This window comes from Leptodactylus fuscus, unplaced genomic scaffold (genome assembly GCF_031893055.1).
Source record: "Leptodactylus fuscus isolate aLepFus1 unplaced genomic scaffold, aLepFus1.hap2 HAP2_SCAFFOLD_118, whole genome shotgun sequence".
In the NCBI taxonomy this organism is placed as follows: domain Eukaryota; kingdom Metazoa; phylum Chordata; class Amphibia; order Anura; family Leptodactylidae; genus Leptodactylus; species Leptodactylus fuscus.
The window spans coordinates 193,592-265,680 of NW_027440011.1; the positions used below are offsets into that span (position 1 = coordinate 193,592).

The following is a 72,089-nucleotide window of genomic DNA, read 5'->3' on the forward strand; positions in this document are numbered from 1 at the left end:
TCCTAGGAGCCCTGACAGTGTCATACACTATGTATTATAGATATATATAGTCCTAGGAGCCCTGACAGTGTCATACACTATGTATTATAGATATATATAGTCCTAGGAGCCCTGACAGTGTCATACACTATGTATTATAGATATATATAGTCCTAGGAGCCCTGACAGTGTCATACACTATGTATTATAGATATATATAGTCCTAGGAGTCCTGACAGTGTCATACACTATGTATTATAGATATATACAGTCCTAGGAGCCCTGACAGTGTCATACACTATGTATTATAGATATATATAGTCCTAGGAGCCCTGGCAGTGTCATACGCTATGTATGATAGATATATATAGTCCTAGGAGTCCTGACAGTGTCATACACTATGTATTATAGATATATATAGTCCTAGGAGCCCTGGCAGTGTCATACACTATGTATTATAGATATATATAGTGCTAGGAGCCCTGACAGTGTCATACACTATGTATTATAGATATATATATATAGTCCTAGGAGCCCTGACAGTGTCATACGCTATGTATTATATATATATATATAGTCCTAGGAGTCCTGGCAGTGTCATACACTATGTATTATAGATATATATATATAGTCCTAGGAGCCCTGACAGTGTCATACACTATGTATTATAGATATATATAATGCTAGGAGCCCTGGCAGTGTCATACACTATGTATTATAGATAGATATATATAGTCCTAGGAGCCCTGACAGTGTCATACACTATGTATTATAGATATATATAGTGCTAGGAGCCCTGGCAGTGTCATACACTATGTATTATAGATAGATATATATAGTCCTAGGAGCCCTGACAGTGTCATACACTATGTATTATAGATATATATAGTGCTAGGAGCCCTGGCAGTGTCATACGCTATGTATTATATATATATATATATATATATATATATATATATATATATATATATATATATATAGTCCTAGGAGCCCTGACAGTGTCATACACTATGTATTATAGATATACACTCCCCGGCCACTTTATTAGGTACACCATGCTAGTAACGGGTTGGACCCCCTTTTGCCTTCAGAACTGCCTCAATTCTTCGTGGCATAGATACAACAAGGTGCTGGAAGCATTCCTCAGAGATTTTGCTCCATATTGACATGATGGCATCACACAGTTGCAGTCGCAGATTTGTCGGCTGCACATCCATGATGCGAATCTCCCGTTCCACCACATCCCAAAGATGCTCCTCTATTGGATTGAGATCTGGTGACTGTGGAGGCCATTGGAGTACAGTGAACTCATTGTCATGTTCCAGAAACCAGTCTGAGATGATTCCAGCTTTATGACATGGCATTGCATTATCCTGCTGAAAGTAGCCATCAGATGTTGGGGACATTGTGGTCATAAAGGGATGGACATGGTCAGCAACAATACTCAGGTAGGCTTTGGCGTTGCAACGATGCTCAATTGGTACCAAGAGGCCCAAAGAGTGCCAAGAAAATATTCCCCACACCATGACACCACCACCACCAGCCTGAACCGTTACCGATACAAGGCAGGATGGATCCATGCTTTCATGTTGTTGACGCCAAATTCTGACCCTACCATCCGAATGTCGCAGCAGAAATCGAGACTCATCAGACCAGGCAACGTTTTTCCAATCTTTAATTGTCCAATTTCGATGAGCTTGTGCAAATTGTAGCCTCAGTTTCCTGTTCTTAGCTGAAAGGAGTGGCCCCCGGTGTGGTCTTCTGCTGCTGTAGCCCATCTGTAGCCTCAAAGTTGGACGTACTGTGCGGCGTTCAGAGATGCTCTTCTGGCTACCTTGGGTGTAACGGGTGGCTATTTGAGTCACTGTTGCCTTTCTATCAGCTGGAACCAGTCTGGCCATTCTCCTCTGACCTCTGGCATCAACAACGCATTTCCGCCCCCCACAGAACTGCCGCTCACTGGATGTTTTTTCTTTTTCGGACCATTCTCTGTAAACCCTAGAGATGGTTGTGCGTGAAAATCCCAGTAGATCAGCAGTTTCTGAAATACTCAGACCAGCCCTTCTGGCACCAACAACCATGCCACGTTCAAAGGCACTCAAATCACCTTTCTTCCCCCCCATACTGATGCTCAGTTTGAACTGCAGGAGATTGTCTTGACCATGTCTACATGCCTAAATGCACTGAGTTGCCGCCATGTGATTGGCTGATTAGAAATTAAGTGTTAACGAGCAGTTGGACAGGTGTACCTAATAAAGTGGCCGGTGAGTGTATATATAGTCCTAGGAGCCCTGACAGTGTCATACACTATGTATTATATATATATATATATAGTCCTAGGAGCCCTGACAGTGTCATACACTATGTATTATATATATATATATAGTCCTAGGAGCCCTGACAGTGTCATACACTATGTATTATAGATATATATAGTCCTAGGAGCCCTGACAGTGTCATACACTATGTATTATAGATATATATAGTCCTAGGAGTCCTGACAGTGTCATACACTATGTATTATAGATATATATAGTCCTAGGAGCCCTGACAGTGTCATACACTATGTATTATAGATATATATAGTCCTAGGAGTCCTGACAGTGTCATACACTATGTATTATAGATATATATAGTCCCAGGAGTCCTGACAGTGTCATACACTATGTATTATAGATATATATAGTCCTAGGAGCCCTGACAGTGTCATACACTATGTATTATAGATATATATAGTCCTAGGAGCCCTGACAGTGTCATACACTATGTATTATAGATATATATAGTCCTAGGAGTCCTGACAGTGTCATACACTATGTATTATAGATATATAGTCCTAGGAGCCCTGACAGTGTCATACACTATGTATTATAGATATATATAGTCCTAGGAGCCCTGACAGTGTCATACACTATGTATTATAGATATATATAGTCCTAGGAGTACTGACAGTGTCATACACTATGTATTATAGATATATATAGTCCTAGGAGTCCTGACAGTGTCATACACTATGTATTATAGATATATATAGTCCTAGGAGCCCTGACAGTGTCATACACTATGTATTATAGATATATATAGTTCTAGGAGCCCTGACAGTGTCATACACTATGTATTATAGATATATATATAGTCCTAGGAGCCCTGACAGTGTCATACACTATGTATTATAGATATATATAGTCCTAGGAGCCCTGACAGTGTCATACACTATGTATTATAGATATATATAGTCCTAGGAGTCCTGACAGTGTCATACACTATGTATTATAGATATATATAGTCCTAGGAGCCCTGACAGTGTCATACACTATGTATTATAGATATATATAGTCCTAGGAGCCCTGACAGTGTCATACACTATGTATTATAGATATATATAGTTCTAGGAGCCCTGACAGTGTCATACACTATGTATTATAGATATATATATAGTTCTAGGAGCCCTGACAGTGTCATACACTATGTATTATAGATATATATATAGTCCTAGGAGCCCTGACAGTGTCATACACTATGTATTATAGATATATATAGTCCTAGGAGCCCTGACAGTGTCATACACTATGTATTATAGATATATATAGTTCTAGGAGACCTGACAGTGTCATACACTATGTATTATAAATATCTGGAACGTTCCGCCCTCTCTCCCTCTGTATTTGGCTAGTAGCGTTGGTATTACGGCTATATATAAGAGCACTTGGTGTTTTGTCATTTAGGTCTTCAATATATTTTTCGGTAACATCAGATTTCTCAAACTGAACCTTAAGATTTTCAGCCAATGAGAATCCGCACTTTACCTTCAGTCCTGATCGTGTGTGAACTGTTTCCTCTGCTTTTGGTATTTCAGCGTCAGTTCAGACCTGTAGAAAGAACTAAACATTGGACAAGTCATGTTCCAGGAGATAAGTGAGAAAATCAGACATTGATAAGAGTTCATATTAGGAAATGTATCTGTGCTGCACCTCTGGGGCCTATGACATCATCAGAACCTCAGCCTATTGTTGGGCCCGTCTATGACATCATCAGAGCCTCAGCCTATTGGAGGGCCCGTCTATGACATCAGAGCCTCAGCCATTTTTTGGGCCCGTCTATGACATCATCAGAGCCTCAGCCTATTGGAGGGCCCGTCTATGACCTCATCAGAACCTCAGCCTATTGTTGGGCCCGTCTATGACATCATCAGAGCCTCAGCCTATTGGAGGGCCCGTCTATGACATCAGAGCCTTAGCCTATTGGAGGGCCCGTCTATGACCTCATCAGAGCCTCAGCCATTTTTTGGGCCCGTCTATGACATCATCAGAGCCTCAGCCTATTGGAGGGCCCGTCTATGACCTCATCAGAACCTCAGCCTATTGTTGGGCCCGTCTATGACATCATCAGAGCCTCAGCCTATTGGAGGGCCCGTCTATGACATCATCAGAGCCTCAGCCTATTGGAGGGCCCGTCTATGACATCAGAGCCTCAGCCTATTGGAGGGCTCGTCTATGACCTCATCAGAGCCTCAACCTATTGTTGGGTCCGTCTATGACATCAGAGCCTCAGCCTATTGGAGGGCCCGTCTATGACCTCATCAGAGCCTCAGCCTATTGGAGGGCCCGTCTATGACATCAGAATCTTCCTAAATAATTGGGAACTTCCTTACATTACATTTTGGCTTCAGTAACTAACTTTGAAAAAAATTGAAATTATTGAGAAATTTTTTCCTTGTTTTTCCAAAGAAGGTCATCAGGTGTCACTCAGCTTAGAATATCTCAGGTCATGGGGGAAGGTAAGTCCCGGTGTTGTATAGCTGTGTATTCCTGCAGTCTCTGGCAGGGTCGGACTGGCCTGCCGGGGAATCGGTGAATCCCCCGGTGGGCCCTGAGCCTTGACTATCAGTTCGGGGCCCCAGGCTGCCGGCAGCACTGTAATGATTAAAGATGGCCGGCTGATGGCAGTTTCCCAGGGCCCTGATACACAGAGGCCTCCTGCCAGTGTTATACTGTCCCTATTATGATAAGGAAAGTATACATGGGGAGGACTAAGGACACTGGGGCAGCAGCTGCACCTATCCCTGCAATCCTATGTAGAGCTTCTGTGCAGCCCGGACTTCCCCCCTCCCCCTCCCAGCAGTGAGTCATCTCTTACATCGGACCGTGTGGGGACGGAGACAAGTCTGCTGCTGCTTCACAAATGTCAGTATATATATTATTTTTTTTTTTCATTTTTTGGTAAATGTAATGTGTAATATGTATATGTGTACATGTGTGTAACCCTTCAGTCCTCTCATGTATCATACACCACTACCTACACGTATCACTATGATAGACTTCATGACAGGACTTAAGGGTTACAGTATGTGTGTTGTATACTGTGTGAGGACTGTATGTATACAGGTATGTGTGAGTATATACAGTATGCTATAATAATGTGTATGTGTGAGTGTATGTAGTATTCATACATTCATATAAGTGTATATATGGCTTATATATGGTATATGAATGTATATCTATCAGTGTCTAGGTATATAGTGTGTGCAATCCCATCCACATATTGCAGAAAAATACACAAAGCGGAAACGCTGCAATGTCCAATACTGTTGTGGTTCTGGAAATCGCAGCATGCTACTTATACCTACAGAATCACCTACAGTGCCCCTATAGCTATAATGGAAGCAGAAAGTCCTCACAGGAAACCTCTGGAAATTCTGCAAAAAGCGCTGCAGGGAGATCTGATGTGTTGCGGCCGCCGGGGGTTTCCTGCAGCTCTTTTTTGCTGCGGCGGCTACATGGGGCCTTAACCTTATAGTGGAGTACTCAATGTATTGAGATAATAAGGATGAGGCCCAACAGCGAAACGCAGCTGGAAGTAACCGCCATGTTTCTAGAAGACGCATCTTAGAGTTTGCAGCCTCTTCCATGTCTTTCTTTCCTGCCGTGTGTGGATGAGGACAATCTGATTACATTTCATTCACTTTGCTTGTTCATTTTTTTTTCTGCCGTAGCCAAAGACGTTGTGTTTCTGCAGAGTGAGGCTTTAGCCTAAAGAGGTTGTCCACAAACTGGAGCCATCACTGTGGCGGCCGCCAGGAGGGTGTAAAAATTAACAAAAAAAATCCTTCTCCCCTGTCCCCATCCCCCGTTATCCTCCTGCCTGTGTCTGTTCTGTCTCATGGCCTCATTTCTGGAAATCCTGCACCTAATTGGTGTCAGTGGTCCCATGATGTGCAGGACTCCCAGCAAGGAGGTGCCGGCACAAGACTGAGTGGACACTGGCGGCGGACAATGGAGCAATGGGGACAGGTGAGTCCTTCTTATTTATTTTACACCTCCCGCCAGGCACATGGGTCGCTCCAATTCCTGGACAAGCACTATAAAGGATTGATCCATCTTCATAATATTGATGGTCTGTCCTTAGGATCGGCCACCAATATTACATCTGTGATGATACAACAGCCAGGACCTCTGCAGATCAGCTCTTCCAGGACAGTGCGGCTACAGGTAATGGTAACATTTCTAGGCGCCGCGCTGATCACTTTCCATACAGAGTGTAGCAGTAGGTTTAGGTAGTGTACATTGTATGGCGGGTGAGCAGCATGGCTCCTGAGATGGTATTACCATTAGCCGCCCTGTCTCGGTATCACTAGTCTGCAGGGGGCCCCTAGAAACAATTCCACTGGTGGGCCCCAGACACCCCAGTCCGACACTGGTCTCTGGGATTGTAGGACTGAGCTCGCTTACATAGAGAATACATGAACAGTAATACGTAGCTTCCCGCAGCGCTGAGCACAAGTCCTGGAATCTTCATTACCCTACAAGTCATTGTCTAGACCCAGTGTTGGGTGCAGGTCCCTTGGGTCTAGACCATAGTCCCCCTGACATTCGGGTGTCTTCTTCTGGACCATTATTGTGCTAGAGCCTGAACCCATTGGGGGAATTTGTGGTATTGTGGTGGGAGCGCCTGATTGTGACTCGGCCTGTTGGGTGCAGGTCCCTTGGGTCTAGACCATAGTCCCCCTGACATTCGGGTGTCTTCTTCTGGACCATTATTGTGCTAGAGCCTGAACCCATTGGGGGAATTTGTGGTATTGTGGTGGGAGCGCCTGATTGTGACTCGGCCTGTTGGGTGGAGGTCCCTTGGGTCTAGACCATAGTCCCCCTGACATTCGGGTGTCTTCTTCTGGACCATTATTGTGCTAGAGCCTGAACCCATTGGGGGAATTTGTGGTATTGTGGTGGGAGCGCCTGATTGTGACTCGGCCTGTTGGGTGGAGGTCCCTTGGGTCTAGACCATAGTACCCCTGACATTTGGGTGTCTTCTTCTGGACCATGACTGTGCTAGAGCCTGAACCCATTGGAGGAGTTTGTGGTATTGTGGTGGGAGCGTCTGATTGTGACTCGGCCTGTTGGGTGGAGGTCCCTTGGGTCTAGACCATAGTACCCCTGACATTTGGGTGTCTTCTTCTGGACCATTATTGTGCTAGAGCCTGAACCCATTGGGGGAGTTTGTGGTATTGTGGTGGGAGCGCCTGATTGTGACTCGGCCTGTTGGGTGGAGGTCCCTTGGGTCTAGACCATAGTACCCCTGACATTTGGGTGTCTTCTTCTGGACCATGACTGTGCTAGAGCCTGAACCCATTGGAGGAGTTTGTGGTATTGTGGTGGGAGCGTCTGATTCTGACTCGGCCTGTTTGGTGTTACCGTCACCCATAGACCTCCAGAGAATGTGCTCAGACATCCACTAGGAGGAATCAAGTTCTTCAAAGGGACTAAAACTCCTTAAAATAAACAAACAAATCCTACAAAGGAAGCCGAGAAGGAATTGTAGAAGTTATGACAACGCTGAGGTCAGAGCGAGTCCTACACGTCATGGTCCTCCTGTCTATGAGGGAAGAGTTTGATGCACAACAAGGAGACATCTTATAATCGTATCCAGAAAGTGTCTAGAACCTACTTTTTCTTCTGCGAGACGCAGGCCAGACGACTCAATCTCTCACATAGGTCTCTCACTTCACTTTCTGATAACTCCTCACATAGGTACATGGACACCTCCAGCTTGGTCAGAGCGGAGTTTGTGATCATGACGGAGTGAAGATCTTCACAACAAGACGACTCCAGGTCACAGCCCCATAACCTGCCGAAACATGAAGTCAATACTGGGTGAACGTCATAGGGCCTGTATATGGGCCTGGGATTACAAGTATTGGATCTCTCAGCTTGGATGGTGCGAAATAACAATCCCAAGACCCCCGATTCAGTACCATGAAGGCGGCCCAGTAACCAGACCCAGTACCAAGAAGGCGGCCCAGTAACCAGACCCAGTACCAAGAAGGCGGCCCAGTAACCAGACCCAGTACAAAGAAGGCGGCTCAGTAACCAGACCCAGTACAATGAAGGCAGCCCAGTAACCAGAACCAATACAATGAAGGCGGCCCAGTAACCAGACCCAGTACAAAGAAGGCGGCCCAGTAACCAGACCCAGTACCAAGAAGGCGGCCCAGTAACCAGACCCAATACAATGAAGGCAGCCCAGTAACCAGACCCAGTACGATGAAATGGGCCCAGTAACCAGACCCAGTACAATGAAGGCAGCCCAGTAACCAGACCCAGTACAATGAAGGCAGCCCAGTAACCAGAACCAATACAATGAAGGGGGCCCAGTAACCAGACCCAGTACCAAGAAGGCGGCCCAGTAACCAGACCCAGTACCAAGAAGGCGGCCCAGTAACCAGACCCAGTACAATGAAGGCAGCCCAGTAACCAGAACCAATACAATGAAGGCGGCCCAGTAACCAGACCCAGTACAAAGAAGGCGGCCCAGTAACCAGACCCAGTACCAAGAAGGCGGCCCAGTAACCAGACCCAATACAATGAAGGCGACCCAGTAACCAGACCCAGTACGATGAAATGGGCCCAGTAACCAGACCCAGTACAATGAAGGCAGCCCAGTAACCAGAACCAATACAATGAAGGCGGCCCAGTAACCAGACCCAGTACAAAGAAGGCGGCCCAGTAACCAGACCCAGTACCAAGAAGGCGGCCCAGTAACCAGACCCAGTACCAAGAAGGCGGCCCAGTAACCAGACCCAGTACCAAGAAGGCAGCCCAGTAACCAGACCCAGTACAAAGAAGGCGGCTCAGTAACCAGACCCAGTACAATGAAGGCGGCCCAGTAACCAGAACCAATACAATGAAGGCGGCCCAGTAACCAGACCCAGTACAAAGAAGGCGGCCCAGTAACCAGACCCAGTACCAAGAAGGCGGCCCAGTAACCAGACCCAATACAATGAAGGCAGCCCAGTAACCAGACCCAGTACGATGAAATGGGCCCAGTAACCAGACCCAGTACAATGAAGGCAGCCCAGTAACCAGAACCAATACAATGAAGGCGGCCCAGTAACCAGACCCAGTACAAAGAAGGCGGCCCAGTAACCAGACCCAGTACCAAGAAGGCGGCCCAGTAACCAGACCCAATACAATGAAGGCAGCCCAGTAACCAGACCCAATACAATGAAGGGGGCCCAGTAACCAGACCCAGTACGAAGAAGGCGGCCCAGTAACCAGACCCAGTATGATGAAGGTGGCCCAGTAACCAGACCTAGTACAAAGAAGGCGGCCCAGTAACCAGAACCAATACAATGAAGGGGGCCCAGTAACCAGACCCAGTATGATGAAGGCGGCCCAGTAACCAGACCCAATACGATGAAGGAGGCCCAGTAACCAGAACCAATACAATGAAGGAGGCCCAGTAACCAGAACCAATACAATGAAGGCGGCCCAGTAACCAGACCCAATACGATGAAGGAGGCCCAGTAACCAGGCCTAGTACGATGAAGGGGGCCCAGTAACCAAACCCAGTATGATGAAGGCGGCCCAGTAAGCAGGTCCAGTAAGATGAAGGCGACCCAGTAACCACACCCAGTACAAAGAAGGCGGCCCAGTAACCAGACCCAGTAAGATGAAGGCAGTCCAGTAACCAGACCCAGTACGAAGAAGGCGGCCCAGTAACCAGACCCAGTACGATGAAGGCGGCCCAGTAACCAGATCTAGTACCATGAAGGCATCCCAGTAACCAGACCCAGTACGAAGAAGGTGGCCCAGTAACCATACCCAGTACGATGAAGGCGGACCAGTTACCAGACCCAGTAAGATGAAGGCGGCCCAGTAACCAGACCCAGAATGATGAAGGCGGCCCAGTAACCAGACCCAGTACCATGAAGGCGGCCCAGAAACCAGACCCAGTACCATGAAGGCGGCCCAGTATGAAGAAGGCAGCCCAGTAACCACACCCAGTACGATGAAGGCGGCCCAGTAACCAGACCCAGTAAGATGAAGGCAGCCCAGTAACCAGACCCAGTACGAAGAAGGCGGCCCAGTAACCAGACCCAGTACCATGAAGGCGGCCCAGTAACCAGACCCAGTAAGATGAAGGCGGCCCAGTAACCAGACCCAGTACCATGAAGCCGGCCCAGTAACCAGACCCAGTACCATGAAGGCAGCCCAGTATGAAGAAGGCAGCCCAGTAACCAGACCCAGTACAAAGAAGGCGGCTCAGTAACGAGACCCAGTACAAAGAAGGCAGCCCAGTAACCAGACCCAGTACAAAGAAGGCGGCCCAGTAACCAGACCCAGTACAAAGAAGGCGGCCCAGTAAGAAGACCCAGTATGATGAAGGTGGCTCAGTAACCAGACCCAGTACGATGAAGGGGGCCCAGTAACCAGACCCAGTACGATGAAGGGGGCCCAGTAACCAGACCCAGTACGATGAAGGGGGCCCAGTAACCAGACACAAAACGTAACTGTAGGCTGGAAGGCCGTATTTATTCAGTTCCAATGACAGTGGAGGCAAGGCTACACTTTTCCACATCGAGTGGGTGTCTTCTTCAGGCCAGGCAGGAGGTGTCCAGCAAAAGGGAAGGTAAAGTATATACTGTGAGTAGAGATGAGCGAACAGTAAAATATTCAATATTTGTTCTGAATAGCTGCTGAATATTGGACTGTTGGAAGGAATATGGAACCCCATTATAGTCTATGGGAGGATATGCTTCACTACAGGGGATCCCACCATTCCAAGTCCACTATGACACCCCAGGAAATGATGCCAACACCTCTGCAATGTAACTGAGACAGCAGGGGGAGCATGTCTGGGGGCATCAAGTACCTTTATTATGTTGGGATCCCTGTCAGCTTGCGATATGCCGGAGATGACTTTTTCCCATAGGAATGCATTGACCAGCGTTTATTGGCCAGTGTACTGCATTCGGCCAATCAACGCTGTTTCTGCCTGAGTAGGCGGAGTCTAAAATTGGTCCACAGCAGTTTCCATTTTCCAGCAGTTTCTGGTTTCTATAATACTAGTTGGGGAGAGGGGGGCAGGTCGCTCTGAAGACTGGACAGAGGACCGGACCAAGAAGAGGAGCTGAGAGCTGCAGGTAAGTGGACAACGGTGGGTGGAGGGGGTTAATCACTACACAGCGTGGGGCCCAAAATTGAAACAATTTTTGGACTACATGCTGTGTAGTGAATAGGATCGTCTTTAAAATCCCAGCTCTGCTTCATCTCCCACGTAGTAATGTCCAATACTGCATACTAAGATCAACTATTCCGGAGTAGTTGAGCTGAGCGCACGGCCCGATGTAGGAGAGCTGGCAGATGTAGCAGCCAAGCAGAGTGCACGCCCAGCTCTGCTTCATCTCCGATGTACAGTACTGTGTCAGCACGGCTACATCTGAGATTGGACCACAATGGAAACTGCTGTGGACGGATCTTAGACTCCGCCTCCTTCAGCAGAACCAGTGTTGATTGGCCGAATGCTGTACACTGGCCAATCAACGCTGGTCAATGCATTCCTATGGGAAAAAGTCAGCTGTGCATATCACAAGCTGCCAGGGATCCCGACCAGATAGAGCCCCAAAGAGCTGGTGAGTAACATTCCCCCTAAATAAAGGTAACCCTTAGCTAACCCCCCTGTACATCTCATATGACCCGGATGTTATTGGTGCAAATAAAGCGACAGGGAAGGTGGGAGGGGATATGAATTTTTACTGCGTTTGCCTTGGTTGGTGTTCGATTGTAATTGAATATCCTGAACGGCCTGATATTCGATGGAACGGCGTTCGCTCATCTCTAACTGTGAGTATATAAGGTAAAGCATATACAGTGTGTACAGTCATGGCCAAAAGTTCTGAGAATGCTACAAATAGTAATTGTTACAAAGTCTACGGCTTCAGTTTTCCTAATGGCAATTTGCATATACTCCAGAATGTTATAACGAGTGATCGGCTTAACAGCAATTACTTGTAAAGTCAATATTTGCCTAGAAAATGAACTTTATCCCCCAAAACACATTTCAGCATCATTGCAGCCCTGTCTTAAAAGGACCAGCTAACATGGTTTCAGTGATTGCTCCAGTAACACAGGTGTGGGTGTTGATGAGGACAGGGCTGGAGATCAATCTGTCAGGATTAAGTAAGAATTGACACCACTGGACACTGTAAAAGGAGGCTGGTGCTTGGCATCATTGTTTCTCTTCTGTTACCCATGGTTATCTCTAAAGAAACACGTGCAGTCATCATTGCACTGCAAAAAAATGGCCTAACAGGGAAGAGTATCGCAGCTAGAAAGATTGCACCTCAGTCACCAATCTATCGCATCATCAAGAACTTCAAGGAGAGAGGTTCCATTGTTGGCAAAAAGGCTCCAGGGCGCCCAAGAAAGACCAGCAAGCGCCAGGACCGTCTCTTAAAAGTGTTTCAGCTGCGGGATCGGGCTACCAGCAGTGCAGAGCTTGCTCAGAAATGGCAGCAGTCAGGTGTGAGTGCATCTGCACGCACTGTGAGGAGGAGACTCTTGGAGCAAGGCCTGGTCTCAAGGAGGGCAGCAAAGAAGCCACTTCTCTCCAGAAAAAAACATCAGGGACAGACTGATATTCTGCAGAAGGTCCAGGGAGTGACTGCTGAGGACTGGGGGAAAGTCATTGTCTCTGATGAATCCCCTTTTCTATTGTTTGGGACATCTGGAGAACAGCTTATTGGGAGAAGAGGAGGTGAGCGCTACCACCAGTCTTGTCTCATGCCAACTGTAAAGCCTCCTGAAACCATTCATGTGTGGGGTGGCTTCTCAGCCAAGGGAATCGGCTCTCTCACAGTCTTACCATGAATAAAGAATGGGACCAGAATGTCCTCCAAGATCAACTTCTCCCAACCATCCAAGAGCAGTTTGGCCACCAACAATGCCTTCTCCAGCATGATGGAGCACCTTGCCATAAAGCAAAGGGGAGAACTAAATGGCTCAGGGAACAAAACAGAGAGATTTTGGGTCCATGGCCTGGAAACTCCCCAGATCTTAATCCCATTGAGAACTTGTGGTCAATCATCAAGAGACGGGTGGACAAACAAAAACCTACAAATTCTGAGAAAATGCAAGCATTGATTGTGCAAGAATGGACGGCTATCAGTCAGGATTTGGTCCAGAAGGTGATTGAGAGCTGCCAGGGAGAATTGCAGAGGTCCTGAAGAAGAAGAAGGGGCAACACTGCAAATATTACACCGCTGCACTAACTCCTTCTAACTGTCACTATAAGCTTTTATTACTCAGAATATGATTGCAATTCTATTTCTGTATGTGATAAAAACATCTGACAACACACAGAAACCAGAGGGAGCAGATCATGTGACAAGAGGAGATTTGTGGCAGTCTCAGAACTTTTGGCCATGACTGTATAAGGGAAAGCATAGACATGGAGTAACAATGAGACGTGCGAGTATTCTCAGTGTCTCCCCTTTAGGGTCCTCCTCACCTCAGCTCCTGCAGGGGGCACTCCGGGTGTCTCAGCCCCTCACACAGTAGTTTTACCCCGACGTCCTGAAGACAGTTATGGGAGAGATCCAGATTGGTCAAGGAACGGTTGGTCATAAACACTGAGCGAAGGTCCCGGCAGCAGGAGGAGGTGAGTTCACAATTAGACAATCTGTATGGAGGGGATCGGAGAGAGTCATTGTAGAGCGTATATATATCTGCTGACCTCTGACTACATTATATAGTATAGATACAGACACTGATGGTATATATATACACTGATGGTATATATATATATATATATATATATATATATATATATATATATATATAGCTACAATAGTCCTGACATCACTGGGATGGGCCAGAGTAGACTGTTCTAGAACAAGTCATGTGGCCCCCAGTGTTCTGCCCTTCATGATGGGTGCAGCCATCTTTATTTCCCTTTGTGCTATTCCTATACCTCCCCACTTCCACAACAAGTCCTCCTATGCCCCCTCCCTCTGTATGCCAGTAAGGTGCACGTGCACTCCCTTCCTGGAGTGTTTTGTCCCCATCCAATCCCTGGTTATATAATGCTTCTACAGGAAGTTGCCTGAGTAATATAGGTTCCTAGTTCCTGCAATAGTTTGTAGTCTTCATCCCTCTAGAGCTTCTCTGCAGTGTCTGGTCATCTCTCCTGGTGTATAATGGCACCCGGGGACTCACTAAGGCCTTTGATTGGGGGCATTTTGGGCATGGCAACATCATGAGGCTTGGACCAAAGCACCATAACATTGATGAGCCCCACCGACATCATCCAAGGGGCCAGAAGACACCAGGAAAGAAGACTTGATGTCGCATTGGAGCCCACAGAGATGAAGAAACGCGAGTATGACCTGTTTGTTAGTTTGCTCCCTGCCCCGGGGCCTCCGAATATTCTCTGGGGTCTGGAGAGATCCCATCGTACAATAATGATTGGTGGGTGGTGAATACCACAAGTCTCAGATTCTGCTGAACCTGGTGAGGGATCTGGTGCGCTAAAGCTCATCCCTACTGGTCACCAGGACTCGTCACCTTAATGTGATGTAGAATTTCAGGAGCCAGCGCATTATTCTCTCTATTCCAGCTTCTTCTCACCTCAGATTCTGCAGCGCACAGTTTGGATGTCTGAGCCCCTCACATAGGACTTGTACTCCAGAGTCCTTCAGAAAGTTACACGACAGGTCCAGGCTTCTCAGAATCTGATTGGAGACAATAACGGAGCTGAGGTCTTCACATGATGATGAATCCAGACGACAACCCATCAGACTGTGGGGAAATTGAGTGGTAGAGTATAATGTTATGGTAGGATCTATAGGGACATAGTAGAGGAGGTTGGATGAAGATCCCGCCCCATCATCTACAACCTATAACACGAAAAATCATATCCCATAAGGCTGATGCCAAACACCCCATCAGGGGAGAAACATTCCTCGCTGGCTCCAAATCCGGCATTGAGTATAAAACCCTGGAAAATCCAAAATCTATGATATTTTTATGTTCAAGAAAGTCATCCAGGACCTTCTAGAACTTGCACAGTGAGTTCACCATCTCCACACCCCGTGGCAGCGAGTTCACCATTCCCACACCCCGTGGCAGTGAGTTCACCATTCCCACACCCCGTGGCAGTGAGTTCACCATCTCCACACCCCCGAGGCAATGAGTTCACTGTCACGGGATGGTTAGAGTCTATACTATAGGCAATGTGTAATATATATTTCATGTGGAATGTATTCTCTAACCTGTTATATACATCAATGTGTAGTTGGCTGATTAGGGTCTAGTGTGTTAGCACATTGTATGCAAATCCCTCTAACTAGTGAGGACCAGTGAGGACAATGGGTGGAGATAATCTGATCAGTGTCTCCAAGAAGATGTTGGATGGTGCATTGTCCATAGTAGACAGGGAGTCTGCTCTCCTTGGTATAGGTGAGGGGGGAAGGATCTGTGACTCAGCCCTTCCCACCCACAGATATAGGTGTAACAGTCTTAGTATATAGTATATAGCTAGCAGTTAGTATGTGTTAGCCGGCCTGTGCACAGCTCTGCAGAGAGCCAGGATTTAGTTACAGGACCAAGGAACCAAAGCTATCATTGGATTGTGACTTCTGTGGACTTATTGTTATTACGGTTGATGTGACCGTCGCCGGCTACTAACTTTGTGGATTACAATAAATTGCTGTTGTCTCCCGACCTCTTGCGTCCGTGTTGATTCAAGATATCCTCCGGAGGAAGGACGTATACCTTTGCTCCGTGACATTCACCATTCCCACACCCCGTGGCAGTGAGTTCACCATCTCCACACCCCATGGCAGTGAGTTCACCATCTCCACACCCCGTGGCAGTGAGTTCACCATTCCCACACCCCATGTCAGGTAGTTCATCATCTCCACACCCCGTGGCAGTGATTTCACTATCTCCACACCCCGTGGCAGTGAGTTCACCATTCCCACACCCCGTGGCAGTGAGTTCACCATCTCCACACCCCGTGGCAGTGATTTCACCATCTCCACACCCCGTGGCAGCTAGTTCACCATTCCCACACCCTGTGGCAGTGAGTTCACCATCTCCATACCCCGTGGCAGTGATTTTACCATATCCACACCCCGTGGCAGTGAGTTCACCATTCCCACACCCTGTGGCAATGAGTTCACCATCTCCACGCCCTGTGGCAGTGAGTTCACCATCTTCACACCCCGTGGCAGCTAGTTCACCATTCCCACACCCTGTGGCAGTGAGTTCACCATCTCCATACCCCGTGGCAGTGATTTTACCATATCCACACCCCGTGGCAGTGAGTTCACCATTCCCACACCCTGTGGCAATGAGTTCACCATCTCCACGCCCTGTGGCAGTGAGTTCACCATCTTCACACCCCGTGGCAGTGAGTTCACCATTCCCACACCCTGTGGCAATGAGTTCACCATCTCCACGCCCCGTGGCAGTGAGTTCACCATCTTCACACCCCGTGGCAGTGAGTTCACCATTCCCACACCCTGTGGCAATGAGTTCACCATCTCCACACCCCGTGGCAGTGAGTTCACCATTCCCACACCCTGTGGCAATGAGTTCACCATCTCCACGCCCCGTGGCAGTGAGTTCACCATCTCCACACCCCGTGGCAGTGAGTTCACCATCTCCACACTATCACTTACAATACTCACCTCAGCTCCTGCAGAGAGCAGCTTGGATGTCTCAGCACCTCACACAGAGACTTTAAACTTGAGCCACACAATGTTCTCCAAGTTAAATACAACTTAGTCAGTGACTGGCTTCTTACAAGCGATTGTAGGTCATTGCTTAGTGGGAGCCGCAGTAAACATTCATCAAACCTAGAGAAAAAACAGTCAGTGCTCACCATTCATTTCACTATAGAAAAAAAAATGTTACAAAAAGAAATCCTGCAGTGGAATGTTAAAGGGGTTGTCTGTGACTAGATACTAAAACGCCTGGACTTCAATATCAAATTGGGGGGTTCCTGACACCCGGATACCAATAGTGCGTTGTTACCAGTGTACGGCGCCAGAAGCAGTCAGCGTAGTGGCTGTGCCAGTGTACCACTGCTCACTCTCCTTCAGCTGATTGTGTGGGCGCCCGGTCTCAGACATCCACCAATTCCATATTAGGAGAAGCATTTAAAGGTAATTGGCAGAAAAGTGAGAAGAAAGTTGTGATTTTTTCTTATATATTATCAGAATGATAAGAACTTATTTATCACAACTTGTTTTACGACTTATTTCATATATCCCGGACGAACCCCCAAGTTGGACAGAATGTGAGATAGCGGATAGCAGTGGTGGATACTCCCTCATCCCTTAGAAATAGTTTGTCATACTTGCCCATACTTAGGGTTTTTTTACAATGTTTGTGTGATTGTAGCTTGTTAAAAACAAAGTAGTTCGTTTTTAATGACCGTTTTCCATCCCTTCATCCCATTTTTTCATCCACTTCCTGGTTGTCCGACTATTTATAACATTCATCCCCCCTTTTTATCTGTCAAAAAAGGTGAACTTCAATTATATATTTATTTTACCCAATCCACTGATCCATTTTTAACAACTATCACTGTTCATACCCACTTTCTGTCATACTCACTGTCACTGGGCTCCCTCGCAACATTTGGTGCTCCTTCATGGGCATCTTCAGTCTTCTTCTGGCCTCTTAGGTGAAATCAGTGGGCCCAGGACTACTGAAGCTTGTGATTGTTCCCCAGAAGGCACACCATCATCATAATGGAGGCTGGCAGAGGCCAGAAGACATCCACAAAGGGGCGTCAGATGTTGCTAAGATGCCCAGTGAGGAAAGTTGCTTATGGTTATGGTTAGTATTTTTCCACCACTCCCTGGATCTCCAGTTATTGTCCTCAGAGGTCTGAAGATGCTCTAGAGTGTAACAAGATTTCTAACACTGGTTACAGTTGTGGGTGAACCACACAAATATTCATGAAAAAAATGGCTGCCTCCTCTACCGTGGTGGCAACTGAGGCGGCTACTTCCACAAGAAACAAACATGGCCAAGGACGAGATTCCCGGATCCCACCTGACTCTTACCTGAGGACTTGTATTCTACTGTGGGGATCACTCAGACGGACAAGGAAACTCATTGGCTTCTCAGGACTTGACTCCTCTGGTTGTGAAAATCGACAGCGACTGAAACTAAATAAGACACCTAAAGTTAATAGTAGACACCTTGAAGATGGCGGAGGACACGCACACCCCATCTGTGGGCCCAACTATAAACTTATCTTATTGATTCCCAACCACCGAGCTGGAGTCTGGTCAGGCTGTAAATACACTTCCAGTAACATAATATTTCCTAATATTAACCCCCCCCCCTTCTTGTCTTTAATCTTACCCCCTGGACCCCGTCTAACCTAATAACATTCTCTTCTTCCCACAAAGCTATGCAAATTAAGTTCTCGAAGTCTCTCCTGAGATCTGTCATTTGTAGGACACTCTGCTATTCTTGTAGCCCAGTTTTCTGCCCATTCCATTTCTTCTATGTCTTTTATATTCCAGAAGTGGCCTCACGAGTCTACTATGTAGTGGGATCACAATTTCTCTCTTACTACCATTTGTACCTCTAGTTACACAGCCCAGCATCCTACTGGTTATACCTCTAGCTATACAGCCCAACCTCCTACTGGTTATACCTCTAGCCATCAGCCCAGCATCCTACTGCTTATACCTCTAGCTATACAGCCCTGCATCCTACTGGTTATACCTCTAGCTATACAGCCCTGCATCCTACTGGTTATACCTCTAGCTCTACAGCCCAGCATCCTAATGGTTATACCTCTATCTACACAGCCCAGCATCCTACTGGTTATACCTCTAGCTACACAGCCCAGCATCCTACTGGTTATACCTCTAGCTATACAGCCCAGCATCCTACTGGTTATACCTCTAGCTACACAGCCCAGCGTCCTACTAGTTATACCTCTAGCTATACAGTCCAGCATCTTACTGGTTATACCTCTAGCTATACAGCTGAGCATCCTACTGCTTATACCTCTAGCCATACAGCCCAGCATCCTACTGGTTATACCACTAGCTATACAGCCCAGCATCCTACTGGTTATACCTCTAGCTATACAGCCCAGCATCCTACTGGTTATACCGCTAGCTATACAGCCCAGTATCCTACTGGTTATACCTCTAGGTACACAGCCCAGCATCTTACTGGTTATACCTCTAGCTATACAGCCCAGCATCCTACTGGTTATACCGCTAGCTATACAGGCCAGCATCCTACTGGATATACCTCTAGCTATACAGCCCAGCAACCTACAGGTTATACCTCCAGCCATACAGCCCAGAATCCTACTGGTTATACCTCTAGCTATACAGCCCAGCATCCTACTGGTTACACCTCTAGCAATACAGCCCAGCATCCTACAGGTTATACCTCTAGCCATACAGCCCAGCATCCTACTGCTTATACCTCTAGCTATACAGCCCAGCATCCTACTGGTTATACCTCTAGCTATACAGCCCAGCATCCTACTGGTTATACCTCTAGCTATACAGCCGAGCATCCTACTGCTTATACCTCTAGCTATACAGCCCAGCATCCTACTGGTTATACCTCCAGCCATACAGTCAAGCATCCTACTGCTCATACCTCTAGCTATACAACCAAGCATCCTACTGGTTATACCTCTAGCTATACATCCGAGCATCCTACTGGTTATACCTCTAGCTATACAGCCCAGCATCCTACTGGTTATACCTCTAGCTATACAGCCCAGCATCCTACTGGTTATACTTCTAGCTATACAGCCCAGCGTCTTACTGGTTATACCTCCAGCCATACAGCCAAGCATCCTACTGCTCATACCTCTAGCTATACAGCCCAGCATCCTACTGGTTATACATCTAGCTATACAGCCCAGCATCTTACTGGTTATACCTCTAACTATACAGCCCAGCATCCTACTGGATATACGTTTAGCTACACAGCCCAGCATCCTACTGGTTATACCTGTAGCTATACAGCCCAGCATCCTACTGGTTACACCTCTAGCTATACAGTCCAGCATCCTAATGGTTACACCTCTAGCTATACAGCCCAGCCTCCTACTGGTTATACATCTAGCTATACAGTCCAGCATCCTACTGGTTATACCTCCAGCTATACAGCCCAGCATCCTACTGGTTATATCTCTAGCTATACAGCCCAGCATCCTACTGGTTATATCTCTAGCTATACAGCCCAGCCTCCTACTGGTTATAACTCTAGCTATACAGCCCAGCATCCTACTGGTTATACATCTAGCTATACAGCCCAGCATCCTACTGGTTATACCTCTAGCCATACAGCCCAGCATCCTACTGGTTATACCTCTAGCTATACAGTCCAGCATCCTACTGGTTATACCTCTAGGTACACAGCCCAGCATCCTACTGGTTATACCTCTAGCTATACAGCCGAGCATCCTACTGGTTATACCTCCAGCCATACAGTCAAGCATCCTACTGCTCATACCTCTAGCTATACAACCAAGCATCCTACTGGTTATACCTCTAGCTATACATCCGAGCATCCTACTGGTTATACCTCTAGCTATACAGCCCGGCATCCTACTGGTTATACCTCTAGCTATACAGCCCAGCATCCTACTGGTTATACCTCTAGCTATACAGCCCAGCATCCTACTGGTTATACCTCTAGCTATACAGCCGAGCATCCTACTGGTTATACCTCTATCTACACAGCCCAGCATCCTACTGGTTATACCTCTAGCTATACAGCCCAGCATCCTACTGGTTATACCTCCAGCCATACAGCCAAGCATCCTACTGCTCATACCTCTAGCTATACATCTCAGCATCCTACTGGTTATATATCTAGCTATACAGCCCAGCATCTTACTGGTTATACCTCTAACTATACAACCCAGCATCCTACTGGATATACCTCTAGCTACACAGCCCAGCATCCTACTGGTTATACCTCTAGCTATACAGCCGAGCATCCTACTGGTTATACCTCTAGCTATACAGCCCAGCATCCTACTGGTTATACCTCCAGCTATACAGCCCAGCATCCTACTGGTTATACCTCTAGCAATACAGCCGAGCATCTTACTGGTTATACCTCTAGCTACACAGCCCAGACTCCTACTGGTGACACCTCTAGCTGTACAGCCCAGCATCCTACTACTTATTCCTCCAGCCATACAGCCAAGCATCCTACTGGTTATACCTCTAGCTATACAGCCGAGCATCCTACTGGTTATACCTTTAGCTATACAGCCCAGCATCTTACTGGTTATACCTCTAGCTATTAAGTCCAGCATCCTACTGGATATACCTCTAGCTATACAGCCCAGCATCCTACTGGTTACACCTCTAGCCATACAGCCCAACATCCTACTGGTTATACCTCTAGCTATACAGCCGAGCATCCTACTGGTTATACCTCAGCTATACAGCCCAGCATCCTACTGGTTATACCTCTAGCTATACAGCCGAGCATCTTACTGGTTATAACCCTAGCTATACAGTCCAGCATCCTACTGGTTATAACCCTAGCTATACAGCCCAGCATCCTACTGGTTACACCTCTAGCCATACAGCCCAGCATCCTACTGGTTATACCTCTAGCTATACAGCCGAGCATCCTACTGGTTATACCCCTAGCTATACAGCCCAGCATCCTACTGGTTATACCTCTAGCTATACAGCCCAGCATCCTACTGGTTATACCTCAGCTATACAGCCCAGCATCCTACTGGTTATACCTCTAGCTATACAGCCGAGCATCTTACTGGTTATAACCCTAGCTATACAGCCCAGCATCTTACTGGTTATACCTCTAGCCAAACAGCGCAGCATCCTACTGGTTATACCTCTAGCTATACAGCCCAGCATCCTACTGGTTACACCTCTAGCCATACAGCCCAGCATCCTACTGGTTATACCTCTAGCTATACAGCCCATCATCCTACTGGTTGTACTTTTAGCTATACAGCCCAGCATCCTACTGGTTATACCTCTAGCAATACAGCCGAGCATCTTACTGGTTATAGCTCTAGCTACACAGCCCAGACTCCTACTGGTGACACCTCTAGCTGTAGAGCCCAGCATCCTACTGGTTATACCTCTAGCTATACAGCCCAGCATGCTACTGGTTATACCTCCAGCTATACAGCCCAGCATCCTACTGGTTATACCTCTAGCAATACAGCCGAGCATCTTACTGGTTATACCTCTAGCTACACAGCCCTGACTCCTACTGGTGACACCTCTAGCTGTACAGCCCAGCATCCTACTGGTTATACCTTTAGCTATACAGCCCAGCATCTTACTGGTTATACCTCTAGCTATAGAGCCCAGCATCTTACTGGTTATACCTCTAGCTATTAAGTCCAGCATCCTACTGGTTATACCTCTAGCTATACAGCCCAGCATCCTACTGGTTATACCTCTAGCTATACAGCTGAGCATCCTACTGGTTGTACTTCTAGCTATACAGCCCAGCATCCTACTGGTTATACCTCTAGCTATACAGCCCAGCATCCTACTGGTTATACCTCTAGCTATACAGCCGAGCATCTTACTGGTTATAACCCTAGCTATACAGTCCAGCATCCTACTGGTTATACCTCTAGCTATACAGCCCAGCATCTTACTGCTTATACCTCTAGCTTTACAGCCCAGCATCCTACTGGTTATACCATTAGCTACACAGCCCAGACTCCTACTGGTGACACCTCTACCTATACAGCCGAGCATCCTACTGGTTATACCTCTAGCCATACAGCCCAGCATCTTACTGGTTATACCTCTAGCTATAGAGCCCAGCATCTTACTGGTTATACCTCTAGCTATTAAGTCCAGCATCCTACTGGTTATACCTCTAGCTATACAGCCCAGCATCCTACTGGTTATACCATTAGCTACACAGCCCAGACTCCTACTGGTGACACCTCTACCTATACAGCCGAGCATCCTACTGGTTATACCTCTAGCCATACAGCCCAGCATCCTACTGGTTATACCTCTAGCTGTACAGCCCAGCATCCTACTACTTATACCTCCAGCCATACAGCCCAGCATCCTACTGGTTATACCTCTAGCCATACAGCCCAGCATCCTACTACTTATACCTCCAGCCATACAGCCCAGCATCCTACTGGTTATACCTCTAGCTATACAGCCAAGCATCCTACTTCTTATACCTCTAGCTATACAGCCCAGCATCCTACTGCTTATACCTCTAGCTATACAGCCCAGCATCCTACTGCTTATACCTCTAGCTATACAGCTCAGCATCCTACTGGTTATACCATTAGCTACACAGCCCAGACTCCTACTGGTGACACCTCTAGCTGTACAGCCCAGCATCCTACTACTTATACCTCCAGCCATATAGCCCAGCATCCTACTGGTTATACCCCTAGCTATACAGCCGCGCATCCTACTGGTTATACCTCTAGCTATACAGCCCAGCATCCTACTGGTTATACCCCTAGCTATACAGCTGAGCATCCTACTGCTTATACCTCTAGCTATACAGCTTAGCATCCTACTGCTTATACCTCTAGCTATACAGCCCAGCATCCTACTGCTTATACCTCCAGCCATACAGTCCAGCATCCTACTGGTTATACCCCTAGCTATACAGCTGAGCATCCTACTGCTTATACCTCTAGCTATACAGCTTAGCATCCTACTGCTTATACCTCTAGCTATACAGCCCAGCATCCTACTGCTTATACCTCCAGCCATACAGTCCAGCATCCTACTGGTTATACCCCTAGCTATACAGCCGCGCATCCTACTGGTTATACCTCTAGCTATACAGCCCAGCATCCTACTGGTTATATCTCTAGCTATACAGCCCAGCATCCTACTGGTTATACCTCCAGCTATACAGCCCAGCATCCTACTGGTTATACCTCTAGCAATACAGCCGAGCATCTTACTGGTTATACCTCTAGCTACACAGCCCAGACTCCTACTGGTGACACCTCTAGCTGTACAGCCCAGCATCCTACTGGTTATACCTCTAGCTATACAGCCGAGCATCCTACTGGTTATACCTTTAGCTATACAGCCCAGCATCCTACTGGTTATACCTCTACCTATACAGCCGAGCATCCTACTGGTTATACCTCTAGCTATACAGCCCACCATCCTGCTGCTTATACCTCTAGCTATACAGCCCAGCATCTTACTGGTTATACCTTTAGCTATAGAGCCCAGCATCTTACTGGTTATACCTCTAGCTATACAGCCCACCATCCTGCTGCTTATACCTCTAGCTATACAGCCCAGCATCCTACTGGTTATACCTCTAGCTATAAAGCCCAGCATCCTACTGGTTATACCTCTAGCTATACAGCCCAGCATCCTATTGGTTATACCTCTAGCTATACAGCCCAGCATCCTACTGGTTATACCTCTAGCTATACAGCCCAGCATCCTACTGGTTATACCTCTAGATATACAGCCCAGCATCCTACTTGTTATACCTCTAGCTATACAGCTGAGCATCCTACTGGTTATACCTCTAGCTAAACAGCCGAGCATCCTACTGGTTATACCTCTAGCTATACAGCCCAGCATCTTACTGCTTATACCTCTAGCTATACAGCCCAGCATCCTACTGCTTATACCTCTAGCTTTACAGCCCAGCATCCTACTGGTTATACCTCTAGCTATACAGCCCAGCGTCCTACTGCTTATACCTCTAGCTTTACAGCCCAGCATCCTACTGGTTATACTATTAGCTACACAGCCCAGACTCCTACTGGTGACACCTCTAGCCATACAGCCCAGCATCCTACTGGTTATACCTCTAGCTATACAGCCAAGCATCCTACTGGTTATAACTCTAGCTATACAGCTGAGCATCCTACTGCTTATACCTCTAGCTATACAGCCCAGCATCCTACTGCTTGTACCTCTAGCTTTACAGCTCAGCATCGTACTGGTTATACCTCTAGCTATACAGCCCAGACTCCTACTGGTGACACCTCTAGCTGTACAGCTCAGCATCGTACTACTTATACCTCCAGCCATACAGCCCAGCATCCTACTGGTTATACCTCTAGCTATACAGCCGAGCATCCTACTGGTTATACCTCTAGCTATACAGCTGAGCATCCTACTGCTTATACCTCTAGCTTTACAGCCCAGCATCCTACTGGTTATACCATTAGCTACACAGCCCAGACTCCTACTGGTGACACCTCTAGCCATACAGCCCAGCATCCTACTGGTTATACCTCTAGCTATACAGCCAAGCAGCCTACTGGTTATACCTCTAGCTATACAGCTGAGCATCCTACTGCTTATACCTCTAGCTATACAGCCCAGCATCCTACTGCTTGTACCTCTAGCTTTACAGCTCAGCATCGTACTGGTTATACCTCTAGCTACACAGCCCAGACTCCTACTGGTGACACCTCTAGCTGTACAGCCCAGCATCGTACTACTTATACCTCCAGCCATACAGCCCAGCATCCTACTGGTTATACCTCTAGCTATACAGCCGAGCATCCTACTGGTTATACCTCTAGCTATACAGCTGAGCATCCTACTGCTTATACCTCTAGCTATACAGCCCAGCATCCTACTGCTTATACCTCTAGCTATACAGCCCAGCATCCTACTGGTTATACCTCTAGCTACACAGCCCAGCATCCTAATGGTTATACCTCTAGCTATACAGCCCAGCATCCTACTGGTTATACCTCCAGCCATACAGCCCAGCATCCTACTGGTTATACCTCTAGCTATACAGCTGAGCATCCTACTGCTTATACCTCTAGCTATACAGCCCAGCATCCTACTGCTTATACCTCTAGCTATACAGCCCAGCATCTTACTGGTTATACCTCTAGCTACACAGCCCAGCATCCTAATGGTTATACCTCTAGCTATACAGCCCAGCATCCTACTGGTTATACCTCCAGCCATACAGCCCAGCATCCTACTGGTTATACCTCTAGCTATACAGCTGAGCATCCTACTGCTTATACCTCTAGCTATACAGCCCAGCATCCTACTGCTTATACCTCTAGCTACACAGCCCAGCATCCTAATGGTTATACCTCTAGCTATACAGCCCAGCATCCTACTGGTTATACCTCTAGCCAAACAGCGCAGCATCCTACTGGTTATACCTCTAGCTATACAGCCCAGCATCCTACTGGTTATACCTCTAGCTATACAGCCCAGCTTCCTTCTGGTGACACCTCTAGCTATGACCTATTCTGATGCTGTGTGATATCAGTCACTTCTATAGTCTTTGTGGGTACAATACTCAATAAGAAGGTTCCTTCTGCCACATTATTGTCCATTAGGAGTCATTGAGCGACAGTTTCCATTACCGGGGCCATTTATCCAATGAAGTTACCGGTAAGTATTTTCCATGTTACAAACCCCTCCTGGAATATCCACCCTATTAAACCTCTTCCTTATATCACCTACGGACAGACCTTGTGGGACACAATATGTAACGCGTCGCTCCTGAACATGCCACACCATAAAGCCACCAATTAACCTGATGAACAATATGGAGGCGCCATAATCCCAGGAGTGTAAAGACTTACCAAAGCTTGGAGAAGCGAATCAGCAGACGGAATATTTCCTCCTGTTCAGCCGAGTCCAGTTTATAGTTGAAGATTGTAAGTGAGGAATCGCCGGGGCAGTGGGCTAAGCAGTAGGCCAACTCCTTGTAGGATCGATTTGTCCAATACCAAGAATGTATAAAGACTATCTCTGGTGTTTGGGACAGGACTCGTCTTGTAAAATCCTGGTCCTGCATCTCAAACAAACAATAAATTGCTTCTGTGCAAAACCTGGATTGATGGTTCCCTGTCAGCCATTGCTCCATGGCAGCGGTCACGCGCAGATGGCAGCCGAGGGTGGTCGCCATCTCGTTGGGCCGATTTACGCTGGAGAGACCAAACAGGAATCGGATGGCTAAAGTTAAATGTGGATGATTCCTACACTGATCTAATAAAGAATTCCCCTTGCAAATTTTTGGAAGAAAAAGATCTTCGTTGGCTTCTTCAACAAACCCATAGTACAAGGCCGCGAAAAACTCCTGCACGCTCAGGTGGATGAAGCTGTAGAAGGTTCGGGTCTCAATCTCCCGACAAAAGATGTTCTCGTTCAGGAACGTCGACTCCATCTCGGAAATCTTTAGTCCATGCCTTTCCAGATCTCTCTTGTCAAATAGGATCTTCTTATTGCGCACCCCCTCGTTGGCCAGAGCGCACATCTTCTTCAAGCAGGGCGTTAGCGTCTTCTTCCTGCCGTGGTATTTTATCAAACCCTTCAAGTAGAGCAGATAAATGGAGGTGGCGGTGTTATAATCTGTCAGCCTCAAGCCTTGCTTGATGTTCGGCTTTATTACGGTACAAACGATCCAACATATGACGGGAATGGCGCACATGGTGTAGATGATCTCATTCTCTTGGATGACATCAAGGGCCTTGGCTGCGTGTTCTTCATTTTGAAAAAACCTCAGAAAGTATTCTTGGCGATCCTGACCGGTAAATCCTAGAACTTCTACGTAACGTGGTCGGCTTACCAAGGTTTTCAGCTTATCTAGAGCAAATGGTCTTGTGGTGATGACCAGCGAGGCCTCCTGGAGAATCTTTTTCATGAGGAGACTTTTTAGGAGTGTTTCCATATTGGTTTCCTCCAAGGGGTCATCACAAACATGAGTCTGATCATTGATGGACCATCTCAACTCATCAAAGCCATCAAAGATGAAGAGTACTTTTTGGCAATGGGACAGAATCGATAAGGCCAGATCACCAGGACACCTCAGTTTGCACGTTTTAGCTAAGAGTCCAGCAATGTTCCTAATACCGGTAAGAATGTTGAGTTCTCTACAGCTCACGTGAAACACATAATCAAACCTGTCCCCAAAGACATTTCCAGAGGCCCAGTCCAGCATGATCTTCTGAGTGGTCATAGTCTTTCCAATGCCGGCAGGTCCTACTAACACCACCGTCTTGGGGACGACTCCATCTTCATTAGGGTCAAACAGAGCCTTGATAGTGATGGAAGAATATTTACTAGACGTCCTGGTGTCCATCATGTCCGTGTGGCTCCTGCCTATAGATAATAACCCAAGCTTTCTATCTTCTTCATCCTGGTGACCATCTATCAGGAGTAGGTTGGTGTATCTCTTCTCCAGGTTGACCGTCTCTCTCATACGAGCGTTGTTTTCTTCTATACATTGGTATTCATTTCTCACGAACTCCATGTATTGGCTTCTCCATTCTGTGGAAAATCGTTTTACAATTTTGTGTTAGAAATTATATATGGAAGCTTCTAGATGGATCTGTAGAGAGTTTCTATATTCCTGCTGCAGGCCTAACATGTCTTCACTGTCTCGGAAGGTCCCAAATATCACACATCACCCATAGTATGAGCCTCCCTATACTACACTACACTCCCCACTACAGTCTTTACTGCCCCCTATAGGTGAATCCCTCAATTCAATAAACAGCCCTTTAACCCCTTAGTGGCCTCTAATGTATTGCTCCTTCATCCTTCTACAGATAAGTCACTTGTGGTACTGAGACCATTAGGGGACACATATGTCTCCTCCGCTGTTCTCGGGGATGTCTGGTAGACCTACAGACAAGAGACCTTGTTAGATATGTAATGTCTCTCAGGGGGAGGGAGTAAAGCATATGATCCCTGTCTCGTACAGATTGTAGATGGAGCCGTCTCACCCCCTTCCTACTACATCCCATGACAAAATGAGAGAAAGAATGATAGAACGACTCCTTGAAGATGAGCCTGTGTGTAGTGTAATGTTACTGACCTCTATACTGAAAAGTTATGTGCTCCCCTCCAGAGCACTGACCTCCGATGTGCTCCTCCGGGTCATACAGTGTTTCCTGACTCCCACGTAGGTCTATGGGAGTCAGCTCAAAGCTCTAATGGTCTGACCGGAGCAGAGAGGAGGCCTGTGCTCTGGAGGGAGCATATAACTTTCCCATAAAGCCGTCAGTTATTCAGTAACGTGACACTACATGCTTTGCGGAGCGGAGCGGGATAAGGTTTTCTCCTGTAGCCTCAGTCCTGCATTGGAGGAAACTTCCTATTTGGTGAGGCAGGTAGATGGGATGTCCCGTATCCACCACACTTATAGATTAGACAGTGCCCCCCCCCCCCCCCCATCTTGTCTGTGGAGGACTCAGACCCAGAGGGCAGAGTCTCTCCATATTATCAGATGCTCCAGTACAATCTATACTGCACTAGCGTGTCGGGGCTCCGCGGACCAGTTGGGCGTCCCAGGGCCTGGTCCCCATTCTCATCTCTGTCCTTCTTTCCTCCTCCACCATCGTATAGTAAGGCGTTGCTTTAATATGTAAATCTCACGGATCTCGATCTTCTTAAAATAAAATATATCTGAGCACATGAAACGTCCACGACTCCTCCTGAGCAATAAGTTTACGGATTCACAAACCTGATTCTGCATCTCTGGTGCCAATTTTTTCACAGAATGTCCCTGAAAAAGAAAAAAGTGTTAGAAATCAAGTCCTCACCCAACCCAGACACCGTATACCCGTATTCCAGATATATGTATACCCGTATTCCAGATGTATGTATACCCGTATTCTAGATATATGTATACCCGTATTCTAGATATATGTATACCCGTATTCCAGATGTATGTATACCCGTATTCTAGATATATGTATACCCGTATTCTAGATATATGTATACCCGTATTCCAGATGTATGTATACCCGTATTCTAGATATATGTATACCCGTATTCTAGATATATGTATACCCGTATTCCAGATGTATGTATGGCCGTATTCTAGATGTATGTATGGCCGTATTCTAGATGTATGTATGGCCGTATTCTAGAAATATGTATGGCCTTGTTCTAGATGTGTGTATGGCTGTATTCTAGATGTATGTATGGCCGTATTCTAGATGTATGTATGGCCGTATTCTAGATATATTTATGGCCGTATTCTAGATGTATGTATGGCTGTATTCTAGATGTATGTAAACCCGTATTCTAGATGTATGTATGGCCGTATTCTAGATGTATGTATGGCCGTATTCTAGATATATTTATGGCCGTATTCTAGATGTATGTATGGCTGTATTCTAGATGTATGTAAACCCGTATTCTAGATGTATGTATAGCCGTATTCTAGATGTATGTATGGCCGTATTCTAGATATATTTATGGCCGTATTCTAGATGTATGTATGGCTGTATTCTAGATGTATGTAAACCCGTATTCTAGATGTATGTATGGCTGTATTCTAGATGTATGTATGGCCGTATTCTAGATATATGTATGGCCGTATTCTAGATGTATGTATAGCTGTATTCTAGATGTATGTATGGCTGTATTCTAGATGTATGTATACCCGTATTCTAGATGTATGTATGGCCGTATTCTAGATGTATGTATGGCCGTATACTAGATGTATGTATAGCCGTATTCTAGATGTATGTATGGCCGTATTCTAGATGTATGTATACCCGTATTCTAGATGTATGTATGGCCGTATTCTAGATGTATGTATAGCCGTATTCTAGATGTATGTATACCCGTATTCTAGATGTATGTATGGTCATATTCTAGATGTATGTATGGCCATATTCTAGATGTATGTATGCCGTATTCTAGATGTATGTATACCCGTATTCTAGATGTATGTATGGCCGTATACTAGATGTATGTATAGCCGTATTCTAGATGTATGTATACCCGTATTCTAGATGTATGTATGGCCGTATACTAGATGTATGTATACCCCTATTCTAGATGTATGTATAGCCGTATTCTAGATGTATGTATGGCCATATACTAGATGTATGTATAGCCGTATTCTAGATGTATGTATGGCTGTATTCTAGATGTATGTATACCCGTATTCTAGATGTATGTATGGCCGTATTCTAGATGTATGTATGGCCGTATTCTAGATGTATGTATGGCCGTATTCTAGATGTATGTATGGCTGTATTCTAGATGTATGTATACCCGTATTCTAGATGTATGTATACCCGTATTCTAGATGTATGTATAGTCGTATTCTAGATGTATGTATGGCCGTATTCTAGATGTATGTATGGCCGTATTCTAGATGTATGTATAGACATATCCTAGATGTATGTATGGCCGTATTCTAGATGTATGTATACCCGTATTCTAGATGTATGTTTAACCGTATTCTAGATGTATGTAAGGCCGTATTCTAGATGTATGTATACCCTTATCCTAGATGTATGTATGACCGTATTCTAGATATATGTATGGCCGTAATCTAGATGTATGTATGGCCGTATTCTAGATGTATGTATGGCCGTATTCTAGATGTATGTATGGCCGTATTCTAGATGTATGTATGGCCGTATTCTAGATGTATGTATACCCGTATTCTAGATGTATGTATGGCCGTATTCTAGATGTATGTATAGCCGTATTTTAGATGTATGTATGGCCGTATTCTAGATGTTTGTATACCCGTATTCTAGATGTATGTATGGCAATATTCTAGATGTATGTATGGCCGTATTCTAGATGTATGTATAGCTGTATTCTAGATGTATGTATGGCTGTATTCTAGATGTATGTATACCCGTATTCTAGATGTATGTATGACCGTATACTAGATGTATGTATAGCCGTATTCTAGATGTATGTATGGCTGTATACTAGATGTATGTATGGCTGTATTCTAGATGTATGTATGGCCGTATTCTAGATGTATGTATGGCCGTATTCTAAATGTATGTATGGCCGTATTCTAGATGTATGTATGGCTGTATTCTAGATGTATGTATACCCCTATTCTAGATGTATGTATAGCCGTATTCTAGATGTATGTATGGCCGTATACTAGATGTATGTATAGCCGTATTCTAGATGTATGTATGGCTGTATTCTAGATGTATGTATACCCGTATTCTAGATGTATGGCAGTATTCTAGATGTATGTATGGCCGTATTCTAGATGTATGGCAGTATTCTAGATGTATGTATGGCCGTATTCTAGATGTATGTATGGCTGTATTCTAGATGTATGTATACCCGTATTCTAGATGTATGGCAGTATTCTAGATGTATGTATGGCCGTATTCTAGATGTATGTATGGCTGTATTCTAGATGTATGTATACCCGTATTCTAGATGTATGTATGGCTGTATTCTAGATGTATGTATGGCCGTATTCTAGATGTATGTATGGCCGTATTCTAGATGTATGTATGGCCGTATTCTAGATGTATGTATGGCTGTATTCTAGATGTATGTATACCCGTATTCTAGATATATGTATGGCCGTATTCTAGATGTATGTATACCCGTATTCTAGATGTATATATAGCCGTATTCTAGATGTATGTATGGCCGTATTCTAAATGTATGTATGGCCGTATTCTAGATGTATGTATGGCCGTATTCTAGATGTATGTATGGCCGTATTCTAGATGTATGTATGGCCGTATTCTAGATGTATGTAAGGCCGTATTCTAGATGTATGTATACCCTTATCCTAGATATATGTATGGTCGTATTCTAGATGTATGTATACCCGTATTCTAGATGTATGTATACCCTTATCCTAGATATATGTATGACCGTATTCTAGATATATGTATGGCCGTAATCTAGATGTATGTATGGCCGTATTCTAGATGTATGTATGGCCGTATTCTAGATGTATGTATGGCCGTATTCTAGATGTATGTATGGCCGTATTCTAGATGTATGTATACCCTTATCCTAGATATATGTATGACCGTATTCTAGATATATGTATGGCCGTAATCTAGATGTATGTATGGCCGTATTCTAGATGTATGTATACCCGTATTCTAGATGTATGTATGGCTGTATTCTAGATGTATGTATACCCGTATTCTAGATGTATGTATGGCCGTATTCTATATGTATGTATAGATGTATACTAGATGTATGTATGGCTGTATTCTAGATGTATGTATGGCCGTATTCTATATGTATGTATAGATGTATACTAGATGTATGTATGGCCGTATTCTATATGTATGTATAGATATATACTAGATGTATGTATGGCCGTATTCTAGATGTATGTATAGATGTATTCTAGATGTATGTATGGCCGTATTCTAGATGTATGTATGGCCGTATTCTAGATGTATGTATACCCGTATTCTAGATGTATGTATGGCCGTATTCTAGATGTATGTATAGATGTATACTAGATGTATGTATGGCTGTATTCTAGATGTATGTATGGCCGTATTCTAGATGTATGTATGGCCGTATTCTAGATGTATGTATGGCCGTATTCTAGATGTATGTATGGCCGTATTCTAGATGTATGTATAGATGTATTCTAGATGTATGTATGGCCGTATTCTAGATGTATGTATGGCCGTATTCTAGATGTATGTATAGATGTATTCTAGATGTATGTATGGCCGTATTCTAGATGTATGTATGGCCGTATTCTAGATGTATGTATGGCCGTATTCTAAATGTATGTATGGCCGTATTCTAGATGTATGTATAGCTGTATTCTAGATGTATGTATGGCTGTATTCTAGATGTATGTATGGCTGTATTCTAGATGTATGTATACCCGTATTCTAGATGTATGTATGGCCGTATTCTAGATGTATGTATGGCCGTATTCTAGATGTATGTATAGCTGTATTCTAGATGTATTTATGGCTGTATTCTAGATGTATGTATGGCCATATTCTAGATGTATGTATAGCTTTATTCTAGATGTATGTATGGCCGTATTCTAGATGTATGTATGGCTGTATTCTAGATGTATGTATGGCTGTATTCTAGATGTATGTATACCCGTATTCTAGATGTATGTATACCCGTATTCTAGATGTATGTATGGCCGTATTCTAGATGTATGTATGGCCGTATACTAGATGTATGTATAGACATATCCTAGATGTATATATGGCCGTATTCTAGATGTATGTATACCCGTATTCTAGATGTATGCATAGCCGTATTCTAGATGTATGTATGGCTGTATTCTAGATGTATGTATGGCCGTATTCTAGATGTATGTATACCCTTATCCTAGATGTATGTATGACCGTATTCTAGATATATGTATGGCCATATTCTAGATGTATGTATGGCCGTATTCTAGATGTATGTAAGGCCGTATTCTAGATGTATGTATACCCGTATTCTAGATGTATGTATGGCCGTATTCTAGATGTATGTATGGCTGTATTCTAGATGTATGTATACCCGTATTCTAGATGTATGTATGGCTGTATTCTAGATGTATGTATACCCGTATTCTAGATGTATGTATAGCCGTATTCTAGATGTATGTATGGCCGTATTCTAGATGAATATATATACCCGTATTCTAGATGTATGTATAGCCGTATTCTAGATGTATGTATGGCCGTATTCTAGATGTATGTATGGTCGTATTCTAGATGTATGTATGGCCGTATTCTAGTTGTATGTATACCCGTATTCTAGATGTATGTATGGCCGTATTCTAGTTGTATGTATACCCGTATTCTAGATGTATGTATGGCTGTATTCTAGATGTATGTATGGCAGTATTCTAGATGTATGTATGGCCATATTCTAGATGTATGTATACCCCTATTCTAGATGTATGTATAGCCGTATTCTAGATGTATGTATGGCTGTATTCTAGATGTATGTATGGCCGTATTCTAGATGTATGTATGGCCGTATTCTAGATGTATGTATGGTCGTATTCTAGATGTATGTATGGCCGTATTCTAGTTGTATGTATACCCGTATTCTAGATGTATGTATGGCTGTATTCTAGATGTATGTATGGCAGTATTCTAGATGTATGTATGGCCATATTCTAGATGTATGTATACCCCTATTCTAGATGTATGTATAGCCGTATTCTAGATGTATGTATGGCTGTATTCTAGATGTATGTATGGCCGTATTCTAGATGTATGTATGGCCGTATTCTAGATGTATGTATGGCCGTATTCTAGATGTATGTATGGCCGTATTCTAGATGTATGTATGGCCGTATTCTAGATGTATGTATACCCGTATTCTAGATGTATGTATGGCCGTATTCTAGATGTATGTATACCCATATTCTAGATGTATGTATAGCTGTATTCTAGATGTATGTATGGCCGTATTCTAGATGTATGTATACCCGTATTCTAGATGTATGTATACCCGTATTCTAGATGTATGTATAGCTGTATTCTAGATGTATGTATGGCTGTATTCTAGATGTATGTATGGCCGTATTCTAGATGTATGTATGGCCGTATTCTAGATGTATGTATGGCCGTATTCTAGATGTATGTATACCGGTATTCTAGATGTATGTATGGCCGTATTCTAGATGTATGTATGGCAGTATTCTAGATGTATGTATACCCGTATTCTAAATGTATGTATGGCCGTATTCTAGATGTATGTATACCCGTATTCTAGATGTATGTATAGATGTATTCTAGATGTATGTATGGCCGTATTCTAGATGTATGTATGGCCGTATTCTAGATGTATGTATACCCGTATTCTAGATGTATGTATGGCCGTATTCTAGATGTATGTATGGCCGTATTCTAGATGTATGTATGGCCGTATTCTAGATGTATGTATGGCCGTATTCTAGATGTATGTATGGCCGTATTCTAGATGTATGTATGGCCGTATTCTAGATGTATGTATAGCTGTATTCTAGATGTATGTATGGCTGTATTATAGATGTATGTATACCCGTATTCTAGATGTATGTATGGCCGTATTCTAGATGTATGTATACCCTTATCCTAGATGTATGTATGACCGTATTCTAGATGTATGTATGGCCGTATTCTAGATGTATGTATGGCCGTATTCTAGATGTATGTATACCCGTATTCTAGATGTATGTATGGCCGTATTCTAGATGTATGTATACCCGTATTCTAGATGTATGTATGGCCGTATTCTAGATGTATGTATACCCGTATTCTAGATGTATGTATGGCCGTATTCTAGATGTATGTATGGCCGTATTCTAGATGTATGTATAGCCGTATTCTAGATGTATGTATGGCCGTATTCTAGATGTATGTATAGATGTATTCTAGATGTATGTATGGCCGTATTCTAGATGTATGTATGGCCGTATTCTAGATGTATGTATACCCGTATTCTAGATGTATGTATGGCCGTATTCTAGATGTATGTATGGCCGTATTCTAGATGTATGTATAGCCGTATTCTAGATGTATGTATGGCCGTATTCTAGATGTATGTATAGATGTATTCTAGATGTATGTATGGCCGTATTCTAGATGTATGTATGGCCGTATTCTAGATGTATGTATAGATGTATTCTAGATGTATGTATGGCCGTATTCTAGATGTATGTATGGCCGTATTCTAGATGTATGTATACCCGTATTCTAGATGTATGTATGGCCGTATTCTAGATGTATGTATGGCCGTATTCTAGATGTATGTATGGCCGTATTCTAGATGTATGTATGGCCGTATTCTAGATGTATGTATGGCCGTATTCTAGATGTATGTATGGCCGTATTCTAGATGTATGTATAGCTGTATTCTAGATGTATGTATGGCTGTATTATAGATGTATGTATACCCGTATTCTAGATGTATGTATGGCCGTATACTAGATGTATGTATACCCGTATTCTAGATGTATGTATGGCCGTATTCTAGATGTATGTATGGCCGTATACTAGATGTATGTATAGCCGTATTCTAGATGTATGTATACCCGTATTCTAGATGTATGTATAGCCGTATTCTAGATGTATGTATGGCCGTATTCTAGATGTATGTATGGCCGTATTCTAGATGTATGTATACCCTTATCCTAGATGTATGTATGACCGTATTCTAGATATATGTATGGCCGTATTCTAGATGTATGTATGGCCGTATTCTAGATGTATGTATACCCGTATTCTAGATGTATGTATGGCCGTATTCTAGATGTATGTAAGGCCGTATTCTAGATGTATGTATAGCCGTATTCTAGATGTATGTATGGCCGTATTCTAGATGTATGTATAGATGTATTCTAGATGTATGTATGGCCGTATTCTAGATGTATGTATGGCCGTATTCTAGATGTATGTATACCCGTATTCTAGATGTATGTATGGCCGTATTCTAGATGTATGTATGGCCGTATTCTAGATGTATGTATAGCCGTATTCTAGATGTATGTATGGCCGTATTCTAGATGTATGTATAGATGTATTCTAGATGTATGTATGGCCGTATTCTAGATGTATGTATGGCCGTATTCTAGATGTATGTATAGATGTATTCTAGATGTATGTATGGCCGTATTCTAGATGTATGTATGGCCGTATTCTAGATGTATGTATACCCGTATTCTAGATGTATGTATGGCCGTATTCTAGATGTATGTATGGCCGTATTCTAGATGTATGTATTGCCGTATTCTAGATGTATGTATAGATGTATTCTAGATGTATGTATGGCCGTATTCTAGATGTATGTATGGCCGTATTCTAGATGTATGTATAGATGTATTCTAGATGTATGTATGGCCGTATTCTAGATGTATGTATGGCCGTATTCTAGATGTATGTATACCCGTATTCTAGATGTATGTATGGCCGTATTCTAAATGTATGTATGGCCGTATTCTAGATGTATGTATGGCCGTATTCTAGATGTATGTATGGCCGTATTCTAGATGTATGTATGGCCGTATTCTAGATGTATGTATGGCCGTATTCTAGATGTATGTATAGCTGTATTCTAGATGTATGTATGGCTGTATTATAGATGTATGTATACCCGTATTCTAGATGTATGTATGGCCGTATACTAGATGTATGTATACCCGTATTCTAGATGTATGTATGGCCGTATTCTAGATGTATGTATGGCCGTATACTAGATGTATGTATAGCCGTATTCTAGATGTATGTATACCCGTATTCTAGATGTATGTATAGCCGTATTCTAGATGTATGTATGGCCGTATTCTAGATGTATGTATGGCCGTATTCTAGATGTATGTATACCCTTATCCTAGATGTATGTATGACCATATTGTAGATATATGTATGGCCGTATTCTAGATGTATGTATGGCCGTATTCTAGATGTATGTATGGCCGTATTCTAGATGTATGTATGGCCATATTCTAGATGTATGTATGGCTGTATTCTAGATGTATGTATACCCGTATTCTAGATGTATATATGGCTGTATTCTAGATGTATGTATACCCGTATTCTAGATGTATGTATAGCCGTATTCTAGATGTATGTATGGCCGTATTCTAGATGAATATATATACCCGTATTCTAGATGTATGTATAGCCGTATTCTAGATGTATGTATGGCCGTATTCTAGATGTATGTATGGCCGTATTCTAGATGTATGTATACCCGTATTCTAGATGTATGTATACCCGTATTCTAGATGTATGTATGGCCGTATTCTAGATGTATGTATGGCCGTATTCTAGATGTATGTATAGCCGTATTCTAGATGTATGTATGGCCGTATTCTAGATGTATGTATAGATGTATTCTAGATGTATGTATGGCCGTATTCTAGATGTATGTATGGCCGTATTCTAGATGTATGTATAGATGTATTCTAGATGTATGTATGGCCGTATTCTAGATGTATGTATGGCCGTATTCTAGATGTATGTATGGCCGTATTCTAGATGTATGTATAGATGTATTCTAGATGTATGTATGGCCGTATTCTAGATGTATGTATGGCCGTATTCTAGATGTATGTATAGATGTATTCTAGATGTATGTATGGCCGTATTCTAGATGTATGTATGGCCGTATTCTAGATGTATGTATTGCCGTATTCTAGATGTATGTATAGATGTATTCTAGATGTATGTATGGCCGTATTCTAGATGTATGTATGGCCGTATTCTAGATGTATGTATAGATGTATTCTAGATGTATGTATGGCCGTATTCTAGATGTATGTATGGCCGTATTCTAGATGTATGTATAGATGTATTCTAGATGTATGTATGGCCGTATTCTAGATGTATGTATGGCCGTATTCTAGATGTATGTATACCCGTATTCTAGATGTATGTATGGCCGTATTCTAGATGTATGTATGGCCGTATTCTAGATGTATGTATTGCCGTATTCTAGATGTATGTATAGATGTATTCTAGATGTATGTATGGCCGTATTCTAGATGTATGTATGGCCGTATTCTAGATGTATGTATAGATGTATTCTAGATGTATGTATGGCCGTATTCTAGATGTATGTATGGCCGTATTCTAGATGTATGTATACCCGTATTCTAGATGTATGTATGGCCGTATTCTAGATGTATGTATGGCCGTATTCTAGATGTATGTATGGCCGTATTCTAGATGTATGTATGGCCGTATTCTAGATGTATGTATGGCCGTATTCTAGATGTATGTATGGCCGTATTCTAGATGTATGTATAGCTGTATTCTAGATGTATGTATGGCTGTATTATAGATGTATGTATACCCGTATTCTAGATGTATGTATGGCCGTATACTAGATGTATGTATACCCGTATTCTAGATGTATGTATGGCCGTATTCTAGATGTATGTATGGCCGTATACTAGATGTATGTATAGCCGTATTCTAGATGTATGTATACCCGTATTCTAGATGTATGTATAGCCGTATTCTAGATGTATGTATGGCCGTATTCTAGATGTATGTATGGCCGTATTCTAGATGTATGTATACCCGTATTCTAGATATATGTATGGCCGTATTCTAGATGTATGTATGGTCGTATTCTAGATGTATGTATGGCCGTATTCTAGATGTATGTAAGGCCGTATTCTAGATGTATGTATACCCGTATTCTAGATGTATGTATGGCCGTATTCTAGATGTATGTATGGCTGTATTCTAGATGTATGTATACCCGTATTCTAGATGTATATATGGCTGTATTCTAGATGTATGTATACCCGTATTCTAGATGCATGTATAGCCGTATTCTAGATGTATGTATGGCCGTATTCTAGATGAATATATATACCCGTATTCTAGATGTATGTATAGCCGTATTCTAGATGTATGTATGGCCGTATTCTAGATGTATGTATGGCCGTATTCTAGATGTATGTATACCCGTATTCTAGATGTATGTATACCCGTATTCTAGATGTATGTATAGCTGTATTCTAGATGTATGTATGGCCGTATTCTAGATGTATGTATGGCCGTATTCTAGATGTATGTATACCCATATTCTAGATGTATGTATAGCTGTATTCTAGATGTATGTATAGCTGTATTCTAGATGTATGTATGGCCGTATTCTAGATGTATGTATGGCTGTATTCTAGATGTATGTATGGCCGTATTCTAGATGTATGTATGGCCGTATTCTAGATGTATGTATAGCCGTATTCTAGATGTATGTATGGCCGTATTCTAGTTGTATGTATGGCCGTATTCTAGATGTATGTATGGCCGTATTCTAGATGTATGTATGGCCGTATTCTAGATGTATGTATGGCAGTATTCTAGATGTATGTATGGCCATATTCTAGATGTATGTATACCCCTATTCTAGATGTATGTATGGCAGTATTCTAGATGTATGTATGGCCGTATTCTAGATGTATGTATACCCATATTCTAGATGTATGTATACCCGTATTCTAGATGTATGTATAGCTGTATTCTAGATGTATGTATGGCCGTATTCTAGATGTATGTATGGCCGTATTCTAGATGTATGTATACCCATATTCTAAATGTATGTATAGCTGTATTCTAGATGTATGTATAGCTGTATTCTAGATGTATGTATGGCCGTATTCTAGATGTATGTATACCCGTATTCTAGATGTATGTATACCCGTATTCTAGATGTATGTATAGCTGTATTCTAGATGTATGTATGGCCGTATTCTAGATGTATGTATGGCCGTATTCTAGATGTATGTATGGCTGTATTCTAGATGTATGTATGGCCGTATTCTAGATGTATGTATGGCCGTATTCTAGATGTATGTATAGCCGTATTCTAGATGTATGTATGGCCGTATTCTAGTTGTATGTATGGCCGTATTCTAGATGTATGTATGGCCGTATTCTAGATGTATGTATGGCCGTATTCTAGATGTATGTATGGCCGTATTCTAGATGTATGTATGGCAGTATTCTAGATGTATGTATACCGGTATTCTAGATGTATGTATGGCCGTATTCTAGATGTATGTATACCCGTATTCTAGTGTATGTATGGCCGTATTCTAGATGTATGTATGGCCGTATTCTAGTGTATGTATGGCCGTATTCTAGATGTATGTATGGCCGTATTCTAGATGTATGTATACCCATATTCTAGATGTATATATTGCCGAATTCTAGATGTATGTATGGCCGTATTCTAGATGTATGTATGGCCGTATTCTAGATGTATGTATGGCCGTATTCTAGATGTATGTATGGCCGTATTCTAGATGTATGTATGGCCGTATTCTAGATGTATTTATGGCCGTATTCTAGATGTATGTATGGCCGTATTCTAGATGTATGTATACCCATATTCTAGATGTATATATGGCCGAATTCTAGATGTATGTATGGCCGTATTCTAGATGTATGTATGGCCGTATTCTAGATGTATGTATGGCCGTATTCTAGATGTATGTATGGCCGTATTCTAGATGTATGTATGGCCGTATTCTAGATGTATGTATGGCTGTATTCTAGATGTATGTATGGCCGTATTCTAGATGTATGTATGGCCGTATTCTAGATGTATGCATGGCCGTATACTAGATGTATGTATAGCCGTATTCTAGATGTATGTATGGCCATATTCTAGATGTATGTATGGCCGTATTCTAGATGTATGTATGGCCGTATTCTAGATGTATTTATGGCCGTATTCTAGATGTATGTATAGATGTATTCTAGATGTATGTATGGCTGTATTCTAGATGTATGTATACCCGTATTCTAGATGTATGTATGGCCATATTCTAGATGTATGTATGGCCGTATTCTAGATGTATGTATGGCTGTATTCAAGATGTATGTATGGCCGTACACTAGATGTATGTATACCTGTATTCTAGATGTATGTATGGCCGTATTCTAGATGTATGTATGGCCGTATTCTAGATGTATGTATGGCCATATTCTAGATGTATGTATGGCCGTATTCTAGATGTATGTATGGCCGTATTCTAGATGTATTTATGGCCGTATTCTAGATGTATGTATAGATGTATTCTAGATGTATGTATGGCTGTATTCTAGATGTATGCATGGCCGTATACTAGATGTATGTATAGCCGTATTCTAGATGTATGTATGGCCATATTCTAGATGTATGTATGGCCGTATTCTAGATGTATGTATGGCCGTATTCTAGATGTATTTATGGCCGTATTCTAGATGTATGTATAGATGTATTCTAGATGTATGTATGGCTGTATTCTAGATGTATGTATACCCGTATTCTAGATGTATGTATACCCGTATTCTAGATGTATGCATGGCCGTATACTAGATGTATGTAAACCCGTATTCTAGATGTATGTATGGCCATATTCTAGATGTATGTAAACCCGTATTCTAGATGTATGTATGGCCATATTCTAGATGTATGTATAGCCGTATTCTAGATGTATGTATGGCCGTATTCTAGATGTATGTATGGCCGTATACTAGATGTATGTATGGTCGTATTCTAGATGTATGTATGGCCGTATTCTAGATGTATGTATAGCTGTATTCTAGATGTATGTATACCCGTATTCTAGATGTATGTATGGCCGTATTCTAGATGTATGTATACCCGTATTCTAGATGTATGTTTACCCGTATTCTAGATGTATGTAAGGCCGTATTCTAGATGTATGTATACCCTTATCCTAGATGTATGTATGGCCGTATTCTAGATATATGTATGGCCGTATTCTAGATGTATGTATGGCCGTATTCTAGATGTATGTATGGCCGTATTCTAGATGTATGTATACCCGTATTCTAGATGTATGTATGGCCGTATTCTAGATGTATGTATACCCGTATTCTAGATGTATGCATGGCTGTATTCTAGATGTATGTATACCCGTATTCTAGATGTATGTATAGCTGTATTCTAGATGTATGTATGGCTGTATTCTAGATGTATGTATGGCCGTATTCTAGATGTATGTATGGCCGTATTCTAGATGTATGTATGGCCGTATTCTAGATGTATGTATGGCCGTATTCTAGTGTATGTATGGCTGTATTCTAGATGTATGTATACCCGTATTCTAGATGTATGTATGGCCGTATTCTAGATGTATGTATGGCCGTATTCTAGATGTATGTATGGCCGTATTCTAGTGTATGTATGGCTGTATTCTAGATGTATGTATACCCGTATTCTAGATGTATGTATGGCCATATTCTAGTGTATGTATGGCTGTATTCTAGATGTATGTATACCCGTATTCTAGATGTATGTATGGCCGTATTCTAGATGTATGTATGGCTGTATTCTAGATGTATGTATACCCGTATTCTAGATATATGTTTGGCCGTATTCTAGATGTATGTATACCCGTATTCTAGATGTATGTATGGCCGTATTCTAGATGTATGTATGGCCGTATTCTAGATGTATGTATGGCCGTATTCTAGATGTATGTATAGACATATCCTAGATGTATGTATAGCCGTATTCTAGATGTATGTATGGCTGTATTCTAGATGTATGTATGGCCGTATTCTAGATGTATGTATACCCGTATTCTAGATGTATGTATACCCGTATTCTAGATATATGTTTGGCCGTATTCCAGATGTATGTATACCCGCATTCTAGATATATGTATACCCGTATTCTAGATATATGTATACCCGTATTCCAGATGTATGTATGGCCGTATTCTAGATGTATGTATGGCCGTATTCTAGATGTATGTATGGCCGTATTCTAGAAATATGTATGGCCTTGTTCTAGATGTGTGTATGGCTGTATTCTAGATGTATGTATGGCCGTATTCTAGATGTATGTATGGCCGTATTCTAGATATATGTATGGCCGTATTCTAGATGTATGTATACCCGTATTCTAGATGTATGTATGGCCGTATTCTAGATGTATGTATGGCCGTATTCTAGATGTATGTATGGCTGTATTCTAGATGTATGTAAACCCGTATTCTAGATGTATGTATGGCCGTATTCTAGATGTATGTATGGCCGTATTCTAGATGTATGTATGGCCGTATTCTAGATGTATGTATGGCCGTATTCTAGATGTATGTATGGCCGTATTCTAGATGTATGTATGGCCGTATTCTAGATGTATGTATGGCTGTATTCTAGATGTATGCATAGACGTATCCTAGATGTATGTATGGCCGTATTCTAGATGTATGTATGGCCGTATTCTAGATGTATGTATGGCTGTATTCTAGATGTATGTATGGCTGTATTCTAGATGTATGTATGGCCGTATTCTAGATGTATGTATGGCCGTATTCTAGATGTATGTATACCCGTATTCTAGATGTTTGTATGGCCGTATTCTAGATGTATGTATACCCGTATTCTAGTTGTATGTATGGCCGTATTCTAGATGTATGTATGGCCATATTCTAGATGTATGTATGGCCGTATTCTAGATGTATGTATGGCTGTATTCTAGATGTATGTATGGCCGTATTCTAGATGTATGTATAGCTGTATTCTAGATGTATGTATACCCGTATTCTAGATGTATGTATGGCCGTATTCTAGATGTATGTATAGCTGTATTCTAGATATATGTATACCCATATTCTAGATGTATGTATGGCCGTATTCTAGATGTATGTATACCCGTATTCTAGATGTATGTTTACCCGTATTCTAGATGTATGTAAGGCCGTATTCTAGATGTATGTATATTCTTATCCTAGATGTATGTATGGCCGTATTCTAGATATATGTATGGCCGTATTCTAGATGTATGTTTGGCCGTATTCTAGATGTATGTATGGCCATATTCTAGATGTATGTATGGCCGTATTCTAGATGTATGTATGGCCGTATTCTAGATGTATGTATGGCCATATTCTAGATGTATGTATGGCCGTATTCTAGATGTATGTATGGCCGTATTCTAGATGTATGTATGGCTGTATTCTAGATGTATGTATGGCCGTATTCTAGATGTATGTATGGCCATATTCTAGATGTATGTATGGCCGTATTCTAGATGTATGTATGGCCGTATTCTAGATGTATGTATGGCTGTATTCTAGATGTATGTATACCCGTATTCTAGATGTATGTATAGCTGTATTCTAGATGTATGTATGGCCGTATTCTAGATGTATGTATGGCTGTATTCTAGATTTATGTATACCCGTATTCTAGATGTATGTATACCCGTATTCTAGATGTATGTATGGCCGTATTCTAGATGTATGTATGTCCGTATCCTAGATGTATGTATGGCCTTATTCTATATGTATGTATACCCGTATTCTAGATGTATGTATGGCCTTATTCTATATGTATGTATACCCGTATCCTAGATGTATGTATGGCCTTATTCTATATGTATGTATACCCGTATCCTAGATGTATGTATGGCCGTAATCTAGATGTATGTATACCCGTATTCTAGATGTATGTTTACCCGTATTCTAGATGTATGTAAGGACGTATTCCAGATGTATGTATGGCCGTATTCTAGATGTATGTATGGCCGTATTCCAGATGTATGTATGGCCGTATTCTAGATGTATGTATGGCCGTATTCTAGATGTATGTATGGCCGTATTCTAGATGTATGTATGGCCGTATTCTAGATGTATGTATGGCCGTATTCTAGATGTATGTATACCCGTATTCTAGATGTATGTATGACCGTATTCTAGATATATGTATGGCCGTATTCTAGATGTATGTATGGCCGTATTCCAGATGTATGTATGGCCGTATTCTAGATGTATTTATACCCGTATTCTAGATGTATGTATGGCCGTATTCTAGATGTATGTATAGCTGTATTCTAGATATATGTATGGCTGTATTCTAGATGGATGTATACCCGTATTCTAGATGTATGTATGGCTGTATTCTAGATGTATGTATGGCCGTATTCTAGATGTATGTATGGCCGTATTCTAGATGTATGTATGGCTGTATTCTAGATGTATGTATGGCCGTATTCTAGATGTATGTATGGCTGTATTCTAGATGTATGTATGGCCGTATTCTAGATGTATGTATGGCTGTATTCTAGATGCATGTATAGCCGTATTCTAGATGTATGTATGGCTGTATTCTAGATGTATGTATACCCGTATTCTAGATGTATGTATGGCCGTATTCTAGATGTATGTATGGCCGTATTCTAGATGTATGTATGGCCGTATTCTAGATGTATACCCGTATTCTAGATGTATGTATGGCCGTATTCTAGATATATGTATACCTGTATTCTAGATGTATGTATGTCTGTATTCTAGATGTATGTATGTCCGTATTCTAGATGTATGTATGGCCGTATTCTAGATGTATGTATGGCCGTATTCTAGATGTACGTATGGCCGTATTCTAGATGTATGTATACCCGTATTCTAGATGTATGTATGTCCGTATTCTAGATGTATGTATGTCCGTATTCTAGATATGTGTATGGCCGTATTCTAGATGTATGTATGGCCGTATTCTAGATGTATGTATGGCTGTATTCTAGATGTATGTATGGCCGTATTCTAGATGTAGGTATAGCCGTATTCTAGTTGTATGTATGGCTGTATTCTAGATGTATGTATGGCCGTATTCTAGATGTATGTATGGCCGTATTCTAGATGTATGTATGGCCGTATTCTAGATGTATGTATACCCGTATTCTAGATGTCTGTATGGCCGTATTCTAGATGTATGTATGGCTGTATTCTAGATGTATGTATGGCCGTATTCTAGATGTATGTATGGCCGTATTCTAGATGTATGGCCGTATTCTAGATGTATGTTTACCCGTATTCTAGATGTATGTATGGCTGTATTCTAGATGTATGTTTACCCGTATTCTAGATGTATGTATGGCCGTATTCTAGATGTATGTATGGCCGTATTCTAGATGTATGTATGGCTGTATTCTAGATGTATGTATGGCCGTATTCTAGATGTATGTATGGCCGTATTCTAGATGTATGGCTGTATTCTAGATATATGTTTACCCGTATTCTAGATGTATGTATGGCTGTATTCTAGATGTATGTATACCCGTATTCTAGATGTATGTATGGCCGTATTCTAGATGTATGGCCGTATTCTAGATGTATGTTTACCCGTATTCTAGATGTATGTATGGCTGTATTCTAGATGTATGTTTACCCGTATTCTACATGTATGTATACCCGTATTCTAGATGTATGTATGGCTGTATTCTAGATGTATGTATGGCCGTATTCTAGATGTATGTATGGCCGTATTCTAGATGTATGTTTACCCGTATTCTAGATGTATGTATACCCGTATTCTAGATGTATGTATGGCTGTATTCTAGATGTATGTATGGCCGTATTCTAGATGTATGTATGGCCGTATTCTAGATGTATGTTTACCCGTATTCTAGATGTATGTATGGCCGTATTCTAGATGTATGTATGGCTGTATTCTAGATGTATGTATGGCCGTATTCTAGATGTATGTATGGCTGTATTCTAGATGTATGTATGGCCGTATTCTAGATGTATGTATGGCCGTATTCTAGATGTATGTATGGCTGTATTCTAGATGTATGTATGGCCGTATTCTAGATGTATGTATGGCCGTATTCTAGATGTATGTATGGCCGTATTCTAGATGTATGTATGGCCGTATTCTAGATGTATGTATGGCTGTATTCTAGATGTATGTATGTCCGTATTCTAGATGTATGTATGGCCGTATTCTAGATGTATGTATGGCCGTATTCTAGATGTATGTATGGCCGTATTCTAGACCCATTGCTTATACATATACATAGTTGTAGAGTAATAGGTGCAGCCTGTATACTGATATGAGGGCACTTATGGGGCTTTATACTTTGTGGGGGGTATAAACTGTATAGAAGGAAAGTATTTGATCAGGAGAACCCTAAAATGTTTATTTGGAGACCCATAAATGCCAAGTCCCCCTTCCTCTGTACACCGTAGTACATGAGGACTTGGACCTGTTAATGCCGGAAATAGTGAGACTCTTCTTATGTAGGATCTTGGCCGACAGTATGACATCTTCTGTCTGTCCAGGGATAATCAGGAGAAGGTTTGTGCTAAAATCTTAAGGATTTTTAAGGGTTTTCCCATCTGGGCACTTATAGCTATAACATATATACCCTAACCTTTGTCTGGTGAGATTCTGGAGAGCCTCGCACATGTATGTCCATCTCCACCCCCACTGATACGAGACACCCCAGTGACTCCAGAGACCCCAGTGACTCCAGAGACCCCAGTGACTCCAGAGACCCCACTGACCCGAGAGACCCCAGTGACCCTACTGACCCGAGAGACCCCAGTGACTCCAGAGACCCCAGTGACCCCAGAGACTCCACTGACCCCAGTGACCCGAGAGACCCCACTGACCCGAGAGACCCCACTGACCCCAGAAACCCACTGAACCCAGAGACCCCACTTACCCCCACTGACCCCAGAGACCCCACTGACCCCAGAGACTCCACTGACCCCAGAGACTCCAGTGACTTCAGAGACCCCAGTGACTCCAGAGACCCCAGTGACTCCAGAGACCCCATTGACCCCAGTAATTTCAGAGACCCCAGTGACTCCAGAGACCCCATTGACTCCAGAGACCCCACTGACCCCAGAGACCCCACTGACCCAAGAGACCCCAGTGACCCCACTGACCCGAGAGACCCCACTGACCCCAGAGACTCCACTGACCCCAGAGACTCCACTGACCCCAGAGACTCCACTGACCCCAGGGACCCCAGTGACTTCAGAGACCCCAATGACTCCAGAGACCCCACTGACACAAGAGACCCCAGTGACTCCAGAGACCCTATGACCCCAGAGACCCCACTGACCCAAGAGACCCCAGTGACTCCAGAGACCCTATGACCCCAGAGACCCCAGTGACTCCAGAGACCCCAGAGACTCCACTGACCCCAGTGACCCCATGTTCTCAGGACACATTTGGGTGTCACCATTGTTTCTGCGTTTCTGTGGCTATAAAGGTCATCCCTGTATACTGTCACCTATAGGACGGACACTATTGTTGTACCTTCTTGTGACATCTTCTTCTGCAGTTCCTCTGCTGGTCCCATAAGACTCATCACTTTGAAGACCTGAACGGCCACATCTAAAGCTCCTTCTTCCCCATAAGTCTTAATCATAAGATTCTTTGTAACTATGACATCTGCATCTTCTAAAGGTCCACGTGAGATGGCGCGAGTGTCGCCGCACCGCAGATCTGACAACTTGTCTTTGAACCTCCGGAATTCACTTTTCTTAAGATCTTCCAGTGCCTGTAACAGGAGGTCTCCGTATGTCTGGGCCTTCCCATCCATCATGGCGGTGACTTCTAGCCAAACACTTGGCCGTCCTTATTCTTGGGCCGGCAGGACTTGGTGCGGTTGTGTCTCGGCAGCGCCAGGCCAGGCTCCGATCTGTCGCGACAATCTCAGTCTCATTCCTTTACTTCTCCGTTCAGCCCAGACCATTGGGACAATTCCTCCACAGACTGCAGAGATTGTAGAGACATCTTGAGATATCGTGAGAAAAGCTTTCAGACCCCAAATAATCCAGACTACGAGCAAAAATAAAGAGGTTACCCCTCATATATGGTACAGTCCCAACCAGTGACCCCCTGATATTTCACGTCTATATACATTGACCCCATTGATTATCTGATTCTCCGTCTCGTCTTCGTATATTTGGGACCTCCTCTTACCAGATCTGTCACTGATGTATTTGATAGATTGCTCCTATCTGGGGTCTGTACATCAGCCGATCCCCTCCCCCCCCACGCCTACATTATATATACAGCCCATATATACAGAGCGCCCGGGCATTGGACCACCCACATGGGGAGGGGGTTGGTTCCAAGGTTTCTGACTTCTCCTAAAATCTTCTGCAACTGTTTGGTGTCAAAATTGGTACCGAAGTCTTATCATGTGACAACTAGGAATAGCCCCTGAACCCGCTTACCCCAAACCTGGGCCCCAATGCAAAACCCATCATGGAGACCCTACTGTACCCAAAATACAGGAATAGGTTATGTCACCCCCTATACTAGATCCATGGCCTGGTAGTCACTGCCCCCCTATAGCTAGACCTCCGGGTCCATGGCCTGGTAGTCACTGCTACACCCCTATAGCTAGACCTCCGGGTCCATGTCCTGGTAGTCACTGCTACACCCCTATAGCTAGACCTCTGGGTCCATGGCCTGGTAGTCACCGCTGCCCCCCTATAGCTAGACCTCCGGGTCCATGGCCTGGTAGTCACCGCTGCCCCCCTATAGCTAGACCTCCGGGTCCATGGCCTGGTAGTCACTGCTACTGCTGCCCCCCTATAGCTAGACCTCCGGGTCCATGTCCTGGTAGTCACTGCTACACCCCTATAGCTAGACCTCTGGGTCCATGGCCTGGTAGTCACCGCTGCCCCCCTATAGCTAGACCTCCGGGTCCATGGCCTGGTAGTCACTGCTACTGCTGCCCCCCTATAGCTAGACCTCCGGGTCCATGGCCTGGTAGTCACTGCTACTGCTGCCCCCCTATACCTAGACCTCTGGGTCCATGGCCTAGTAGTCACCGCTGCCCCCCTATAGCTAGACCTCTGGGTCCATGGCCTAGTAGTCACCGCTGCCCCCCTATAGCTAGACCTCTGGGTCCATGGCCTGGTAGTCACTGCTACTGCTGCCCCCCTATAGCTAGACCTCCGGGTCCATGGCCTGGTAGTCACTGCTACCGTTGCCCCCCCCATATAGCTAGACCTCCGGGTCCATGGCCTGGTAGTCACTGCTACTGCTGCCCCCCTATAGCTAGACCTCCGGGTCCATGTCCTGGTAGTCACTGCTGCCCCCCTATAGCTAGACCTCCGGGTCCATGTCCTGGTAGTCACTGCTGCCCCCCTATAGCTAGACCTCCGGGTCCATGTCCTGGTAGTCACCGCTGCCCCCCTATAGCTAGACCTCTGGGTCCATGGCCTAGTAGTCACCGCTGCCCCCCTATAGCTAGACCTCTGGGTCCATGGCCTGGTAGTCACTGCTACTGCTGCCCCCCTATAGCTAGACCTCCGGGTCCATGGCCTGGTAGTCACTGCTACCGTTGCCCCCCCCCCCCCCCTATAGCTAGACCTCCGGGTCCATGGCCTGGTAGTCACTGCTACTGCTGCCGCTGCCCCCCCTATAGCTAGACCTCCGGGTCCATGGCCTGGTAGTCACTGCTACTGCTGCCCCCCTATAGCTAGACCTCCGGGTCCATGGCCTGGTAGTCACTGCTACTGCTGCCCCCCTATAGCTAGACCTCCGGGTCCATGGCCTGGTAGTCACTGCTACTGCTGCCCCCCTATAGCTAGACCTCTGGGTCCATGGCCTGGTAGTCACTGCTACTGCTGCCCCCGTATAGCTAGACTTCCGGGTCCATGGCCTGGTAGTCACTGCTACTGCTGCCCCCCTATAGCTAGACCTCTGGGTCCATGGCCTGGTAGTCACTGCTACTGCTGCCCCCCTATAGCTAGACCTCCGGGTCCATGGCCTGGTAGTCACTGCTACCGTTGCCCCCCCCCCCCCCTATAGCTAGACCTCCGGGTCCATGGCCTGGTAGTCACTGCTACTGCTGCCCCCCTATAGCTAGACCTCCGGGTCCATGGCCTAGTAGTCACTGCTACTGCTGCCCCCCTATAGCTAGACCTCTGGGTCCATGTCCTGGTAGTCACTGCTACTGCTGCCCCCCTATAGCTAGACCTCTGGGTCCATGGCCTGGTAGTCACTGCTACTGCTGCCCCCCTATAGCTAGACCTCCGGGTCCATGGCCTGGTAGTCACTGCTACCGTTGCCCCCCCCCCCCCCCCCCTATAGCTAGACCTCCGGGTCCATGGCCTGGTAGTCACTGCTACTGCTGCCCCCCTATAGCTAGACCTCCGGGTCCATGGCCTGGTAGTCACTGCTACTGCTGCCCCCCTATAGCTAGACCTCCGGGTCCATGGCCTAGTAGTCACTGCTACTGCTGCCCCCCCTATAGCTAGACCTCCGGGTCCATGGCCTAGTAGTCACTGCTACTGCTGCCCCCCTATAGCTAGACCTCCGGGTCCATGGCCTGGTAGTCACTGCTACTGCTGCCCCCCTATAGCTAGACCTCCGGGTCCATGGCCTGGTAGTCACTGCTACTGCTGCCCCCCTATAGCTAGACCTCCGGGTCCATGGCCTGGTAGTCACTGCTACTGCTGCCCCCCTATAGCTAGATCTCCGGGTCCATGGCCTAGTAGTCACTGCTACCGCTGCCCCCCTATAGCTAGACCTCTGGGTCCATGGCCTGGTAGTCACTGCTACTGCTGCCCCCCTATAGCTAGATCTCCGGGTCCATGGCCTAGTAGTCACTGCTACCGCTGCCCCCCTATAGCTAGACCTCTGGGTCCATGGCCTGGTAGTCACTGCTACCGCTGCCCCCCCTATAGCTAGACCTCTGGGTCCATGGCCTAGTAGTCACTGCTACTGCTGCCCCCGTATAGCTAGACTTCCGGGTCCATGGCCTGGTAGTCACTGCTACCGCTGCCCCCTATACCTAGACCTCTGGGTCCATGGCCTGGTAGTCACTGCTACTGCTGCCCCCCTATAGCTAGACCTCCGGGTCCATGTCCTGGTAGTCACTGCTACTGCTGCCCCCCTATAGCTAGACCTCCGGGTCCATGGCCTAGTAGTCACTGCTACTGCTGCCCCCCTATAGCTAGACCTCCGGGTCCATGGCCTTGTAGTCACTGCTACTGCTGCCCCCCTATAGCTAGACCTCCGGGTCCATGGCCTGGTAGTCACTGCTACACCCCTATAGCTAGACCTCCGGGTCCATGGCCTGGTAGTCACTGCTACTGCTGCCCCCCTATAGCTAGACCTCCGGGTCCATGGCCTAGTAGTCACTGCTACTGCTGCCCCCCTATAGCTAGACCTCCGGGTCCATGGCCTGGTAGTCACTGCTACTGCTGCCCCCCTATAGCTAGACCTCTGGGTCCATGGCCTGGTAGTCACTGCTACTGCTGCCCCCCCTATAGCTAGACCTCTGGGTCCATGGCCTGGTAGTCACTGCTACCGCTACCCCCCTATAGCTAGACCTCCGGGTCCATGGCCTGGTAGTCACTGCTACTGCTGCCGCTGCCCCCCCTATAGCTAGACCTCCGGGTCCATGGCCTAGTAGTCACTGCTACTGCTGCCCCCCTATAGCTAGACCTCTGGGTCCATGGCCTGGTAGTCACTGCTACTGCTGCCCCCCCTATAGCTAGACCTCTGGGTCCATGGCCTGGTAGTCACTGCTACCGCTACCCCCCTATAGCTAGACCTCCGGGTCCATGTCCTGGTAGTCACTGCTACTGCTGCCCCCCTATAGCTAGACCTCCGGGTCCATGGCCTGGTAGTCACTGCTACTGCTGCCCCCCTATAGCTAGACCTCCGGGTCCATGGCCTGGTAGTCATTGCTACACCCCTATAGCTAGACCTCTGGGTCCATGGCCTGGTAGTCACTGCTACCGCTACCCCCCTATAGCTAGACCTCCGGGTCCATGTCCTGGTAGTCACTGCTACTGCTGCCCCCCTATAGCTAGACCTCCAGGTCCATGGCCTGGTAGTCACTGCTACCGCTGCCCCCGTATAGCTAGACCTCCGGGTCCATGGCCTGGTAGTCACTGCTACTGCTGCCCCCCCTATAGCTAGACCTCTGGGTCCATGGCCTGGTAGTCACTGCTACTGCTGCCTCCCTATAGCTAGACCTCTGGGTCCATGGCCTGGTAGTCACTGCTACTGCTGCCCCCCTATAGCTAGACCTCTGGGTCCATGGCCTGGTAGTCACTGCTACTGCTGCCCCCCTATAGCTAGACCTCCGGGTCCATGGCCTGGTAGTCACTGCTACTGCTGCCCCCCCTATAGCTAGACCTCCGGGTCCATGGCCTGGTAGTCACTGCTACTGCTGCCCCCCTATAGCTAGACCTCTGGGTCCATGGCCTGGTAGTCACTGCTACTGCTGCCCCCCCTATAGCTAGACCTCTGGGTCCATGGCCTGGTAGTCACTGCTACTGCTGCCACCCCTATAGCTAGACCTCCGGGTCCATGGCCTGGTAGTCACTGCTACTGCTGCCCCCCTATAGCTAGACCTCCGGGTCCATGGCCTGGTAGTCACTGCTACTGCTGCCCCCCCTATAGCTAGACCTCCGGGTCCATGGCCTGGTAGTCACTGCTACACCCCTATAGCTAGACCTCTGGGTCCATGGCCTGGTAGTCACTGCTACCGCTACCCCCCTATAGCTAGACCTCCGGGTCCATGTCCTGGTAGTCACTGCTACTGCTGCCCCCCTATAGCTAGACCTCCAGGTCCATGGCCTGGTAGTCACTGCTACTGCTGCCCCCCCTATAGCTAGACCTCCGAGTCCATGGCCTGGTAGTCACTGCTACTGCTGCCCCCCCTATAGCTAGACCTCCGAGTCCATGGCCTGGTAGTCACTGCTACCGCTACCCCCCTATAGCTAGACCTCCGGGTCCATGTCCTGGTAGTCACTGCTACTGCTGCCCCCCTATAGCTAGACCTCCAGGTCCATGGCCTGGTAGTCACTGCTACTGCTGCCCCCCCTATAGCTAGACCTCCGAGTCCATGGCCTGGTAGTCACTGCTACTGCTACCCCCCTATAGCTAGACCTCCGGGTCCATGGCCTGGTAGTCACTGCTACTGCTGCCCCCCTATAGCTAGACCTCTGGGTCCATGGCCTGGTAGTCACTGCTACCGCTACCCCCCTATACCTAGACCTCCGGGTCCATGGCCTGGTAGTCACTGCTACTGCTGCCCCCCTATAGCTAGACCTCTGGGTCCATGGCCTGGTAGTCACTGCTACTGCTGCCCCCCCTATAGCTAGACCTCCGGGTCCATGGCCTGGTAGTCACTGCTACTGCTGCCCCCCCTATAGCTAGACCTCCGAGTCCATGGCCTGGTAGTCACTGCTACTGCTACCCCCCTATAGCTAGACCTCCGGGTCCATGGCCTGGTAGTCACTGCTACTGCTGCCCCCCTATAGCTAGACCTCTGGGTCCATGGCCTGGTAGTCACTGCTACCGCTACCCCCCTATAGCTAGACCTCCGGGTCCATGGCCTGGTAGTCACTGCTACTGCTGCCCCCCTATAGCTAGACCTCTGGGTCCATGGCCTGGTAGTCACTGCTACTGCTGCCCCCCTATAGCTAGACCTCCGGGTCCATGGCCTGGTAGTCACTGCTACTGCTGCCCCCCTATAGCTAGACCTCTGGGTCCATGGCCTGGTAGTCACTGCTACTGCTGCCCCCCCTATAGCTAGACCTCCGGGTCCATGGCCTGGTAGTCACTGCTACTGCTGCCGCTGCCCCCCCTATAGCTAGACCTCCGGGTCCATGGCCTAGTAGTCACTGCTACTGCTGCCCCCCTATAGCTAGACCTCCGGGTCCATGGCCTAGTAGTCACTGCTACTGCTGCCCCCCTATAGCTAGACCTCCGGGTCCATGGCCTGGTAGTCACTGCTACTGCTGCCCCCCTATAGCTAGACCTCCGGGTCCATGGCCTGGTAGTCACTGCTACTGCTGCCCCCCTATAGCTAGATCTCCGGGTCCATGGCCTAGTAGTCACTGCTACCGCTGCCCCCCTATAGCTAGACCTCTGGGTCCATGGCCTAGTAGTCACTGCTACCGCTGCCCCCCTATAGCTAGACCTCTGGGTCCATGGCCTGGTAGTCACTGCTACTGCTGCCCCCGTATAGCTAGACTTCCGGGTCCATGGCCTGGTAGTCACTGCTACCGCTGCCCCCTATACCTAGACCTCTGGGTCCATGGCCTGGTAGTCACTGCTACTGCTGCCCCCCTATAGCTAGACCTCCGGGTCAATGGCCTGGTAGTCACTGCTACACCCCTATAGCTAGACCTCCGGGTCCATGTCCTGGTAGTCACTGCTACTGCTGCCCCCCTATAGCTAGACCTCCGAGTCCATGTCCTGGTAGTCACTGCTACTGCTGCCCCCCTATAGCTAGACCTCCGGGTCCATGTCCTGGTAGTCACTGCTACTGCTGCCCCCCTATAGCTAGACCTCCGGGTCCATGGCCTGGTAGTCACTGCTACTGCTGCCCCCCTATAGCTAGACCTCCGAGTCCATGGCCTGGTAGTCACTGCTACTGCTGCCCCCCTATAGCTAGACCTCCGGGTCCATGTCCTGGTAGTCACTGCTACTGCTGCCCCCCTATAGCTAGACCTCCGGGTCCATGGCCTGGTAGTCACTGCTACTGCTGCCCCCCTATAGCTAGACCTCTGGGTCCATGGCCTGGTAGTCACTGCTACTGCTGCCCCCCTATAGCTAGACCTCCGGGTCCATGGCCTGGTAGTCACTGCTACTGCTGCCCCCCTATAGCTAGACCTCCGGGTCCATGGCCTGGTAGTCACTGCTACTGCTGCCCCCCTATAGCTAGACCTCCGGGTCCATGGCCTGGTAGTCACTGCTACACCCCTATAGCTAGACCTCCGGGTCCATGGCCTGGTAGTCACTGCTACTGCTGCCCCCCTATAGCTAGACCTCCGGGTCCATGGCCTAGTAGTCACTGCTACTGCTGCCCCCCTATAGCTAGACCTCCGGGTCCATGGCCTGGTAGTCACTGCTACTGCTGCCCCCCTATAGCTAGACCTCCGGGTCCATGGCCTGGTAGTCACTGCTACTGCTGCCCCCCTATAGCTAGACCTCCGGGTCCATGGCCTGGTAGTCACTGCTACTGCTGCCCCCCCTATAGCTAGACCTCTGGGTCCATGGCCTGGTAGTCACTGCTACCGCTACCCCCCTATAGCTAGACCTCCGGGTCCATGGCCTGGTAGTCACTGCTACTGCTGCCCCCCTATAGCTAGACCTCCGGGTCCATGGCCTGGTAGTCACTGCTACACCCCTATAGCTAGACCTCTGGGTCCATGGCCTGGTAGTCACTGCTACCGCTACCCCCCTATAGCTAGACCTCCGGGTCCATGTCCTGGTAGTCACTGCTACTGCTGCCCCCGTATAGCTAGACCTCCAGGTCCATGGCCTGGTAGTCACTGCTACCGCTGCCCCCGTATAGCTAGACCTCCGGGTCCATGGCCTGGTAGTCACTGCTACACCCCTATAGCTAGACCTCCGGGTCCATGGCCTGGTAGTCACTGCTACTGCTGCCCCCCTATAGCTAGACCTCCGGGTCCATGGCCTAGTAGTCACTGCTACTGCTGCCCCCCTATAGCTAGAACTCCGGGTCCATGGCCTGGTAGTCACTGCTACTGCTGCCCCCCCTATAGCTAGACCTCTGGGTCCATGGCCTGGTAGTCACTGCTACCGCTACCCCCCTATAGCTAGACCTCCGGGTCCATGTCCTGGTAGTCACTGCTACTGCTGCCCCCCTATAGCTAGACCTCCGGGTCCATGGCCTGGTAGTCACTGCTACTGCTGCCCCCCTATAGCTAGACCTCCGGGTCCATGGCCTGGTAGTCACTGCTACACCCCTATAGCTAGACCTCTGGGTCCATGGCCTGGTAGTCACTGCTACCGCTACCCCCCTATAGCTAGACCTCCGGGTCCATGTCCTGGTAGTCACTGCTACTGCTGCCCCCCTATAGCTAGACCTCCAGGTCCATGGCCTGGTAGTCACTGCTACCGCTGCCCCCGTATAGCTAGACCTCCGGGTCCATGGCCTGGTAGTCACTGCTACTGCTGCCCCCCCTATAGCTAGACCTCTGGGTCCATGGCCTGGTAGTCACTGCTACTGCTGCCCCCCTATAGCTAGACCTCCAGGTCCATGGCCTGGTAGTCACTGCTACCGCTGCCCCCGTATAGCTAGACCTCCGGGTCCATGGCCTGGTAGTCACTGCTACTGCTGCCCCCCTATAGCTAGACCTCTGGGTCCATGGCCTGGTAGTCACTGCTACTGCTGCCCCCCTATAGCTAGACCTCTGGGTCCATGGCCTGGTAGTCACTGCTACTGCTGCCCCCCCTATAGCTAGACCTCTGGGTCCATGGCCTGGTAGTCACTGCTACTGCTGCCACCCCTATAGCTAGACCTCTGGGTCCATGGCCTGGTAGTCACTGCTACTGCTGCCCCCCTATAGCTAGACCTCCGGGTCCATGGCCTGGTAGTCACTGCTACTGCTGCCCCCCCTATAGCTAGACCTCCGGGTCCATGGCCTGGTAGTCACTGCTACACCCCTATAGCTAGACCTCTGGGTCCATGGCCTGGTAGTCACTGCTACCGCTACCCCCCTATAGCTAGACCTCCGGGTCCATGTCCTGGTAGTCACTGCTACTGCTGCCCCCCTATAGCTAGACCTCCAGGTCCATGGCCTGGTAGTCACTGCTACCGCTACCCCCCCTATACCTAGACCTCTGGGTCCATGGCCTGGTAGTCACTGCTACTGCTGCCCCCCTATAGCTAGACCTCTGGGTCCATGGCCTGGTAGTCACTGCTACTGCTGCCCCCCTATAGCTAGACCTCTGGGTCCATGGCCTGGTAGTCACTGCTACTGCTGCCCCCCCTATAGCTAGACCTCCGGGTCCATGGCCTGGTAGTCACTGCTACTGCTGCCCCCCCTATAGCTAGACCTCCGAGTCCATGGCCTGGTAGTCACTGCTACTGCTACCCCCCTATAGCTAGACCTCCGGGTCCATGGCCTGGTAGTCACTGCTACTGCTGCCCCCCTATAGCTAGACCTCTGGGTCCATGGCCTGGTAGTCACTGCTACCGCTACCCCCCTATAGCTAGACCTCCGGGTCCATGTCCTGGTAGTCACTGCTACTGCTGCCCCCCTATAGCTAGACCTCCAGGTCCATGGCCTGGTAGTCACTGCTACTGCTGCCCCCCTATAGCTAGACCTCTGGGTCCATGGCCTGGTAGTCACTGCTACTGCTGCCCCCCTATAGCTAGACCTCTGGGTCCATGGCCTGGTAGTCACTGCTACTGCTGCCCCCCTATAGCTAGACCTCTGGGTCCATGGCCTGGTAGTCACTGCTACTGCTGCCCCCCCTATAGCTAGACCTCCGGGTCCATGGCCTGGTAGTCACTGCTACTGCTGCCCCCCCTATAGCTAGACCTCCGAGTCCATGGCCTGGTAGTCACTGCTACTGCTACCCCCCTATAGCTAGACCTCCGGGTCCATGGCCTGGTAGTCACTGCTACTGCTGCCCCCCTATAGCTAGACCTCTGGGTCCATGGCCTGGTAGTCACTGCTACCGCTACCCCCCTATAGCTAGACCTCCGGGTCCATGGCCTGGTAGTCACTGCTACTGCTGCCCCCCCTATAGCTAGACCTCCGGGTCCATGGCCTGGTAGTCACTGCTACTGCTGCCGCTGCCCCCCCTATAGCTAGACCTCCGGGTCCATGGCCTAGTAGTCACTGCTACTGCTGCCCCCCTATAGCTAGACCTCCGGGTCCATGGCCTAGTAGTCACTGCTACTGCTGCCCCCCTATAGCTAGACCTCCGGGTCCATGGCCTGGTAGTCACTGCTACTGCTGCCCCCCTATAGCTAGACCTCCGGGTCCATGGCCTGGTAGTCACTGCTACTGCTGCCCCCCTATAGCTAGATCTCCGGGTCCATGGCCTAGTAGTCACTGCTACCGCTGCCCCCCTATAGCTAGACCTCTGGGTCCATGGCCTAGTAGTCACTGCTACCGCTGCCCCCCTATAGCTAGACCTCTGGGTCCATGGCCTGGTAGTCACTGCTACTGCTGCCCCCGTATAGCTAGACTTCCGGGTCCATGGCCTGGTAGTCACTGCTACCGCTGCCCCCTATACCTAGACCTCTGGGTCCATGGCCTGGTAGTCACTGCTACTGCTGCCCCCCTATAGCTAGACCTCCGGGTCAATGGCCTGGTAGTCACTGCTACACCCCTATAGCTAGACCTCCGGGTCCATGTCCTGGTAGTCACTGCTACTGCTGCCCCCCTATAGCTAGACCTCCGAGTCCATGGCCTGGTAGTCACTGCTACTGCTGCCCCCCTATAGCTAGACCTCTGGGTCCATGGCCTGGTAGTCACTGCTACTGCTGCCCCCCTATAGCTAGACCTCCGGGTCCATGGCCTGGTAGTCACTGCTACTGCTGCCCCCCTATAGCTAGACCTCCGGGTCCATGGCCTGGTAGTCACTGCTACACCCCTATAGCTAGACCTCCGGGTCCATGGCCTGGTAGTCACTGCTACTGCTGCCCCCCTATAGCTAGACCTCCGGGTCCATGGCCTAGTAGTCACTGCTACTGCTGCCCCCCTATAGCTAGACCTCCGGGTCCATGGCCTGGCAGTCACTGCTACTGCTGCCCCCCTATAGCTAGACCTCCGGGTCCATGGCCTGGTAGTCACTGCTACTGCTGCCCCCCTATAGCTAGACCTCCGGGTCCATGGCCTGGTAGTCACTGCTACTGCTGCCCCCCCTATAGCTAGACCTCTGGGTCCATGGCCTGGTAGTCACTGCTACCGCTACCCCCCTATAGCTAGACCTCCGGGTCCATGGCCTGGTAGTCACTGCTACTGCTGCCCCCCTATAGCTAGACCTCCGGGTCCATGGCCTGGTAGTCACTGCTACTGCTGCCCCCCTATAGCTAGACCTCCGGGTCCATGGCCTGGTAGTCACTGCTACACCCCTATAGCTAGACCTCTGGGTCCATGGCCTGGTAGTCACTGCTACTGCTGCCCCCCTATAGCTAGACCTCCGGGTCCATGGCCTGGTAGTCACTGCTACTGCTGCCCCCCTATAGCTAGACCTCCGGGTCCATGGCCTGGTAGTCACTGCTACTGCTGCCCCCCCTATAGCTAGACCTCTGGGTCCATGGCCTGGTAGTCACTGCTACCGCTACCCCCCTATAGCTAGACCTCCGGGTCCATGGCCTGGTAGTCACTGCTACTGCTGCCCCCCTATAGCTAGACCTCCGGGTCCATGGCCTGGTAGTCACTGCTACTGCTGCCCCCCTATAGCTAGACCTCCGGGTCCATGGCCTGGTAGTCACTGCTACTGCTGCCCCCCTATAGCTAGACCTCCGGGTCCATGGCCTGGTAGTCACTGCTACTGCTGCCCCCCCTATAGCTAGACCTCTGGGTCCATGGCCTGGTAGTCACTGCTACTGCTGCCCCCCTATAGCTAGACCTCCGGGTCCATGGCCTGGTAGTCACTGCTACTGCTGCCCCCCCTATAGCTAGACCTCTGGGTCCATGGCCTGGTAGTCACTGCTACTGCTGCCCCCCTATAGCTAGACCTCTGGGTCCATGGCCTGGTAGTCACTGCTACTGCTGCCCCCCCTATAGCTAGACCTCCGGGTCCATGGCCTGGTAGTCACTGCCCCCCTATAGCTTGACCTCCGGGTCCATGGCCTGGTAGTCACTGCCCCCCTATAGCTTGACCTCTGGGTCCATGGCCTGGTAGTCACTGCTACTGCTGCCCCCCTATAGCTAGACCTCCAGGTCCATGGCCTGGTAGTCACTGCTACCGCTACCCCCCTATAGCTAGACCTCCGGGTCCATGGCCTGGTAGTCACTGCTACTGCTGCCCCCCTATAGCTAGACCTCTGGGTCCATGGCCTGGTAGTCACTGCTACTGCTGCCCCCCTATAGCTAGACCTCCGGGTCCATGGCCTGGTAGTCACTGCTACTGCTGCCCCCCCTATAGCTAGACCTCCGGGTCCATGGCCTGGTAGTCACTGCTACTGCTTCCCCCCCTATAGCTAGACCTCCGGGTCCATGGCCTGGTAGTCACTGCTACACCCCTATAGCTAGACCTCCGGGTCCATGTCCTGGTAGTCACTGCTACCGCTACCCCCCTATAGCTAGACCTCTGGGTCCATGGCCTGGTAGTCACTGCTACCGCTGCCGCTGCCCCCCCTATAGCTAGACCTCCGGGTCCATGGCCTGGTAGTCACTGCTACTGCTGCCCCCCCTATAGCTAGACCTCCGGGTCCATGGCCTGGTAGTCACTGCTACTGCTTCCCCCCCTATAGCTAGACCTCCGGGTCCATGGCCTGGTAGTCACTGCTACACCCCTATAGCTAGACCTCCGGGTCCATGTCCTGGTAGTCACTGCTACACCCCTATAGCTTGACCTCCGGGTCCATGGCCTGGTAGTCACTGCTACTGCTGCCCCACTATAGCTAGACCTCTGGGTCCATGGCCTGGTAGTCACTGCTACTGCTGCCCCCCCTATAGCTAGACCTCCGGGTCCATGGCCTGGTAGTCACTGCTACTGCTGCCCCCCCTATAGCTAGACCTCCGGGTCCATGGCCTGGTAGTCACTGCTACTGCTGCCCCCCCTATAGCTAGACCTCTGGGTCCATGGCCTGGTAGTCACTGCTACACCCCTATAGCTAGACCTCTGGGTCCATGGCCTGGTAGTCACTGCTACCGCTACCCCCCTATAGCTAGACCTCCGGGTCCATGTCCTGGTAGTCACTGCTACTGCTGCCCCCCTATAGCTAGACCTCCAGGTCCATGGCCTGGTAGTCACTGCTACCGCTGCCCCCGTATAGCTAGACCTCCGGGTCCATGGCCTGGTAGTCACTGCTACACCCCTATAGCTAGACCTCTGGGTCCATGGCCTGGTAGTCACTGCTACTGCTGCCCCCCTATAGCTAGACCTCCGGGTCCATGGCCTGGTAGTCACTGCTACTGCTTCCCCCCCTATAGCTAGACCTCCGGGTCCATGGCCTGGTAGTCACTGCTACACCCCTATAGCTAGACCTCCGGGTCCATGTCCTGGTAGTCACTGCTACACCCCTATAGCTTGACCTCCGGGTCCATGGCCTGGTAGTCACTGCTACTGCTGCCCCCCCTATAGCTAGACCTCCGGGTCCATGGCCTGGTAGTCACTGCTACTGCTTCCCCCCCTATAGCTAGACCTCCGGGTCCATGGCCTGGTAGTCACTGCTACACCCCTATAGCTAGACCTCCGGGTCCATGTCCTGGTAGTCACTGCTACACCCCTATAGCTTGACCTCCGGGTCCATGGCCTGGTAGTCACTGCTACTGCTGCCCCACTATAGCTAGACCTCCGGGTCCATGGCCCTCAGATCAGACTCTAAAGTAATACAGAGGCCGGACAGAGCGCAGTTCAGACCTAATTTTCGATCTATGACATACGAGAGGTCCTACAATACAATACCTGACCAAATCCCAAGATCACACTAAGCGTCCTGCGCAGCGCTCCCTCCGGCCCTGGCGCCCATTGTACTGATATCAGCTCACAGCTTGTACAAGACATTGGCACCCGTCCACACTCATGAATAAGGTTCAGTCCCGACCATGAGGGGCCGGTGGCCAAGAGGACAAACAATAGTGAAGGTGACCTCTAAGTGTGCAGATAAGAGGTGGCCGCTGTGTTATTAGGGGGCATTCACACGGAGTAACATGATGTGGCATGTATACGGCGTGTGAGTGTTTGCGCGCCGTATATGTTCCCATTGATTTCAATGGGAGCCTGGATCGTATACGCCGCGTTATTTTGCGGCCGTGATTTTGTGGCATACATGATCCAGGCTCCCATTGAAATCAATGGGAGCATATACGGCGCTCAGTATCTCACACGCTGTATACATGCCAGGTCACGCGTTACTCCGTGTGAATGGACCCTTATGGTGAGTCCGAGCCTGTCTAGGTCCACTCGGCTTAGTGCGGCCATCTGTGCGATGTTTGCTGCTTCGCTCGCGTAGACTCGTCCTCGCAATGACTCTACTACATAAGATCAGAGAGCGCGTCAGCACAAATGTCTCTCCAGCTCTTCAGTTCTCGTCTTATCTTTACTGGAGCTACAACCTGCCCGCAACGAAAACTGCCCACGATGGAGTCCTGGATAATCCCCGGGCCTATTGGCTCTGCGGGTTTCAGTCTGCGGGGGGCTAGGATATGTTTTAGGGCCCGTCTTTTAGGTGACACTTGGAGCCTTTGGAAGAGGCCGGGGCCTACTCAGCGTGTCCCTTATAAGTCTATGAGAAGATCTGCAGGTCGGTCCAGGGGCTGATCCCGGGGCTGATCCCCAGGAGGACTAAGCAGTTCAGTCTCCCTGCTCACTCGCAGACATCCACGATCAATCTCCTGGGGTCATTTATCTCCCTGACTATTGGAGACGTCATCATCAGCGTCCCGGCCGAACCGCACGTCGTCAGTATAGCGTGTATAACATATAATCGTATATCGCATGACAGTAACAACAATATAAAGAATACAATGACCAACCTGCCGCGCCTTCTCTGGAACAGACAGCCTACATCTCCATGTGAGTGAGCCCAGGACCGGGACCAGAATCAGGACCAGGATCAAGACAGGATCAAGACAGGAACAGGATCAGGAACAGGATCAGGATCAGGACCAGGATCAAGACAGGATCAAGACAGGAACAGGATCAGGAACAGGATCAGGATCAGGACCAGGATCAAGACAGGATCAAGACAGGAACAGGACTAGGACCAGGATCAGGAACAGGATCAGGATCAGGACCAGGATCAAGACAGGAACAGGACTAGGACCAGGATCAGGAACAGGATCAGTATCAGGACCAGGATCAAGACAGGAACAGGACTAGGACCAGGATCAGGAACAGGATCAGGATCAGGACCAGGATCAAGACAGGAACAGGACTAGGACCAGGATCAGGACCAGGATCAAGACAGGACCAGGATCAAGACTAGGACCAGGATCAGGAACAGGACCAGGATCATGAACAAGACTAGGATCAGGACCAGGAAAAGGACCAGGACCAGAATCAGGACTAGGACCAGGATCAGGACGAGGACCAGGACCAGGATCAAGACAGGATCAGGACTAGGACTAGGACCAGAATCGGGACAAGGAACAGGATCAGGATCAAGACAGGAACAGGACTAGGACCAGGATCAGGACTGAGGACCAGGAACAGGACTAGGACCAGGATCAGGAACAGGATCAGGACCAGGATCAAGACAGGATCAGGACTAGGACCAGGAACAGGACTAGGACCAGGATCAGGACTAGGACCAGGATCAGGACCAGGATCAAGACTAGGACCAGGATCAAGACAGGACCAGGATCAAGACAGGACCAGGATCAAGACTAGGAACAGGATCAGGAACAGGACCAGGATCATGAACAAGACTAGGAAAAGGACCAGGACCAGAATCAGGACTAGGACCAGGACAAGAACCAGAACCAGGATCAGGACTAGCACCGGGAACAGGAACAAGACCAGAATCAGAACAGGACCAGGATCATGACCAGGACCAGACCATGGCCAGTCCAATCACAGCAGCCCTGGGTACTGGAGAAAGCGTGTCCAGTCTCCGTGTGCTGTGACAGATCGCACCGAGTGTCTTCCTCTACAATGAGTCATGAGGCCGCGCTGTGTATACAGGACAAGGAACAAGTGGCAGCGCGGTGCGAGGAGATGGCCCTGCTCATCTACTGCACAGCTCTTAAAGGGGAACATCATGTGGAATATACAGAGTGTCGTAGAGCAGGAGTATATAGCGTTATGGGGAACCTGTCATTGGGAGTCCAGTGGGCGGTCCTACTAAGTGCTATCTCTGTGTACACATACATAGAGGGGAGGCTGTCAATATAGCGCCAACATAGTCCACAGCACTGTACAATCTCTATTTAGGACCGCCCACTGGACTCCCAAGCTGGAAAGAACTTACCTAAATCTCTGAGCCTGGGAGTCCAGTGGGCGGTCCTGCTCAGTGACTGACATCTCTGGTACCTGCACCTATATTCAGGTGAATGGGAGCGCAGTGGTGCAGTCTGTATACCTTGTATATGTCTTCCAGAATCGGCTGATCAGCGCAGGCCCCCCCACCAGTCTGATACTGAGGGCCGATGCTGTGTCTATGAGGACACATGTAACTGCCATATAAACTCTCTGAGGACGGCCTCAGCTTTATGCCATATAGTTCTATAATGTAAACCGAAAAACAACCGACCGTAGAATGTCATCCAAACAGCGTCCGCGTTACACGGGCGGGCGCGGCGGCGGCGCGCAAAACGCCAACACTGGGACATCTGCAACAGAAAGAAAACCGAGCAGCAGCCAGAAATATAGAAATATAATCCACCAATACTAAATACCATCAAGAAGAAGGGGAAATCCTCCGGATCCGGGACGAGACGGAATATCTGACTATGGGGCGCAAGATTAGACGCCACCCTCAAGGCTCAGGAGGAAGATCGTGGCCTGACCCATAAAGACACTAGGGTATCCGCACACTGACTCCTCCAAACCCCCGGGGGTCTCACACGGCCCCTCCAAGCTCAGGCTCTGACTTACCTGGAGAGTGGGGTCTGTATCCCCCTGGCCTAACTACCCTCTTCTCATACCCCCGGCCTTGGGTCACATTGTATTCTTCCACTCCTCATCTGGTGTCAAAATGCGCGTTATACACCCCCTCCCCATATGATATGCCCCCTCTCCCCATAATACAACCCCATGTGACAGGCTTCACCCCAGAACAATAAATCTTTTACCCCGTTGCAGATCTAAACGATATATTGGATTGGATTCAGGGACAATAAGGCAGAGCGGGCACAAATACATGAAGGGGTTAAAAAGAACGTCCCACCAATATTTTACACAATGAGGGAACGTGTGACACCCCACCACCACCACCCCCTTACACAGCTGTGCACACTTCCAAGAAATAAGGAAGTGTCTGCAAAATCTGTGACCGCGACACAAAAGCAGGAGCTGGAGATTTGTTGTGCAATTGTCAGTGATAGTTCCCCTTTTTGTGTCTTGTTCCTGCACCTGAGGAGGCTGCTGAGGAGACGTGTAATCCCTCCATAAGGACAGCAGGGGGAGTGCACACACCGAGCAGAAAGACCCTATAGAATATTACAGCGCCTATATAGTGTGTAAGGTATAGAGCATTGTCTCTGGAGAGCACACACCAAGCCGATAGACCCTATGGAATATCGAAGCGCCTATATAGTGTGTAAGGTATAGAGAATTGTCTCTGGAGTGCACACACCAAGCCGAAAGACCCTATGGAATATTGCAGCGCCTATATAGTGTGTAAGGTATAGAGCATTGTCTCTGGAGTGCACACACCAAGCCGATAGACCCTATGGAATATCGAAGCGCCTATATAGTGTGTAAGGTATAGAGCATTGTCTCTGGAGTGCACACACCAAGCCGATAGACCCTATGGAATATCGAAGCGCCTATATAGTGTGTAAGGTATAGAGAACTGTCTCTGGAGTGCACACACCAAGCCGATAGACCCTATGGAATATATAAGCGCCTATATAGTGTGTAAGGTATAGAGAACTGTCTCTGGAGTGCACACTCCGAGCCGATAGACCCTATAGAATATATCAGCGCCTATATAGTGTGTAAGGTATAGAGAACTGTCTCTGGAGTGCACACACTGAGCAGAAAGACCCTATGGAATATCACAGCGCCTATATAGTGTGTAAGGTATAGAGAACTGTCTCTGGAGTGCACACACCGAGCCGATAGACCCTATGGAATATTGCAGCGCCTATATAGTGTGTAAGGTATAGAGAATTGTCTCTGGAGTGCACACACCGAGCCGATAGACCCTATGGAATATCGCAGCGCCTATATAGTGTGTAAGGTATAGAGAATTGTCTCTGGAGTGCACACTCCGAGCCGAAAGACCCTATGGAATATCACAGCACCTATATAGTGTGTAAGGTATAGCGAATTGTCTCTGGAGTGCACACACCGAGCCGAAAGACCCTATGGAATATCACAGCGCCTATATAGTGTGTAAGGTATAGAGAATTGTCTCTGGAGTGCACACCGAGCCGATAGACCCTATGGAATATCGCAGCGCCTACATAGTGTGTAAGGTATGGAGAACTGTCTCTGGAGTGCACACACTGAGCAGAAAGACCCTATGGAATATCACAGCGCCTATATAGTGTGTAAGGTATAGAGAACTGTCTCTGGAGTGCACACACCGAGCAGAAAGACCCTATGGAATATTGCAGCGCCTATATAGTGTGTAAGGTATAGAGAACTGTCTCTGGAGTGCACACTCTGAGCCGATAGACCCTATGGAATATCGAAGCGCCTATATAGTGTGTAAGGTATAGAGAATTGTCTCTGGAGTGCACACACCGAGCAAAAAGACCCTATAGAATATCACAGCACCTATATAGTGTGTAAGGTATAGAGAATTGTCTCTGGAGTGCACACACCGAGCAGAAAGACCCTATAGAATATCACAGCGCCTATATATTGTGTAAGGTATAGAGAACTGTCTCTGGAGTGCACACACCGAGCAGAAAGACCCTATGGAATAACACAGCGCCTATATAGTGTGTAAGGTATAGAGAACTGTCTCTGGAGTGCACACTCCGAGCCGATAGACCCTATAGAATATCACAGCGCCTATATATTGTGTAAGGTATAGAGAATTGTCTCTGGAGTGCACACACCGAGCAGAAAGACCCTATGGAATATCGCAGCACCTGTATAGTGTGTAAGGTATAGAGCATTGTCTCTGGAGTGCACACGCTGAGCAGAAAGACCCTATAGAATATATCAGCGCCTATATAGTGTGTAAGGTATAGAGAACTGTCTCTGGAGTGCACACACCGAGCCGATAGACCCTAAAGAATATATCAGCGCCTATATAGTGTGTAAGGTATAGAGAACTGTCTCTGGAGTGCACACACCGAGCCGATAGACCCTATGGAATATCGCAGCGCCTATATAGTGTGTAAGGTATAGAGAATTGTCTCTGGAGTGCACACACCGAGCAGAAAGACCCTATGGAATATCACAGCACTTACATAGTGTGTAAGGTATAGAGAAATGTCTCTGGAGTGTACACCGAGCCGATAGACCCTATGGAATATCGCAGCGCCTACATAGTGTGTAAGGTATGGAGAACTGTCTCTGGAGTGCACACACTGAGCAGAAAGACCCTATGGAATATCGCAGCGCCTACATAGTGTGTAAGGTATAGAGAATTGTCTCTGGAGTGCACACACTGAGCTGATAGACCCTATGGAATATCGCAGCGCCTACATAGTGTGTAAGGTATAGAGAATTGTCTCTGGAGTGCACACACAGAGCCGATAGACCCTATGGAATATCGCAGCGCCTACATAGTGTGTAAGGTATGGAGAATTGTCTCTGGAGTGCACACACCGAACCGAAAGACCCTATGGAATATCGCAGCGCCTATATAGTGTGTAGGGTATAGAGAACTGTCTCTGGAGTGCACACACCGAGCCGATAGACCCTATGGAATATTGCAGCGCCTATATAGTGTGTAAGGTATAGAGAATTGTCTCTGGAGTGCACACACCGAGCCGATAGACCCTATGGAATATCGCAGCGCCTATATAGTGTGTAAGGTATAGAGAATTGTCTCTGGAGTGCACACTCCGAGCCGAAAGACCCTATGGAATATCACAGCACCTATATAGTGTGTAAGGTATAGCGAATTGTCTCTGGAGTGCACACACCGAGCCGAAAGACCCTATGGAATATCACAGCGCCTATATAGTGTGTAAGGTATAGAGAATTGTCTCTGGAGTGCACACCGAGCCGATAGACCCTAAGGAATATCGCAGCACCTACATAGTGTGTAAGGTATGGAGAACTGTCTCTGGAGTGCACACACTGAGCAGAAAGACCCTATGGAATATCACAGCGCCTATATAGTGTGTAAGGTATAGAGAACTGTCTCTGGAGTGCACACACCGAGCAGAAAGACCCTATGGAATATTGCAGCGCCTATATAGTGTGTAAGGTATAGAGAATTGTCTCTGGAGTGCACACTCCGAGCCGAAAACCCTATGGAATATCGAAGCGCCTATATAGTGTGTAAGGTATAGAGAACTGTCTCTGGAGTGCACACTCTGAGCCGATAGACCCTATGGAATATCGAAGCGCCTATATAGTGTGTAAGGTATAGAGAATTGTCTCTGGAGTGCACACACCGAGCAAAAAGACCCTATAGAATATCGCAGCACCTATATAGTGTGTAAGGTATAGAGAATTGTCTCTGGAGTGCACACACCGAGCAGAAAGACCCTATAGAATATCACAGCGCCTATATATTGTGTAAGGTATAGAGAACTGTCTCTGGAGTGCACACACCGAGCAGAAAGACCCTATGGAATATCGCAGCACCTGTATAGTGTGTAAGGTATAGAGCATTGTCTCTGGAGTGCACACGCTGAGCATAAAGACCCTATGGAATATCACAGCGCCTATATAGTGTGTAAGGTATAGAGAACTGTATCTGGAGTGCACACTCCGAGCCGATAGACCCTATAGAATATGACAGCGCCTATATATTGTGTAAGGTATAAAGAATTGTCTCTGGAGTGCACACACCGAGCAGAAAGACCCTATGGAATATCGCAGCACCTGTATAGTGTGTAAGGTATAGAGAATTGTCTCTGGAGTGCACACGCTGAGCAGAAAGACCCTATAGAATATATCAGCGCCTATATAGTGTGTAAGGTATAGAGAACTGTCTCTGGAGTGCACACACCGAGCCAATAGACCCTAAAGAATATATCAGCGCCTATATAGTGTGTAAGGTATAGAGAACTGTCTCTGGAGTGCACACACCGAGCAGAAAGACCCTATGGAATATCGCAGCACCTATATAGTGTGTAAGGTATAAAGAATTGTCTCTGGAGTGCACACACCGAGCAGAAAGACCCTATGGAATATCACAGCGCCTATATAGTGTGTAAGGTATAGAGAATTGTCTCTGGAGTGCACACACCAAGCCGATAGACCCTATAGAATATCGCAGCACCTATATAGTGTGTAAGGTATAGAGAACTGTCTCTGGAGTGCACACTCCGAGCCGATAGACCCTATAGAATATATCAGCGCCTATATAGTGTGTAAGGTATAGAGAACTGTCTCTGGAGTGCACACACCGAGCAGAAAGACCCTATGGAATATCACAGCGCCTATATAGTGTGTAAGGTATAAAGAACTGTCTCTGGAGTGCACACTCCGAGCCGATAGACCCTATAGAATATATCAGCGCCTATATAGTGTGTAAGGTATAGAGAACTGTCTCTGGAGTGCACACATCAAGCAGAAAGACCCTATGGAATATCACAGCGCCTATATAGTGTGTAAGGTATAGAGAACTGTCTCTGGAGTGCACACACCAAGCCGATAGACCCTATAGAATATCACAGCGCCTATATAGTGTGTAAGGTATAGAGAATTGTCTCTGGAGTGCACACACCAAGCCGATAGACCCTATAGAATATCGCAGCGCCTATATAGTGTGTAAGGTATAGAGAATTGTCTCTGGAGTGCACACGCTGAGCAGAAAGACCCTATGGAATATCACAGCGCCTATATAGTGTGTAAGGTATAGAGAATTGTCTCTGAAGTGCACACTCCGAGCCGATAGACCCTATAGAATATATCAGCGCCTATATAGTGTGTAAGGTATAGAGAACTGTCTCTGGAGTGCACACACCGAGCAGAAAGACCCTATGGAATATCACAGCGCCTATATAGTGTGTAAGGTATAGAGAATTGTCTCTGGAGTGCACACTCCGAGCCGATAGACCCTATAGAATATATCAGCGCCTATATAGTGTGTAAGGTATAGAGAACTGTCTCTGGAGTGCACACACTGAGCAGAAAGACCCTATGGAATATCACAGCGCCTATAT

The 72,089-nt window shown here is 46.9% G+C and overlaps 1 protein-coding gene across 1 annotated transcript; it reads right to left on the reverse strand.

Annotated features, from left to right (window-relative positions):
• Positions 1 to 3,787: 3,787 nt before the first annotated feature.
• NLRP3 (NLR family pyrin domain containing 3) lies at positions 3,788 to 49,804 on the reverse strand. The gene is given in 8 exon segments (XM_075261366.1): positions 3,788 to 3,860; positions 7,921 to 8,100; positions 13,765 to 13,935; positions 14,883 to 15,053; positions 16,949 to 17,116; positions 18,335 to 18,439; positions 26,851 to 28,585; positions 49,516 to 49,804. Coding segments are annotated over 8 exon segments (2,892 nt in total).
• Positions 49,805 to 72,089: the final 22,285 nt, after the last annotated feature.